The 72089-nt window shown below is 40.3% G+C and overlaps 1 protein-coding gene across 1 annotated transcript; it reads left to right on the forward strand.

Moving 5' to 3' along the window:
- Window positions 1-4746: 4746 nt before the first annotated feature.
- Window positions 4747-20521, forward strand: minar2 (membrane integral NOTCH2 associated receptor 2; the record flags this gene model as incomplete). Its single annotated transcript, XM_081355311.1, has 4 exons — window positions 4747-4893; window positions 15764-15994; window positions 20247-20374; window positions 20416-20521. 4 exons carry the CDS (start codon window positions 4747-4749, stop codon window positions 20519-20521), a joined length of 612 nt encoding a protein of 203 aa, XP_081211437.1.
- Window positions 20522-72089: the final 51568 nt, after the last annotated feature.

Here is a 72089-nt window from a genome sequence, read left to right on the forward strand (position 1 = left end):
GAGTGGAGGCTGTCTTGTTGTCATCCTCTTCTATTTGTGCAGTCAATGAATTACGCCTGGACTACCGGGCATGATGGATATATACTTTTCTTTATATGCATCTGAGTTATGCACATTAGTAGATAAAACGTAACTTTTTTAGCTTCATTGTTCATTTTGAATACATTTTAAGGAGTCTCTCTTCCTCCCTTGCCTATTCTGTAAACAGTGTTTTACAGATATAGATTGCACAAAGGCAGTATTGTTCACTTCTTATGATTATCTTTCACCATCAAATCCAACATCATTATGGCTATCAACCATGCCCACTTATTTCCATGAGAGCACAGAGCAGTCCTAATCTCCTGAACTCTCAGATGAGCTCATCATGGCCCTTGCTGTCGGGCAGTGGTGGGCAATAATGGAGGTTTCCTGCCCCACATCTGAGGAGCCTGTGTATGGGGACCCTAACTCATGGCAGTGGTGGGGAACAGTGGAGGAAGGAGAAACTTCATGCCCCACAACCCTGGGCTTGCGTGTTGTGCAGTGTTGCGTCTGAGAATGCTCAGTCTCCACACTCAGGCTTCTCAGATGCAACACTGAGGACCACAAAGCAGTGGAGGCAGAAGAAGACACAGGGAGCACGCATGCCTGATGGGTCCACACAAGGAGCACCAGTGCCTGTTCGTTCTAAGATGGAGAATCTCACCTCATCCCTGGTCTTCAGTGATGCTTCTAAGAAGGCCATGCACTCAGGCTTCCTAGATCTAGATGCATTAGTGAAGACCAGGTATCAGCGAAAAAAGCGGAGGCAGAAAGCAGAGCAGAGGCAGCTGTCCCTGATGGGTCCAGCAAAGAGGAAAACTCAGGATCCCTAAATTTTGATGATTAAACATCTGCAAAAGGTCACTTTTGCACAGGGAGCACCTGTGCCCTCTGTGTCCCCGCAAGAAACACCTATGCCTGCCTCAAAGGTGCTCACATGTTCCCCACATGGAGAACTCCTCCCAGACAAGGTCCCAGATAGGCAAAACCTAACGATCCCTGAGCCACTGAGACGGGAGCTGCTGGAGCAGAAGCCTCGGGCCTATTCTCTTCAGGGAGCACCTGGAGCACCTGGAGCAGCCGTGCCTGCCAGATCTCCACAGGCCACGGTAGTGGCAGCCGAGTCAGCAGCTTTGCCTGCCCGGAAAATAACAAGAGCGACAGGGAGGCTTGCTGAGCATCTGAGACAGAATTTGCAAAATGCACCAGTGCCTGTCTCTTTTTCACAGGGAGCACCCATGCCCTCCAGGATCTCAAAAGGTGTGTCTGTGAATTCTGGGACCCCAGTTTTACTCAAAAACAACTTTCACCTATGCTACAATGTTTTCTAGGTCCTCTATTCAAAATCCTTTTATATTATATTTCAAAACGATGGAACGATGGTCTATAGATTTAGTCTAAGAAGCACTCTTTAAACCTGGCCAGCATTACAGGGTTGTCTGTTCCTTCAAAAAAGGAATTATTAGAAAAGGCAGTATCCTCACAACTGTGTTCCTTTCTTGAAAGAAATGATATCTGCGAGGATTTCCAGTCAGGATTTAGACCGTACCATAGTACCGAAACAGCTCTCGTTAGAGTCACAAATGATTTGCTCTTATCATCCGATCGTGGTTGTATCTCGCTATTAGTGTTACTCGATCTTAGTGCTGCATTTGACACCATCGACCACAACGTTCTTTTAAATAGATTAGAACATTATGTTGGCATTACAGGAAATGCACTAGCATGGTTTAAATCATACTTATCTGACCGTTATCAATTTGTAGCAGTAAATGATGAGATGTCTCATCGATCACAAGTTCAGTATGGCGTACCACAAGGCTCAGTACTAGGACCGCTGCTGTTCACTCTGTACATGCTACCCTTAGGAGATATCATTAGGAAACATGGCATTAGCTTTCACTGTTATGCCGATGATACTCAGCTCTATATTTCTTCAAAACCTAACGAAACTTATCAATTCACAAAATTAACGGAATGCATAGCGGATATAAAAAATTGGATGACTTGTAATTTCCTACTTCTAAATTCTGAAAAAACAGAGTTTCTAATTATTGGACAAAAAACTTCCTCACGTAATAACCTAGAATACTGTCTAACACTTGATGGCTGCTCTGTTAAGTCTTCGTCGTCGGTTAGGAACCTGGGTGTGCTCTTTGATACCAATCTTTCATTTGAAAGTCACGTGTCTAGTATCTGTAAAACTGCATTTTTCCATCTTAAAAATATATCTAAATTACGTCATATGCTCTCATTGACAAATGCGGAACAATTGGTTCATGCGTTCATGACCTCAAGGCTAGATTATTGTAATGCTCTGCTGGGTGGTTGCCCTGCACGCTTAATAAACAAACTACAGCTGGTCCAAAACGCAGCAGCTCGAGTTCTTACCAGAACCAGGAAGTATGACCATATTAGCCCAGTTCTGTCAAAACTGCACTGGCTCCCTATTAAACATTGCATCAATTTTAAAATATTGCTGATTACTTACAAAGCACTGAATGGTTTAGCTCCGCAGTACTTGAGCGAGCTCTTAACGCATTATAGTCCTTCACGTCTATTACGATCTCAAAATTCCGGCCAGTTGATAATACCTAGAATATCAAAATCGACTGCTGGCGGTAGATCCTTCTCCTATTTAGCACCAAAACTCTGGAACAGTCTTCCTACCATTGTCCGGGAAGCAGACACACTCTGTCAGTTCAAAGCCAGATTAAAGACACATCTCTTTGACCTAGCATTCACATAATACATTATAGACTTCTATAATTTAATGTTAGGCTGCATATTGTAGGTCAGCCGGAACCGGGAACACTTCCCAAAAATCCTGATGTACTCGTTACATCATGAGAAGAATGGCATCTACGCTAATTTTAGTGTCTGTGTTTATCCCGAGGTTTTCCTGCAGCCTGCCGGATCCAGGCCGTATCCAGATCTGACGAAGGACCTTCGCCTGGACCGATGACAACGCAGTGCTGAAGTGCCAACTAGTCTCTCCATATGGAGGATCCCACTACCACTCTACAGATAAGGCGTTGTCGGGAAAATTCGTCTCGCGGTCCTACCCCAAAGCAACAAATAAAATATAATTCCTTATCAAAATTTATAAGGAAAGACAAGTACTTGTTTAGGCTTGGCTTGTAGGGAATTCCAAACCCGCGTATATTCTAACACACATAACTATAGAACCCATTCTAAATGCGCATGTGAACGCCATCAGCGTTTCTCACAGGTTCGCGTTTAAAGTCTGTGTAGAGGGAATGGTGTCGTCTTAGCGGCCCCTAATTTAATAACAAATGATCATTGCGACGGAAGCAGATCAATTAAAACTAACTTTAGATGGAAATAACTTAACTCTGCTATAAAGCCAAAACAATCTCTGATACCTTAAATTATACGCTTATCTCTGTAAAGCTGCTTTGAAACAACCTACATTGTTAAAAGCGCTATATAAATGAAGATGACTTGACTTGACTTGACTTCAACAGGAAAATGCAGGCGTGTCAGCCAACTCCACAATAAAACAATTCACACCTGAACCAGACAGCGCAGAGCAGCATTTAGCCCAGGTCCCAGCTGACCAGGAAGAGAAAGAGCATTGGTTAGACGCTCCCGTCTCTCAATTTTACTCAGATTTAAACAATCAAACAGTCTAATAATTTAATCGAGTAACATATCATTTTAAATTCATTGAACCCTCATATTGAAATGTGTTACGTTCTAACGTAGGTTTTGCTGCATTAGGTAAAGCAATGGTTAGGCTATTTATTATTCGAACTGGCTGCCATGCCAAATCACGCATATGCTTACCTGTTCAAATTATAGTGGTTTGTGAACATAAACACTTTAATAACAAGAGCGTTTATGCTGGGATGTGTAGGTTGTTGATAGTCGACACGTAACTATTTCATGACATTCTATTCAAATGTTTTTTTTAAGGAGGAATTGCATCTGAAATGATCTGTGCGGTTTAACACTCGCAATTAATTTCCCGACCGGAGTAGCCGAGTAGGTGTGTTGCAAGTTATGGAGATATTTTATATTCTAGAGCCAGCGACATGTATGCGCACATATTTCATCATGTCTTCTTCAAATTAAATATATATCATTATATATGTGCAAATAAGGACGCTGATACAGCGGTACAACAATGTAGCCCGAAAATTGAAGAGAGGACAAAAAAAGGAACTGTGTGTCATTTGTTCAGAGATTTTAGTGCTTGTTACAGGTCTGTGTTATTGGTTGTTGTCTCCCCTCTTCCCACCTTCTACACTCCCACTTTTCCACAGCTTTTAATGCCCATTTATGTATTTTTTTTTATTTGTATTTTTTTTATGTCATGTCACTTTAAATCTAAATCTGGCCCTATACTCATGAATACAAGTGAAGTGAGTCTTGAAGACAATGGTTGGACTGTTTTGTTTGATGGGACAACAAACTTAATGGTAGATAGTACTTGAAATTTTAGTGCTATTTAATATTATTCCACAAAACAAACCTGAAAATGCATATAACAAATATCCCTCCATGTTGAAGGGAGGGATGAGGTCATTGTGTAACATGCTACTGGCATGTAGGTGTGTCAGAAGGTGTGGAACTAGCCCTTCACTAGCAGGATAGTGGTATCACATGGGCTCAGATAGAGTTACATCATGAATAATTACACACTCACACTGAGATCAAACTCAGTAAGGCTCATTTCTGCCTTACACAAGTCACAAAATGGACATAGCCGTCCTGCCGAACAACAATCATCCAGAGAAGTTTCTGCAGCTGGATGTGGGAATGCTGCCGGCTACACATGGCATGTTCCAGATTGGCGCGGTGATGTCTCGCCAAAGGCAGTGGCACAACCGGATGTACTCGCAGGTAAACACTGTTAGCATACAGCAGGTAAACACTGTTAGCATACACACTCAAGCTGCTGTAGAAACAGTCTGACTGAGGGACAGTATTTGTTATCGGGAACTTGATTTATTCAGTCTTTATTCTTCACTTGCTTATTAAACATAATATAACTTAATACAACATTTTTTTAAAGTTTTATTTTATTTTATTTTATTTTACCTAATTTAGTTTGATTTAACTCATTGGACTTAACACACTCTTTTTAAATTTGTCAAGTAGAACTTTGATGAACACTTCAGGAGTTGCTGTATTTCTTTTGACTTTAGGTGCTTTTTTCCAGTAATGTCTTCAGTTTGGATGATGTCAGGGCAGTGAGGTATAGGATTATTATTGTGCCTTTTAAATTTAACGAACTTTTCAAGAAATGAATGAAAATATAAACTGAAACTTAAGAAAATGTCTTTGAAACCGGATTTTTGTTTTGTTTTGTTTTGTTTTTAATAATTGGTTTACTATAATGCATGTTTTACTAATTGTTTTCTCTTCTTTCGCTGATCTGTACTTACAAATGCACTTCCGGAGTTTTCTTTTACGCTTCTGAAGTTTTCATTTACGCTCCCTGAGTTTTTGTTCGCTCTCTTGTGGGGGAGGGGCTAACAGCGATGTGTTCTCATTGGCTTTTTGATTGACAGATTCTTGACCTGGAAGTGAAGACGTCAGTGTTGTTTATATGTGAGCGTCTGTAAGTGGCTTCCTATTTAATTTTAGTAATATAAAGTTAGGAGTTTTTTTAATTTTTTTTATTGAAAACTTGGCACAATCCCATAGTGAGGTAATGAAAAACTGTACATACTGTATTCTTAACAGTTGTTCAAATTCAAATCTGTCGGTCAAAATCTGTATTTATTGTCATCATTTCCAGGGCTTAAAAATAGAAGAAAAAAAATGCAATCTGTTCACTCCGAGCAGAATCAATATTTTAACGTTTCTGTTCATGTGCTCATTGTGTAATGTTATTGTTCTGAAAATGATTTGATTAGAAAAAAATGGTTAATAACAGGGGTTTTTTTGCCTGTTATTGAACTTTATACGAAGAGCTTGTGACTGAACCTCGTAACTCCAGCGGATCCTCAAACTGTCGCTAAACCTCATACAACAGGATGACCTCAATCGTGAATGAAGTGCTGCTCGCATTTTGAAGACTCTCTCTGCTTGTTTGCAGTGAAAGGGTAAATCATTAAAAAATATCCTGAATAGTACTGGCTCTACTAAGCTGCAATTTTCGCTGGTTTCAAAACACACCATGCTGGGTAACCTGCCATGGTGACATATCCTCAGAAATGGAATTCAAAGTCATCAAATATGAAGTAAAATAAAAATTACCTTGCCTTTTTGAAAAAAAAATATTTTTAAATACCATCCATATCAGTGCTTATCCACCTTATTTTGCAACACAAAAGAGACAAATACAACTGAAACGGTAAATGAATGAATCTAACTTTTGGCCCTCTAGTGGTTAAAAACAAAACTGCATGCATTTGGGGGAAGAACATTGTTTTGGTTGTGCTTTGGTTGTACTAGGCTTACGAGATATAACCAGTTTAGTTAGAAAGGATCTTAAGCTGACTAACTGTAGACATAACTGTAGCTTTACCCGGGGAGTACTTATACCAGAACAAAACAGTCTACTGGGGAGGAAGGTGAACTTATATTTGTATATGTATTTGTCTGTTTATATATATATATATATATATATATATATATATATATATATATATATATATATATATATATACATATTCACATAAACAAACTAAATTAATTTCATTAATTACTGACATTCCAGAAAGGATGATTATAAAACTATATACACTGCTCAAAAAATTAAAGGAACACTTTGAAAACACATCAGATCTCAATGGGGAAAAATATCATGCTGGATATCTATACTAATATGGACTGGGTAATGTGTTATGAACAAAAGGATGCCACATCGTTTGATGGAAATGAAAATGATCAACCTACAGAGGACTGAAATCAAAAACACCCCGGAAATCTAAGTGAAAAAATGATGCAGCAGGCTGGTCAATTTTGCTGAAATTTCATTGCAGCAACTCAAAATGGTACTCAGTAGTTTGTATGGCCCTCACGTGCTTGTATGCATGCCTAACAACGTTGGGGCATGCTCCTAATGAGACGATGGATGGTGTCCTGGGGTATTTCCTCCCAGATCTGGACCAGCGCATCACTGAGCTCCTGGACAGTCTGAGGTGCAACCAGGTGATGTCAGATGGACCGAAACACAATGTCCCAGAGGTGTTCTATTGGATGTAGGTCAGGTGAGCGTGGTGGCCCTTCAATGGTATCATTCCTTCATCCTCCAGGAACTGCCTGCATGCTCTCGCCACATGAGGCCAGGCATTGTTGTGCACCAGGAGGAACCCAGGACCCACTGCACCAGCAGAGGGTCTGACAATGGATCCATGGATTTCATCCCGATACCTAATGGCAGTCAGTGTGCCATTGTCTAGCCTGCAGAGGTCTGTGCGTCCCTCCATGGATATGCCTCCCCAGACCATCACTGACCCACCACCAAACCGGTCATGCTGAACGATGTTACAGGCAGCATAACATTCTCCACGGCTTCTCCAGACCCTTTCCTGTCTGTCACGTGCTCAGGGTGAACCTGCTCTCATTTGTGAAAACCACAGGGCACCAGTGGCGGACCTGCCAATTCTGGTGTTCAATGGGAAATGCCAATCGAGCTCCCTGGTGCTGGGCAGTGAGCACAGGGCCCACTAGAGGACGTCGGGCCCTCAGGCCACCCTCATGAAGTCTGTTTCTGATTGTTTGGTCAGAGACATTCACACCAGTGGCCTGCTGGAGGTCATTTTGTAGGGCTCTGGCAGTGCTCATCATGTTCCTCCTCGCACAAAAGAGCAGATACCGGTCCTGCTGATGGGTTAAGGACCTTCTACGGCCCTGTCCAGCTCTCCTAGAGTAGCTGTTTGTCTTCCTGGAATCTCCTCCATGCTCTTGAGACTGTGCTGGGAGACACAGCAAACCTTCTGGCAATGGCACATATTGATGAGCCATCCTGAAGGAGCTGGACTGCCTGCGCAACCTCTGTAGGGTCCAGGTATCGCCTCATGCTACCAGTAGTGACACTGACCCTAGCCAAATGCAAAACTGGTGAAAAACAGTCCGAAAAGATGAGTAGGGAAGATGAGTCAGTGGCCTCCACCTGTAAAACCATTCCTGTTTTGGGGATTGTCTTACTGTTGCCCATCTAGTGCACCTGCTGTTAATTTCATTAACACTAAAGCAGCTGAAACTGATTACCAACCCCCTCTGTTACTTAACTGACCAGATCAATATCCCAGGAGTTTAACTGACTTGATGCTATTCTCTGATTAACAAGTGTTCCCTTTATTTTTTTGAGCAGTGTATTTATATACATTTCATGATAATTGTATAATTTTTTTTTATACTTTTTGTATATTTTTTTTATGTTCTTTTGTAAAAAAGTTTTTTTTAAATATTGCTATTTCAGTATTTCCAGTTAATAATTTTAGTGCTTCAGCTTAAACATTCCAGATCTGATCTGAAATATTGAAACACGAACATCGTTTTCTTGACATTCCTTAAGTTAAGTGGCTAAATATTCTGAATGTTCCAATCCAATCTGACCTGTAGCCTAATGTCAGCATGTGCGTGACATCAAGGCGCGAAGAAAGCCACTTACTGATGTAGGGTTAAGAATATGCATGTAAACGCAAACGCTGCTTTGCTGTCTTAACTTCTGGCAACATGCATGTTGGTCAGATGTGCATGTAAAAACATAATCAGTGTCAAGCTGTCAGTTTGCCCACAGCTCCAGAGCTATTCACGGCATGAATGTCTCTGGCAGCATACAGGTCACGTACTCTTGGGGAAGATGCACCAGTTGAATGGGTGCATCTCCCCTGAAAGTATGAGGTCTTGAGTCTTGTTGTCTTTGCTTCTTTATTGCTGTGATATGTGTAGATTTCCTCTGATTGCCATCATCCATCATGCTTTTCTAACATGCTCTTCTAACATGCAATGCAGCTCCTTACCTCTGGATTTACTGAGGCACTGGAGCCCCTTCCTTCTTACGGTCTAGGATTTTCATCCACTGGTTCTCTTCCAGCTTCGCAAGCATCAGCCGGCGATCTGGATTACGGGTTAAGCACTGGAAAATCAGGTCATGGCAAGCTGAAAAGTGTTCAGAGAGAGCGCAGGCTAGTCTTAGAGACAGACACACACTAATGTTGAAATATGAAAAAGTTTTTGTAAACCGTAAACATTTATATTGGCTAGATTTCTAGTGGAATTATTTGTGTCGGTGTGGATTGTTTTCACCTGTGGATATGGCTGGATCCATGTTGATGCATTCACGCAGTATTGCGTCAAAGCTTTCAAAGGGCAAATAGCTGTGTATGATTTCAAAGAGCAAAAGTCCCAGTGCCCAGACATTTGCTGGGCCGGCGTGGAATATGTTGTGACCTATGACCTCAGGTGGGGTGTACGAGCTTCGTCCTGTAAAAGAGACAGACGGTTTTACTGTTGAGCCATTTTATAATCAACAAGACAATATTATGTGATCCATAAGATACCAAATGTGGCTACGGTAACGAAACATGCCAACTCACCTTGATATTCGCTGCTGTTAAAGCCTTGAGTATTGATCAGACGAGCACAGCGGAAGTCGATTAGCTTGAGCTCCAGACTGTGGTGAGACACCAGGAAGTTCCCCGTGTGGATATCACCATGGAAAACTGCTCGTTCATGGCAGTGTTTGACCGCTTGGACTGCCTGAAGCATTAACCAGCATGCTTGTCTTTCAGTCATGTCATCTGCCATCAAGATGAAATCCTCCAAGCTCTTGTTCAGGTTTCTCCATGATGAGCACGAAGCCGCTCTCGAGTGGTGTAATTTGATGATGTTGGGGCATGAAGGAGCTTGTCCCAAACGCAGCATCAGTGCCACTTCTTCAAGCACAGGTTTGGAAAGATCAGGCTAGACAGAAAAACAACAGCGGTTGGTTTGCTTTGAGTAACTCTTAAACTAGAAGATTTGAAGAACATTGCTTAAGTCTAGTTATAATCTGCACTTTACCCATCAAATATTCTTACAACATCAAGATAATGGGATGTTTTGCGTTTGGAGATGCACTTGACGGCAACCTTTATTATGACGCTGAATACGTGGTTTCCCTCATACAGCTTGCTGAATTTTCCTGATGTCATCAGACTACCCACTTCAAACAAAGACACGACAGATCCTGAAAAACACACACAGAAACAGAACATGAGTCTGCAAGTTTCTTTGATGGTCTGTTGTGATCTAACTTTAAGTGATGTCAAGTCAAGTCACCTTTATTTATATAGCGCTTTTTACAATACAGATTGTTTCAAAGCAGCTTTACAGAGATAACAGGAAAATACTGCAACAAAGTTTGTTTCTAGAAGAAAATAGCGTCACAGTCCAGCTTAAGTAAGTTCAGTGATGTTTCATTTTTGTTGTATAATTTAGGCCGCTCTGGAGAAAACCTTGATGTCATCGTCCAGCTCAGTTCAGTTCTCATATAATGGTGTCAATGTAGGCAGATCAATATTATTGTTGAATATTAAATTAAATGTCTCCAACTAAGCAAGCCAAAAGCCAAAGGCGACAGTGGCAAGGAACCAAAACTCCATCAGAGACAGAATGGAGAAAAATACCTTGGGAGAACCCAGGCTCAGGCGCTCAGTTCTCTGGCCAATGTCAGAGTATTTCAGCCTAAAGTCACAATAAATAAGTCAAGTCAAGTCAACTTTATTTATATAGCGCTTTTCACAATACAGATTGTATCAAAGCAGCTTCACAGTATTAAATAAAATAGTACATCAGTGTTTGTTTCTGGTGTAAAACATCCACGTTTGGTCATGCTGATCAATAGCACTGTTGAATCGATTAATCAAATTAAGTATCCCCAACTGAGCAAGCCAAAGGCAACAGTGGCAAGGAACCGAAAAACTCCATCAGGTGACCTAATGGAGAAAAAAAAAAACCTTGGGAGAACCCGGGCTCAGTCGGGGGCCAGTTCTCCTCTGGCGTTTATGAAGTAGAGACCGGATTTAACTGTAAGATTAAAATATTATATGAATGCCTGGCTGAAGAGATGCGTCTTTAATCTAGTTTTAAACTGGGAGAGCGAGTCTGAGCAACGAACAGTATCAGGAAGACTATTCCAGAGTTTTGAAGCTAAATGTGTAAATGCTCTCCCTCCTTTGGTGGATCTGGATATCCTAGGTATGACCAAAAGCCTCGAATTTAGTGATCTTAAAGAGCGCGATGGATTATAGGGCGATAGAAGATCCGTTAAATAAACTGGAGCTAAGCCGTTTAAGGCTTTATAAGTCAGTAGCAATACCTTGTAATTAATACGGAACTTTATAGGTAACCAATGTAGTGATGATAAAATTGGTGTTATATGGTCAAATTTTCTTGATCTAGTAAGAACTCTAGCGGCGGCATTTTGGACTAACTGTAGCTTGTTTATTGAGGATGCAGGACAACCAGCTAATAAAGCATTACAGTAATCTAGTCTCGAGGTCATGAATGCATGAATGCAAATAGACAATTAAACAGGGCAGACATAACGTGAACCAAACCAATTGCGAATCACCTTGAGTCAGTTCGATTTCTGGATCTGCAGACTCTTCATCAGGCTTTCTGGCACAGACGACGACACTGAACCGGCTGCCACAAACTTGATCTTGGAGGAAATTTCTTTCACAGGAGACGACTCGAGATCTGGACGGGCCTGGTCTGACACACACACCAAAAGCAACAAAATAAAATACAGTTCTTTATCAAAATTTATAAGGAAAGACAAGTACTTTGTTTAGGCTTGGCTTGTAGGGAATTCCAAACCTGCGTATATTCTAACGCACATAACTATAGAACCCATTCTAAATGCGCATGTGAACGCCATCAGCGTTTCTCACAGGTTCGCGTTTAAAGTCTGTGTAGAGAGAATGGTGTCGTCTTAGCGGCCCCTAATTTAATAACAAATGATCGTTGCGACGGAAGCAAATCAATCAAAACTAACTTTAGATGGAAATAACTTAACTCGGCTATAAAGCCAAAACAATCTCTGAAACCTTAAATTATACGCTTATCTCTGTAAAGCTGCTTTGAAACAACCTACATTGTTAAAAGCGCTATATAAATGAAGATGACTTGACTTGACTTGACACTGGCTCAGACTGATCTGGATCCGGCTCTGGAAGGCCAGGACGCACCGCTATCCTCTTCCTTACTTTAGCAGCTGTTTCTAAAATGAAGAACAATGAAGAGCAAACTATTAGAAACATCTCTGACCAGATTAAAATATGAGCAATGACCAATTAAAAATGAACTTACAACAACACATATCATTGTCTGATCGTTAAGCAGTTACTAGGGCTGCACGATTAATCGAAATTAAACCGCAAGTGATTTGGCAAAGGCTGTGATCATTTTATGTGCAGCTTGTCAGTGAAGTAAGGCTCTGTGATCGGCAGTAAGCTCCATCTGAACACCAGAGGGCGTCTCACACACACACACACCAAATCATCTGAACACCAGAGGGCGTCTCACACACACACACACACCAAATCATCTGAACACCAGAGGGCGTCTCACACACACACACCAAATATCCCTCTGAACACCAGAAGGCGTCTCACACACACACACACCAAATCATCTGAACACCAGAGGGCGTCTCACACACACACACCAAATATCCCTCTGAACACCAGAGGGCGTCTCACACACACACACACACACCAAATCATCTGAACACCAGAGGGCGTCTCACACACACACACACCAAATATCCCTCTGAACACCAGAGGGCGTCTCACACACACACACGCCAAATCATCTGGGGTCTCATTTATAAAACTGTGCGTAGGATCCTTACTAAAAGTGTACGTGCGCCCAAAAGCCAAAAATGGCGTACGCAAAAAAATATTCAGACTTATAAAACCGTTTGTACGCCAGAACCTGCGCAGAATTCACTTTATAAATCCCAGTCAGCGGAAGATTGTGCGCACATGCGTCTCCACCCCGAAATAACCATATATGGAGCTTACAACGCCGAGTTTTACTATGCAGATCCTCATCTGCTTATCATTTGCATATGATTATTCATCCACGTGATAACGTTTAACGGTACAAGACACATTACATTAATAAAAATCAAGTAGTTGCCTATCCTTGCCTTGTTTTTTAATACATAAATCAAATAGTGTAAAATACATTTCAGAGAAAGTTTTTTCTCAATCTTTTCCTCTGGCCGAATTGTATTTTTAATTGATTTATATTTTTAATGGAAACGGATAGACCTTAAGGATTATTTGCACGAAACTATTTTCTCAGACAATCTGGTATTATCATGATAAGCAATTATCTCTGTGGTTAAAACATTTAAACACAGCACGCCACAGGAAAAGTGTTCAAAAGCATCGCATCCACAACAAATATTTCTATTGATTGAATATAAAAAAAAAAATGTTGTAACTTTTCAGTAATGATTTTATGTTTAAGTGTTTAACTCCATTAATTTGAATGGCATATTTAATCTAAATGTTTATATCAGAAGTAAAACATAGTTTAAATCATTATTTTATTTATTTAAACTGTTATTTGCGTCAGTTTCACTAAACGGCCCAACGTGTTCGCTGGCGCGGACATTTAAGAAGGGATGGATATTTGCTTCAAGTGACAGGCTTGGTGAGTGAAATTATATTTGTATTATCTTTCTGTAGATATTTAATTTTCTTTAGATTTTCTGTCTAAAAGTGACCAAAAAGACACTAATCTCCAGCTCACCATCGGTGTCGCCAAACTGCTCCATCTCCAAAACGTTCGTACGCATGGGTCAGAGTTTGCGTGCAGGTGCGCAAATTTTCCTGTCAAGTTTGTTTTTATAAATCACAACTTATGAAGTGGCGTACACGGAAGTGGCGTTCGCCTGTTTCAGGGCCTGTTTTGTGCGTACGCAACGGTTATAAATGAGGCCCCTGAACACCAGAGGGCGTCTCACACACACACGCCAAATCATCTGAACACCAGAGGGCGTCTCACACACACATGACAAATATCCCTCTGAACACCAGAGGGCGTCACACACACACACGCCAAATCATCTGAACACCAGAGGGCGTCTCACACACACACACACACGCCGGATCATCTGAACACCAGAGGGCGTCACACACACACACACGCCAAATCATCTGAACACCAGAGGGCGTCTCACACACACATGGCAAATATCCCTCTGAACACCAGAGGGCATCTCACACACACACACGCCAAATCTTCTGAACACCAGAGGGCGTCTCACAAACACACACGCCAGATCATCTGAACACCAGAGGGCGTCACACACACACACACACACACACACACGCCAAATCATCTGAACACCAGAGGGCGTCACACACACACGCCAAATCATCTGAACACCAGAGGGCGTCACACACACACACACCAAATATCCCTCTGAACACCAGAGGACGTCTCACACACACACACACACACACCAAATCATCTGAACACCAGAGGGCGTCTCACACACACACACACACACACACACCAAATCATCTGAACACCAGAGGGCGTCTCAAACACCAAATCATCTGAACACCAGAGGCTGTCTCACACACACACACACACACACACACACACGCCAAATCATCTGAACACCAGAGGGCGTCTCACACACCAAATCATCTGAACACCAGAGGGCATCTCACACACACACACACGCCAAATCATCTGAGCACCAGAGGCTGTCTCACACACACACACACACACACGCCAAATCATCTGAACACCAGAGGGCATCTCACACACACACACACACGGCAAATCCTCTGAACACCAGAGGGCATCTCACACACCAAATCATCTGAACACCGGAGGGCATCTCACACACACACATGCCAAATCATCTGAACACCAGAGGGCGTCTCACACACACACACGCCAAATCATCTGAACACCAGAGGGTGTCTCTCTCACACACACACACGCCAAATCATCTGAACACAAGAGGGCGTCTCACACACACACACCAAATAATCTGAACACCAGAGGGCGTGTCACACACACACACCAAATCATCTGAACACCAGAGGGCGTCTGGTCTGGCCCAGCTGAGGCCGATCTGGCTGAGAGTCGGCTTCGTCCTCGGGCCAGCTGGCAGTAAAACACAAATTCAAACATTTAAAAAGATTAAAGATTTTTATTATAAAGTTAACAAATACACTTTAATATAAACATGTATTAACAATGAACAAGTACACTACAATATAAACATATTAACAACACTTTTAAACCACAAAATAAAGAGTAAATTTTATTTACTGTATATTATTAAAAGAAAAACATTCTCTCTCACACACAAAAACTCTCTTTCACTCTCTTTTACTAAATAATTTCCTTTTGCAAAAGCCAAGTCAAGTCAGGTTTCATTATATAGCGCTTTATACAATACAGACTGTTTCAAAGCAGCTGACGTCACAAGCACACCCTCTATAAATGCAAGAAGCAAAATCACTTGTTCAACTGTCACAAAATCAACTGTCACCAGTCACAAGAATCACTGTACTTTTCTTTCAGGATTTTTAGGGCCTATTTTGGTCACTAATTACAGCATTCACACAGAGCAGTGCTGCGCTGCAAGACTATGTTGATGCACCTGTGGACTGGCATGGGCCAACATGGGAATTCGCTCTAGTCAACAAAAAAATAATAATAATAATAATAATTTTCAACAAGGAACATTTTATTTAAATGCCCCCTTCATAAATCTCACTGTGTTTTGCAGGGAATGGAGAGAGGAAAGGAAGAAAAGGCACCAGCAGATAGTCATGTGTTTGAAGACAGGGAGCTGGAGAAACACATCACTCCTCAAACTCTAAAACCAAAGATCAAGCAGAACCCTCTCTATTCTCACATCAACATCATCCACACGGAGGAGAACAAGTCCAAACCATCCTGGACCATCCAGGACTATGACAGACACACTGCACACGGTCAGCTAGCAGACTATATGAAGGTACTCCTCCTCTCGCCCATACAGGCACAGACAAATGCACATATTACAGTTTGAATAACATTGTATTATGAGAACGTGATATGATCAGGGTTCGGACAGTTACTTTTAAAATGTATTCCACTACATGTTACAGAGTACATGCTGCAAAATATCATTTGTAACGTATTTGATTACAAGGTAAGTAATCTAATTCTTTGGATTACTTTTCCAACACTGGTAGATTTTTTTATCTGATCTTTTAAGTATAGCAAAAAATAATAATTCTGAAGACATGTGGATTATTTTTGTATAACAAAGCAAAAAAAAACATTATTTGTAGCCTTTTATACATTGCTCAATTTTAATGCATTTCTCATTTAAAACATTCTTTGTCAAAAAAACTGAGACTGCAACAGACAAAGTGAATGGATTCATGTTTAATCTATCAATCTATCTAAGCATTTCAAACTGTTTTCTGGCAAGCTATATAAATAGAAACATGCTATATAATGCCTCTTTGTAATTGCAGTGGAATTTACTCAATGACATCTTATCCACCTTTTACTCTACTCACCAGAATGTAATTATATACATATTATAAGAGAGCGTTTCTTCGCTGTTCAGTCGCTCCTCAGAATGCACAATCTATACATTTTTATGGCTAAATTCACTAAATGTTAAACAAATGACAATAAAATCCAATCCCTTTAGTAATGTAAATACTTTTGTAAATGACCAATCATATCAATTGTTACTATAACTGAATACAGTTACTCATATTTTGCATTTTAAAAATGAAACTCCAATACATTTTGTGAGAAGCAGGACGAGGCCGAGGGCGGGATTGATAATGAGCCTCACCTGCGCGCGTCTCGAGTTTCTCACGGAGGAGCTTCGGAAGCATAAAAGGAAGCTTGAACTTTTCCACACTTTAATAATAAAACAAACAAAAAACGAAAGTAAAGCAGCTGCACCACACGGACGACTGATGCACAGACACAAACAAAAGTGAGCAAGAGGGAGATTTGAAGAAAGACCATAGAAAGAGTGATGGCTGAGAGACATTACAAAAGAGAAAAGCTCAGAGAAATATCACTGGAAATAAACGGTTATGATGAGGCAAGAGCTTTAGGATACCGCGTTAATACTAGAAAAGCTGTCCAGCGCTGGAGAGAGCTCAGCGGGAAGGCCTGATAACGGACACTAGTGTTCTTTCTACTGCATACGTGAGTAACATTGGTTTTGCTTTGTTTTACAGAACCAAGATGTGCTGTTGTTGTAATGTTAGCTCTAGTAACAGGACAGTTTGAGTGTCATTGTTTGTCTGGAGCTGCTGGCGACTAACAACAAACTCTTGCTTGTATATACTCCAGTGTATTTTATGTTCATTTTTGGGTCTTCCTTGAAAGGCTCATTTTTCACCTCAGCTATGATAAAGAGATATCCACTCTTTCATTGTGTGTTCTGTTTCGAAGTGCAACTCAACATTCCATCTTGGATTAACGATATGAGGAATGCCCTCAGTGTGACCGGTGTCTGAAGCATGTGTGAAAACACGCCAAATATTATTGGCCGATGATATCATTAGCAGAGCGCCTGTGAGTTTAGATGTCATCAGTTTTTGGCTTCAGGAGCTGTGTTACGTGTGTGAAGGTGATCTAACAGAGAATCCAGCCAAGCGTTTCAGGAAGTAAGTCTCCCTAAGCTAAGTCTCCCCTGTCTCCTTAAGTAGAGTTGAGTCTCTCCTGTCTCTGAGGCTCCCCTGGAGCGGCAATACTAAGGTTGCAGAAAATCCCTTGGGTAAGCTGCCCTTTATTGTTCCCTCCCTGGAACAATGTTCCCTGACTGTCTTGGGTCTTAAAGTAGGGTCCGTTCCCTTTTTAAGCAGGCAGGAGTGCTCTCCCCCAATTATTTTATGGTAGTTAGTTAAGTGGAGTTGCGGCTCCCCTGTGGCTTTGGGCTTGCCTGCACATCTCCTTCAGACAAAAAAGTTGATGATATGGAGAACAGGCGCATTCTTACACTCACAGGTGTTCCGCTAATGAAGTCATGGGGCCCTATTTTAACAATCTAAGCAAATGGTCTAAAGCACAAGTCACAAGTTCACTTAGCGCGTGTCCGAATTCACTTTAACAACGGGAAAAATGGCTGGCGCTCCCGGCGCATGGTCTAAAAGGGTTGTCACTATTCTCTTAATAATCATGTGTTTTGGGCGTAACGTGAAATAAACTAACCGGAGTCTCATCTCTCATTCCCTTTAAAAGCCAGTTGCGCTTGCGCCATGGCAGATTCACTATTTACATGGTGGAATTTTCAAGCGGAAAAACTGAACGCGTCTCCAGAGCGCAAACTGATCTGCTCGTGCGCAAGGTTAAAGCGCGCAAGCACACCATCTACTGGACAAGCCGGATTCCATCATAACTTTATGTACACAATATTAATCTTTTATATTGTAATCGTTTTATTTTTAATATTTGGCATGTTTGTGTGCTGCTGCGCGTCTCTGTGTGTGTAATAAGCAGAGTGGACGTGCGTTGTGGACCCGCCCATAGGCGCACATTACTAATGCACTCTTTAAATTACAAAAAAATATATGGCGCAGTCTATTTCAGTTTCCTCAAAATATCAACGCGCTAACAATGCGCCTGAACACACCGCGTTTTCAGACCAGAAGCCCATGGGCGAACAAATGGGTGCAAATGCATTTGCTATTTAAACAATGTGGCGCAGGCTCAGCACGTGAAAATGAAAACTGCGTCGGACTGAAACTAGCAAAAACAATTGCGTCGTGCTTGGCGCTTGGCGCCGGGTGTATGATAGGGCCCATTGAATGCCGTAGGCCAATAATATTTGCCGTATTTTCACAAGTGCTTCAGACACCGGTCACACTGTGGGCGTTTCCCATATCTTTAATCCAAAATGCAGTTTTGAATCCCCCTTCTCAGGGAACCATGGTTACAGTCGTAACCTGAGACATTTGTGCATTTTGGGGGCGGAGGGGTGGGTGTGGGTGTGAAGGGAGGGGTGTGTTTGTTTGGGTTGATTTCAAACATCAACAGTAGCCGCTTTCCGACCAAGTAGTTACAGGAACTTAGTTCTAGGAACTGTCCACTTCTAAACAGTTCTATGAACTACTCTCCCCCAAACTCGGTTTTGCTGTTTGTGTTCGCACTGGCCAAGTGGCCATAGGAACTGGTAGGAAGGGTAAGGGAATGATGCAAGCACAGTGACTTTTATTTTGACGGCGCGACGGACCTTTATTTTGGCGGCGCTGAGAACGCCAGAGCAAACAATGCTCGCATTCTCTGTGTTTATTAGTTAGCGATCTGTCTAACACAGTACTGTTTAATATCTTATTAGATAGAACTGTTATAGAAAGTAGACATTATATGAAAAAAAGGTTATTAGCCTATGCCGTGTGGTTGATGTCCAGTGTTGCTAGCTGGGCAGAAATACATAATCATGTTTGGCTTGGTCCCCTCAAAGTTGTGTTGGATTTTCTCTTCAGTATAAAGTTTTAGAGACCCATCTATCACTGTTTTCCATGTTTGTATAGTTAGTTTCTGGAGTAAATATATAGGCTATAATCTGTGTGTTTACATTATAGCTGTTTTAAAAATGGCGGGTGCTGGTGTTCCGCGTGCGTTCGGCCAATCAGCGTACACTAACGTCACGGGTAGTTCCTATAGTGCTGGTTTAGACCCTACTCCGAAGTAGGACCTAAATTAGTTCCTCCAAATGGAGTTCCTAGAACTAAAATCGTTCCTAGTTCCTGCGGTGCGAACACGCCGACATCCGGGTACTTTAGCCAATAGTTCTAGGAACTGTGAAAAGGTTCCTCCGGTCGGAAAAAGGCTAGTGTTTCTCAGAAACCACTCACTGCACCTTTAAGTGCTACTGCCTCTGTTATGTGATTATGATCCTATGACTCTTAAGCCTGTGGAATATAACATTGACAAGCTGTAAACTATGAACAATCATTAATAATCTTGCTTTATGCAAACAATAATAAGCAACATTGAGGTGACATTCTAATTAACATATTATACTTATCCTGTATTGCAATTTAATCACCAAATTTAATATTTATGTCAACATCCCATTAATTATTTGGTAACATCTCATTTGTTACCATTTATTAAATACATTATTTATCATGCAAAGCTAAATATAAAAGATCTAGCATTTGCTATCACAATATGAAATGTTCACAGTGTTTACTTTTAAAACGCAGTAAACTCAGAAAGAATAATGTTCTGAATGTGTCTTTCAGGAAGACCCAAGAGAACTGAGCTTCTGGCTGGAAGATCTCTACACCCCCGGCTATGACTCTCTGCTCAAGAAGAAAGCATCTGAAATGAAGAGGAACAAAATTTGTAAAACATTTGCACTCATCACCCTGTTAGTTTGTGCAGTAGTGATCATTATTACTGTGCCAATAGTGGTAACACAATCAAGAGTCTGATGGAGCCATGCCAGCTGCTTACTCTAGTCTGCTGTAACAGTTACCCTGTTACAGGGGTGAAAGTTATCATCCCGGCCATTTGAGGGCGATGGAGAGAGGAAATGGGGTAAGAAGGTTTCCTGTAAAAGAGAAGAAATGAGGGCATGGTAATGGAGTTTGTTTGATGGGGTGAAAAAGGCCAGACATCACCTTTTTTCAAGTGAAATTTATTTCAAAAGCCTTAATTGGTCCTATTATGCCCTTTTACAAATTTTTGATTTTGTATTTGGGGTGTACTACAGTTGTTGTCATACTTTATTGTTTAAAAAAACACATTATTTTTCACATATATTATATTATTACAGCTCCTCTCTCCCCAGTCTGGTTGAACGCATTATTTTCAGTGAAGCCCCTCCTTCTGAAACACGAAATGTGTTGTGATTGGCCAGCTGGCCCACTGTGTTGTGATTGGCAGCGCTTAGCGTGTGTTCGGGAAATGTCACTCCCCTTCATAACCGCAAGCTCTACTCAGATGTAAATATTAACGATGGCATCAATTTCAAACTATTTCAAGCGCGATTCAGACCCTGACAATGTTAACAATCAAGAGGATTGTGCAGAATGGATTTAAAGCACAGACTTTGCAAGCACGGATTTCACAGGACGTTTCAGAGTGGTGTGTTTTTTTAGTGTAATTTCCTTAGAGATACGATATTACCCTCCATTTAATCATATTTGTCGGAAAGCTATGGAAATACAAACAGTAATCATGGATTGGATGATTTTCCTAAGGGGTGGTGAACAGTCTTACAAAAGTGAGAGCTTTCAAAACCTAAAGTAAACACTACATCAATACTGTAATTTTAGTTAGCATGGTTAGCAGAGGCAAATAATAAGACATAAGTTCCTTACAAGTTGTGATCCATTTACAACAGATTGTCCTGACAAAATGGGAACGGCTCCGTCTTTCAGGAGAAGCTTCATAATCATAATCAAGGATCCCTTTAACTGAAATTCAAATGCATATTTGATGTCTCCTTGACAAATGTTTATCTATATGGTTTAGAAGCTTGCAGGGTCTCTATTATGGGGCTCTAAAAGAGAAAAAGGACTGTTTATTATATAGAGCCCTACTGCTATATCACCTGGTTGGGATTACGCCAGTGGGACTTAGTTATGTTTCCAGGATTTGGGACTACATAGTTTCATTGATCACTGGGACATTTACCAAGACTGTTCACACATCTACAATATTCAGATAAGACCTTTTGTATTATGAACTATATCCATTACTGCTGTTGCATTCTAAGACATTTGATACACCTTTCATACTACATTCATTTATGTTTTTGTTTATTGCTATGCTGTAGTGTTTTGGTGGTTATAGTTTCATTACCTTGGGTATTCAATTCAATAAAACAAACTGTAATTTTATTTAGCAATACTTAATTGTTTTGGGTTTGAATTTGATTTTGGTTGTTGGTTTGTTCTAAGCATTGAGTTTTGTGTTGATTTTTTTTTTTTTTTGGTCAAAATTAAGGTGAAGTAGTTACACTGCATCCATTCCTACAACTATATGACAGTTCAGCTGAACAACAGCAAACACTTCACATCATGTATATGTCATTTGGTATAGCCTAGAGGGCTGGGTCATAATTTTTTTTTATCTAAATTGCATTTTGTCTATTATTTCACCACAAGGCTTATAACAACATAGCCAGCTGGGTTAAAAACTGTAGTTGACTGTTGTAGTTTAGGCTTAAATTTGAAATGTTACTACCTTTTGGAAATAATCCATTATCCCATTATGAAATAAAATGAGATATAAGGAAGTGCAATCTTCATGTGAACAGATGTTTTGTGAGTCTGAAATGCACACTACAGGTTAACGTGTAGTTGTAGGAGAAACTTGTGGTGGGTTTGGTTTGTAGTACAGTTGGATACATTAGAAAATGTCATACATTTGGATACACAAAAGGAGAAACTGATGTGGTTGAATATTCAGTTTGTGCAATGATTGCTTTCTTTATCCCTGAGGAAATGCATTATATGTAAGATTTGTCAGATAAACAGATTTGAGTTTTATATGTAGCAACCAGAAAAAAATTGCAGCTTAATGTACAATATATTCGAGATAAGACTTAGTTAGGCCAAATACCAAGAAGAGATGCTTCCAGAGGTCATAGATCCTCTTCTTAATATCATTATATCATTTTCAATATCATTTTAAGCTGGCTATGATTAAACCACTTGTTAAAAAAACGCAACTTGATCGTACAGAATTAGTCAATTACAGGCCGATCTCGAATCTACCTTTTCTGTCAAAGACACTAGAAAAGGCAGTATCTTCACAACTATGTTCCTTTTTAGAAAGAAATGATATCTGTGAGGATTTCCAGTCAGGATTTAGACCGTACCATAGTACCGAGACTGCTCTCATTAGAGTCACAAATGATTTGCTCTTATCATCTGATCTTGGTTGTGTCTCTCTATTAGTGTTACTTGATCTTAGTGCTGCATTTGACACTATCGACCACAACATTCTTTTAAATAGACTCGAAAATTATGTTGGCATTAGTGGAATTGCACTATCATGGTTTAAATCATACTTATCTGACCGCTATCAGTTTGTAGCAGTAAATGAAGAGATGTCTCATCGATCACAAGTTCAGTATGGCGTACCACAAGGCTCAATACTAGGACCTCTGCTGTTCACTCTGTACATGCTACCCTTAGGAGATATCATTAGGAAGCATGGCATTAGTTTTCACTAGTCCGGTCTCGAGACCGATTTCTGCTTTCTCGGACTCGACTCGGACTTGTTCCTTCAAAGACTCGGTCTTGACTCGGACTCGGCATAGGCGGTCTCGTCCCCATCACTAGTCCACTAGAATACACTAGAAATTTTTTATTTGCTCTGCATGTCCTAACTATGATTAAAAAAGTCAGGGTGGGCTTAACATGTTGATGACAGAGCAGCACTGTTGAAGCAGTTTAGAAAAATAGGCAGAAGATGATGCATGTGGTAGGGATTTTTTTAATGATAGTAAAAGCATAGTCCATATTAAGATGTTAAGACTGCTCCTCTAAACAATTCTCAATCTAGCTTAGTCTGTAGGCCTAACTGTTGATTATTAACTGGGGTGATATTAAATCATGAATATGAAAACTGACATGTTTTTATGGTCTTGGTCTCGACTCCTTCTGACTCGACCCTTCAAAGACTCGGCCTTGACTCGGACTCGACTGAATTTGAAAACCAACGGACTCGGTCTCGACTCGGACTCGACCCTTCAAAGACTTGGCCTTGACTCGGACTCGACTGAATTTGAAAACCAACGGACTCGGTCTCGACTCGGACTCGACCCTTCAAAGACTCGGTCTTGACTCGGACTTGGCATAGGCGGTCTCGTCCCCATCACTAGTTTTCACTGTTATGCTGATGATACTCAGCTCCATATTTCTTCACGCCCTGACGAAACTTTTTACGGAATGCATAGCTGATATAAAAACAAAAATTTCCTACTACTTAATTCTGAAAAAACAGAGATCCAGATCTGATGAAGGACCTGCACCTGGACACGACGACAATGCAGTCCTGAAGTGTCAACCAGTCTCTCCCCTGTGAAGGCCTCCTTCCCTTCCCTTTACCTCTCTACAGATAAAATGTTGTCGGGATAATTCCGGTTCGCGTGGCTACGCAGACGCGACAAAAAATTTCTGACAAGACAAGTAGGTTATTGAGGGGTGATTTGTAAAGAAGGACTACACGCCTGCGCACATATATATTCAAACGCGCATAACTTTGGACTGAACACGTAATGCGCATGTGCGCGACGACTTCTGCGATTTCGCCGGTTTGCGTTTTTGAGGTTTGCGCAGAGATAACGGATAATCGTTTGCACCTTCGAACCTATTTCAGGGAGTGCGTTCTCGAGACACCAGGCACTGTTTTTTGCGGATGGGTGGCCGGAGCGAGTTAAGGGTTTTTCTGTTAGAGCGGTGTCGTGTTAGCGGCCCCTGAGTTAATAACTAATGATCTTCGCAACAGAAGTGAATCAATCAATCAAAACTAACTTTAGCTGGACAATAACTTTATTCTAGAGCTGCTGTAAAGCCTAAACAATCTGTTGCAGTAATTTTCTATTATCACTGTAAAGCTGCTTTGAAACAATCTATATTGTTAAAAGCACTATATAAATGAAGGTGACTTGACTGACTTGACTTGACAATATGTAATTTTTTACAATAACAAAGGTGTACATAGATGACACTGTGATAAGCCGAATCATGGAACTTGTCGTCATGCCGATGGATCTAATAATGTTTATAGGAAATAATGTTTATGGATGAGTGAACACACTGATGTTTTTTCATGACTGTGGTGAAGCAGGGCACGAGTGCTAATGAGAGACAGATCTCAGCGCCACACGCGAGTCCCGCGGATATAAAGGAATGAGGACATTTCATTCTACAGAACTAACTTACCCTCAAGTGCTGAATAATACTCACACAGGTCAGTTTATTAGACGAATGAAACTTGTGAGGAAACGCTGCACTGTTTCACTTGGTCTGCACTATCGCACTAAACTGCATTTGAGTGTGTTGAAAGTTATGTTATTCTATATGTTAGTTTGTTGTCTGTATAAGACTAGCAACTGCTAGATCAGCATTTAGAATAACCTACTGATCATAAACTATCATTTCATCATGTTGAGCTATATAACATTGATTTGTTTCATGTACATTTGCTCACCTGTCTAATAAAGTACATGCAAGAGCGGCGTCTCTGTCAAGTCGAAGTTTGTTGCGGACATGGAGCTCTCGGCATCTCGAAAACGCCACGCTGATATTGATCCTCGTTTTAGTTCTCCTTTTGTTCCAAAGTCTGCTTGCCATGGTCCATAATGTTTGAACGAAACAACAACAGCGTGAGCGTGCCACTAGACATAACGCAGTTGTCCACGTCTGTCGCCATGGTTACTGTTGCAGTATAAGCGGAAACGTACTTGGTTACTTACGTAACCTCGGTTCCCTTAGAGATAAGGGAACGAGTACTGCGTTGCAAACGCTGTGGGAAAACTCCTTTTCTCGAGAATATTAAAGCCTTTATTTTAAAACGCATTGCTGCAGCACATGCGAGAGCTAGAAGCTCGCGTGAGCGTGCTGATTGGCTTGTGCAAAGCAACTGCACGAACCAATGGCGGATCAGCAGAGGAGCGCGAACCAATCAGGGCGCTTGGCACTCTGCCAGAGTCAAGCGCGCGAAACCGCACGTGACAGAAGAGTATAAATATACAGAGAATCCGCCATTTGACAGGTTTAAATCGACTGAAGCGAAAAGACACCTACCATAAGAGACAATAGCACGGCAAGGCAACGCAGTACTCGTTCCCTTATCTCTAAGGGAACCGAGGTTACGTAAGTAACCAAGTACGTTCCCTTACGAGAACGTTCTCTCGTACTGCGTTGCAAACGCTGTGGGAACACTATTTAAAACGCCGTGCTTGTCTTTGGCCAATCTGACTCACCGAGAGCTCCAGGAAGTACAGAATAGCCTAGGATAAAGAGACCGAATCTTCGGGCCCTTAGATATCCAAACAGATAAAAGCTGGGCCAAGGGCCAGTCTTAAGAGTCCCACAACTCAAGATGACAACCAGTGTCTGAGTCAAAAACTAGTCTGGGTCCACAGAGCCAGCGTTAGATAGAGACAACTCATGCCTGCAAGGCAGGTACCATAGAGGTTTAAAGATGCGGACGGAACGGACCAGCCGGCCGCCGCATAAATATCCTACATAGGCATTTCCGTAACTAGTCTGGATCCATAGAGCCAGGGCCTAGATAGAGAGAATTCGTACCTGCGGAGCAGGGACTTTTGGGTTGTAATGTTTCACAGATGTGGACGAAACGGACTAGCCGGTCATCGCACGAATGTGCCAGAAGGAATGTCAAAACTAGCCTGGGTCCGCAGAGCCAGAGCTTAGATAGAGAGAACTCGTGCCTGCAGAGCAGGAACTTCTAGGTTGTAAAATCTCACAAATGTGGACGGGACGGACCATCCGGCCGCCGCACAAATGTCCTCGATAGGAATACCACTCGACCAGGCCCACGAGGAGGCGACGCCTCTCGTGGAGTGAGCTCTAACACCTATGGGACATGTAAGGCCCAGTGAGGTGTAGGCCAGAGCAATGGCATCCACTATCCATCTGCACAGCGTGAGCTTCGTGACGGGAAGACCTTTGGTTCGGCCCCCGAAACAAACAAAAAGCTGTTCAGACTGTCTGAAAGAGGCTGAACGCTTTAAATAAATTCTCAAAGCTCTGACAGGGCAGAGTGTGAGAGCATCACTGAACTCTTCTGAAGCGGGAAGAGCTGACAGAGAAATAACCTGGGCTCTGAACGGAGTTGAGAGCACCTTAGGAATATATCCATGTCTTGGCCTAAGGATGACCTTAGAGTCATTGGGGCCGAATTCCAGACAGGAAGCGCTAGTAGAGAGCGCCTGTAAGTCACTTACTCTCTTGACTGACGCCAGTGCCAACAGCAGGGCGGTTTTCAGGGAGAGAGGTTTTAGGTCGGCTGACTGAAGTGGTTCAAAGGGAGGTCCCTTAAGAGCCCGTAGAATCAAAGAAAGGTCCCATGCTGGGACAGATGGCGGCCGAGGCGGGTTAAGCCTTCTGGCACCCTTAAGGAAGCGAACTATAAGGTCAAATTTTCCTAAGGAGGCTCCGGCTTCCAATACATGCTGTGCAGCAATGGCTGCTACATATACCTTGAGAGTGGAGGGGGAACGACCCGCATCCAGCATCTCTTGGAGAAAGGATAGCACTCTTGGTACTTCACAAGTGTGTGGGTCGAGGTTTCGAGCTAAACACCAGCTGGAAAACACTGACCATTTATGGTGGTAGAGGCGTCTGGTAGACGGAGCTCTAGCCTCCTTGATCGTGTTCAGGACGCCCTCTGGGAGGTCCTGGGGTACCCGTTGAGTGGCCAAGCGTGTAGGGCCCACAAATCGGGACGGGGATGCCAGATAGTCCTGTTGGCCAAGGGGATTGGGATTGGGATCACTGGGATTGGCCAAGGGTCTGTCACAGACAGCCGTATCAGCTCCGGGAACCAAGATTGGGTTCGCCAGAGAGGAGCTATCAGGAGCACTGCGCATTTCGTGTCTCTGATCCGTTCGATGACCTGAGGGAGCATCGAGACCGGAGGAAACGCATAGAGGGGGAGGCTGGGCCAGTCATGGGCCAACGCATCCTTGTTCTTTGAAAAGAAGATTGGGCAGTGACGATTGTCTTCTGAGGCGAAGAGATCTACTTCTGCCTTCCCGAAGACCTCCCAAAGTAGGAGAACCGTCTGAGGGTGGAGAGACCATTCCTCTGGGGGAACCCTGCCCCGAGAGAGCATGTCTGCTCCTGTGTTCAACGTGCCCGACACGTGAGCTGTCCTGAACGAGCGCAGATTGGTGTGAGCCCATAACAGTAGCTGGGTGGCTATGGCAAGCAGGATGCGGGACCTGAGGCCGCTCTGGCGATTTATGTAAGATACCACTGACATGTTGTCCGTCCGGACCAATACGTGGTGTCCAGCCAGGTATGAGAGGAAGGTTTTCAGGGCCAGAAAAACTGCCCTCATTTCGAGGCAGTTGATGTGTAGGCGTCTCTCCGAGCTCGACCAGAGGCCGGAGGCAGGCCTGCCCTCGTACAGGGCTCCCCAACCTGAGTTGGAAGCGTCTGTTGAAATCACCCTCCTCTTAGAGACCACCCCCATACTCACGCCCTGCTGAAACCAGCTGGCGTTCGTCCAAGGGGCCAGGGCTTGAACACAGCGCTGATCCACCTTGATAATCAATCGGCCTGAGTGCCAGGCGTGGGGTGGCACCTTAGGTGCTAGCCATAGCTGAAGAGGACGCATGCGCAGTAGGCCTAGTTGGAGTACTGATGATGCTGAGGCCATAAGGCCAAGGATCCTCTGAAACGTTCTGAGGGGTGCATGAGAGCCCTCTGTGAACAATGCGGCGAGCCGCTGAATCGATAGAGCACGGGCCGGGGAGGGCCATGCTCTCATAAGAACGGAGTCGAATACTGTCCCCAGGAACATGATACGTTGGCTGGGTGACAGAATACTCTTCGAAAAAATCACCTTGAGCCCTAGACATTCTAGATGGCTGAGGAGCCAGGCTTTGTGAGTATGTGACTCCGCCTCTGACTGAGTCAGAATGAGCCAGTCGTCGAGGTAGTTTAGAATGCGCATTCCCCGCTGTCTCAGGGGGGAGAGAGCTGCATCCATGCACTTCGTGAATGTACGAGGTGCCAGTGCCAGTCCAAACGGTAGAACCGTGTACTGGTATGTCTGCCCCTCGAAGGCGAATCTCAAGAATGGCCTGTGGTGGGGATTCACTTGAATGTGAAAGTAAGCGTCTTTCAGATCTACTGAGAAAAACCAGTCGCCTGGGCGAATTTGCACCAGTATATGTCTGGTCGTGAGCATCCTGAACGGCCGTGACATGAGAGCCTTGTTCAGATGCCTGAGATCTAAAATGGGCCTTAGGCCGCCGTCTTTCTTCGGAACGAGAAAGTAACGGCTGTAAAAGCCTGACTCGCTTAGAGAAGGGGGAACCCTTTTGCTAGCAGAATTAACACTTCGGTGCGGAGGACATGACACAGTGTGCTGCTGACCGAGGTTTGAACCACAGCGCGAAAGCGCGGGGGTCTGCGTGCAAACTGAAGCGAGTAGCCGTGCTTTATGATGTTTATCACCCATTCTGAAACTCCTGGGATAGCCTGCCAGGCTAGAGCCCGAAGAGCCAGAGGCCTCATCATATCTGGAACGCCCAGAGACGGGGGCTCGAACTGATATGAGGTCAGGGGAGAAATTTTGCTCGTTTTGTGCTCTGTGTGGGTCGCTGTTAAAACAGCGTTTGGGTGCAGGGGTGCGTAACATGTGACGGGCCCATTTTCTGCATACACAACTGCTCCAGCCGCCTGAACTGAAGAGGGAGCTGTGAGTAGCACTCGAGCAATCTTCGGGGCTGGTCCAGCCGCGGCGGGACATAGACCCCTTTTTCTGCCGGTTAGGCCGGCTTCTTGGGCTCATGGTCGAGCGTGAGCTTCGGTCGAGGGCCCTGGCGCTTGGGAAACGGGAAATCGTTTTGCAGGGTTCAGGCGTCGAGTGGTTTCAGCCGCAGGGAGGGGCTGGGGAACCTGAGACGCGGGCTTTTCCGGTCGCGGCGTGCTCTTGGGGCGCCGTTGGACCGAGCTAGAGCGCTTGGGCAGGAAGTGCCTCATAGCACTTGAAGCTTTCTGAGCCTCCGTGAAGCGATCAGCGAAGCCATTGACAGAAGGGCCGAAGAGACCGGATGGAGGGACTGGGGAGTCGAGGAAGGCGGTTTTGTCAGCGTCCCTGATCTCCGTTAAGTTAAGCCACAGGTGGCGCTCTAAGACAACCAGGCTAGACATGTTGCGGCCCAGTGCTTGAGCAGTGGTCTTCGTGGCCCTCAGCGCCAAATCTGTAGCACTCCTGAAGTCTTTGAAGGTGTCTGGGTCCGGGCCAGACTCGTCCATAGTGCGGAGGAGCTTAGCTTGAAACACCTGCAGGGTCGCCATAGCGTGGAGTGCAGAGGCGGCTTGACCGGCGGCAGCATAAGCGCGGCTGGCGAGAGCCGAAGTAGTCCTGCACGGCTTAGAGGGGTGCACGGTTTTAGCCCTCCAACTCCCAGCAGTGGGAGGGCATAAGTGTGCAGCGACCGCTTCCTCTAATGGAGGGAGAGAAACATACCCCTTCTCTTCAGCGCCGTCGACAGTGGAGAGCGTTGAAGAAGCTGAAGAGCGCGTTCGCGCTGAAAAGGGCGCCCCGCCAGCTCTTAGTGAGCTCATCATGGACCTCGGGCATAAAGGGGGCGGCACGCTGACGAGGGGCCTGTTGGCGCCCCGGCAGGTACCATTCGTCGAGGCGGCTTTTGGTAGGCTCAGCTGGGGAAAGCCAGTCGAGTCCCAGTTCTCCGACAGCGCCAGTTCTCTCAGTGGGATCCAGCTGAGAGAGAGGGGCGGGGTCCGCGGAGCCCGACCATTCCTCACTTTCAGATGCCGCCATAGAAACAGCGTCGTCCAGTTCTTCTGCTGATAATCCGAAAGAGACGAGACCTGCCGCTTCAGAAGAGGGGCGTTGGTCACTCTGGGAAAACAGGACTGGAGATGAAGGCGCGGGCGAAGCGTGCGGGGAGAGACCCGGCGTGCATTCGTCAAGATGAGCGCGTTCAGGAGGCCTCTGGTCGCGCCGCTTCTTCCTACGGGGCTCACGGGGCGCCGAAGATGGAAGGTGGGCGGGAACACTCAGCGAGGCGGCGGAAGATCTGGCACGGAGCGTGGCAACAGGCATTCCGTCGCAGTGAAGGCAGCCGCCTTTAGTGAGCGCTGCCTCGGCGTGCTCAGGACCGAGGCAGGCAACACACCGAGAATGTGTGTCAGAGGCGTGCAGGGAGACCCCGCATGAATCACACACGGTGAGCGGCATTTGAAACAACGCCGCGCGCTGTGAAAACAGCGATTTGCTCTCTTAGAATGCTCTTTTTGAGTTAGAAAAAGGATACTCGTCGGATGCCACAGGGAAACGCTCAGCTGGCAGACGCCGAGATGCGAAGCAGTTCCGCTGGGAGGCTGTTCGACGACGAGCGGCTTCACTCTGGAGAGAATCAGCGACGAGGTGAGTCGAAAGCTGAAGGAGATAAAATCTGTCAAATGGCGGATTCTCTGTATATTTATACTCTTCTGTCACGTGCGGTTTCGCGCGCTTGACTCTGGCAGAGTGCCAAGCGCCCTGATTGGTTCGCGCTCCTCTGCTGATCCGCCATTGGTTCGTGCAGTTGCTTTGCACAAGCCAATCAGCACGCTCACGCAAGCTTCTAGCTCTCGCATGTGCTGCAGCAATGCGTTTTAAAATAAAGGCTTCAATATTCTCGAGAAAAGGAGTTTTCCCACAGCGTTTGCAACGCAGTACGAGAGAACGTTCTCGTAAGGGAACCAGGGATAACGCGGATATTACTTCATTGACAGGCAACAAGTGACATGGGACAGGCACTATTTAAAATTGTGAATTTCTCTGAATTTACAAATTCTTGGAAACATTTAATATAATGTAAGTACACAATTTACAGAAATATATAACATTGTGCAAGTGGTTTTTGGATATTTTGATACAAAATTCTTACATATTGTATCTTTAACATGACAATATGACATTAAGATTATATGATAATTGTGGCGAGCAGAACGAGTGGCGTGATTGATAATGAACGACACCTGCGCGACGCGACGCTCTCGTATCTCTCACACCCCTCGTCCTGCTCGCCACAATAATATTTTTATTTTAGTTTATACTTAAAGGACATTTACAAATGTGCATGCTGCTTATGCATTACCTGTCACATGATAATCTATCTTTGTATACATTTGTCCCCCAAATGTTCTGTTTTCTCATCATAGTTTTTTCCATTGTTGTTGTTGTTTGTTCTGTGAAAAAACAAAAACACCAAAATATGTAAAAAAAAAAATCTTCTATTATATGCCATTTTGTAATATAAATAGTGTCAGCCTGTGTTCATACTGAAAATTCCACGTAGAAAAAGTGCACTTTAATTAACGGATGATGCACATAATTAACAGAAAAAACGAGGTGTGGAGTGTCGGACACTTCATGCACTCGACTGTCACCGCTTTATTTAGGCCTACCAGACTCTGAATGACAAAATAACCTTACAAGGTTCATGCACTACACGGCCGAGTAGGCCTTCATAGTGAATAAGTGCATAGATAGTGTATAGTGCATCATTTGGAACACAAATATAAATTGGTTATCGTTAGCATGATTGAAAGTGTCCGAAAAAATGTGAAACATACAGTAGGCCTACCTATGTCATATCTGTTGTAGGTGATTATTGTTAAATAGCGCTCAAACTACATTGACTGAGCCAGACGGCTGCTCTTGAATCACTCTCACTGTACTTTAAGGACAAATATTGCATAACTCTTTGTTGAGTATCCAAGTAAAATAGATCAACATAATAATAAGCTTGATGGTGTATACCAGGAGAGTTGCCTTTTTACTGGGAAATGAGCCGCAGTAATACATCACTGTGTCCCACTAAAATACCAATAATGGAGATTACTGTATGTGTATACTGACCTGAAAATGATAATATTTCATCAATCATGTGTTGTGTGTTTTCTAGTCGCTGCTTAGAATCACTCATGCAAATAATTGTTTGCAACAGTTTTTCACATCGAAATAATAAAGACAGAAAACAAAAAGAACCAATTCATATTCATATATCTATAATAGAAGGTTATAAAAAATATATGTGGACACTTTTTTTGATGGATGGCTTGTGCCTCAATAATGATGAAAGGCTAGAAACACCCCTGTGTATTACTGATGGACTAGTTCAAATGCCGTGAACTTTATAGGTCGTAGTTTCCTATTTACAATGATATCTACATCAAACAGTGTTTACAAATACTGTGTCAGACTTGATTTAGGTTCAGGCTTTTCAGAATTGACAAAACTGCATCCGGATGTTAATTGCTTGTGTTAAAGACCCACTTAAGAGCCTTGAAACGTGCAGCATTATTTAATATGTTGACTTTCCACTGAAACAGGAAGACAGGGCGGGGCATAGCGGGGCTCCTCCCCCTTTTAAAAATAGGCAATAGCAAAATAAATAGAATCGTTTATATCACGGCTCAGAGCCGTTGAGCTCAGTAAAGCTTCAGTTTCCTCCTAATCTCTAACCGTTTCTCCTCCTGATCTGCTCCATATCCCTTTAAAATACAGCTTTCTGTGCAGAATTCAAATGGGTCTGAGAAGTATTCTGGTCTGCACTTCATTCGCCCCAATGGAAAGCATATTCACACTGTCTGAATCGTTCCCTATCCCCTGTATAGTGCACTATGTGCCATTCACCGTGTAGAAAATAGTAATTGTGTGAACAAGTGACCAATTTCAGCTGCTTCAGCGTCTATTCATAATGTAGGGGGTGGAGCTTCAGATTATAAATAGCATTTGATTGGACAAAAAATCTGATGAGAAGCTGAAGTGCAGAGTGATGTCATCAAAATCCATAATTGATCCATATTGGCGGAAGTGAGAGACTGTATGTTTTGAATGCTTATATAATGTGAATTCTGTCATTGTTTTGGAGCACACTACAGTGATAGATAACAGTAAGACTAATATAAACACACTAAAAGCCCAAAAACTTTAATTTGGAGGGACTTTAAAGGGATAGTTCAAAGCTCATATACTCTGCTGTTGTTCTAATGCAGTATAACCTTCGTACGAAACAGAAACAGAAAACGAAGTTGCTTAACCTTTTCACTTTTCTGACTTAATTACCTCAAATGTCCCTTGTTAAGATTTTATTATCGATTGCATTTTTTGTAATGCAAAGGTGTGGTCACATATGTTTAATTTCTTTGAAATTACACAGGCAAAAAGGTCCATTGACCATTGTCCGCAGTGTAGTATGAAGCACAGCTCACACAGGAGTCACTTTCACACAGCTTTCTGTTGGTCAAATCTGGCAAATTCCAGTGAGCAACTTGGTCCCACAGTGACATTTTTGACCACGTGTGGAATCCTATTGAAATGTCTGGAATTCTCTATCCTATTGAAATGTCTTATAACTTTGTTATAATCTGCTTGTTGTGACGTTAGGAATGACGTTAGTTGAAGCCTCGACTCGTTTCAAGTGAGAATACTCAACAGCGTTTATGAGCACTGTTGATTCAAGTCACACATTTAAGCTTTTCAAAACCCATGGTGCACTGCAGTCTCCAGTCCTCAGTATTTTAACGATTGAAAAAGCTGAAAAACTGTGACCATCTGAGATTGCGTTAGAGATAACGGTTAGGATCATAATTTCAGGAGTATTACAGCGCACTGTGAGTTTATATCAGCACCGTTTGTTGTTTGCTTCTGGCATCTGAGAGCTTTTGGACCTGGAAACAGTGACTTCAGACTTAACACTCTCTGCCAAAAGATAAGACACAAGTTATCGTACAGTTATCTGTTCATTATACCACCAGTTATCCAAATCAATACACACCTGCCTTGTGTTTATTCTGACACTGGTTCAGTAAACTCACCATTGTACCTCTCTCCTCCATGTCTGTGTAGACCCGGACAAAATGTTTGTTTTTGCTTCAAGGAATAATGTTTTGTTCACTTCAATTTGTTTATGGCTTATTTATGTTGACAGGACTATAGGATAATAACCCTGATGTGTTAATATGAACGGGTTAAACCCAATCAAAAGAAGTAAACTTATTGCTAAGGTGAAAAGAGAAAAACAACAGGGTTTTTTTTTGGCAGGAGACTCATCTTTCAGCCACCGAAAGACTGTAAATGGGTTGGACTGTAAATTGAAAATTTCATTCAATTTTCAGTTGCTCTCAAAAATTAATAACAAAGAAGAACATGTCCTTGTAAAAGGATAAGATTTATTAATGTATATAGACCACTTGATGAAGATTATTTAAAAACAATCAAAATGATGAGGCAAAGTTAGTTTCTGTTTTCATTGGTAATAATGTTCATTTATAATGTTAACTGTTGTTCATAATATTAATGTTCATTTATACAACTTCAAATATGATAATGTATTAGTTAATGTAGAAATTAACATTAACATGATTTAATAAATACTATTAAAATATTGTTCATGTTATAGATATTGCCTAATCTACAACTTTTTATTTGTCATTGTGTCTTTTTTTTTTTCATAAGTATTTTAGGTTTAATCTGTTTGCGAGATGCTTTAGATTGGATACTTCGTTTTTTTAGGGGACCAGAAATGGCTAAAAATCACCACTAGGAGGTGTCATAATACAAAAGACAGTTTCATATCAAACTTTTTATTTTATTTATTTTTTTTATTATAATTCAATTGCAATAAAAAAACCCTTTGAAACAAGGTTTTAAACATTCACCTAACTGCTTATGTTTCCCTACAATCTTATTTTGATTGTACACTGAATGGCCTGCAGGCAGAATTCCTTTGGGTGTGTGTAACGTGCGTGTGTGTGAGTTCTGTGAACTGTTTCTTGTCAAACCTCTGGTCTTGACTCCACCCTGTAAAGCAACAGCGCAGTGAATGGCTGAGCTGTCAGCTTAACTGTAGAGGACTGTGAGTGATTCTCTTCAGAAAACCAATGCTCTATTTCTGACAGCTGTAATAACTACAGCTTGACCTCTAGTTGGCTTTGTGGATGTCATTTCACAGCTTAAAAAAAAGCATGATCTCATTTTAAAACTGTTCTGCTGATGCCATGAGCACTCCAGGGTTTCAGAGATTTGTTCATTATGAAACATGGTGAAACAAACTGTGTATCTTCCTCATTTAGTTAGATCTATAGGTGGGGCATGCACACATTCACGAATATTGTCAAATGAAAGATCGGAAAGAAATAGCTGATGAAATATTATAGCTGATTAAATGTTATCGGCTGTTGACAAACGTTTTTATAAATTTGTCCAATAATATGATACTAATTAAATATACTAACTTCCTTGATATATAGTTTTGATAAAGACAATTCTTTAAATGTTTTTGCTATTTAAGTGGTGCAGTCAATGCCAAGGTTATGGATTTTATTTCAGGAATGTGCATACAATGATCAAAACAGTGATCAAATGTATAGTTTTTTTTTTAAACTTAAAAATAGGGTTATTTTATATTTAATGATGTATTTATATATTGCGTTTGCATGATACACATGGTCTGAAACAGAGCTGCAAATTATAAAAAGTAATAAACAATTTTAAAATGTTAAAAAAGTCTAAAATACATATTTAAAAATATACATGTCTGAAGTTAGCACCAGATAATAACAAGAGCAATCTAAATCTAATAAAAAAAGCTGTGGGAACCAGAGTCCACAGTCAATACACGTTAGAATGCTACGAAGACATGAATGCTTTTTACAAGTACAAGAACCACATAATTCCAAAACTACATCAACGCACCATCAATGCCATAAAAGTCGGACAGAAACTGATGATTTTTATTGTGCGTCTCTAACTGCAGCGGTGTCATTTCTGGGCCACACGTGGCAGCAGTCTTGGCTACACAGTTTGCAAAAAAGAATGACATCATATAGCCTAAGTATACTTGACAACACCAGGAGTGCCGTCCCGGTCTGACGAGTGCAGGGGTCAAAGCTGAGTGTGTGCCGATGATAGGTAATATCTAGAAAACACATTCTGATGCAAAACTAACATTCCAAATGTTTTTATTTTTATTTTAATCATTTTGAATTTGTCAGGAATTTTATAAATAGAGAAAATTGTGTCAAGTTGTCACAAGGCCTTCTAAGAAACTCGTTTGCCATGCATTGTGTTGATTAAATCTGCTGATAAGAATGACAAAGCCTGAAATCAACAAAAACGAGTACTGAACAGAGAAAGTGAGTGCTTAAAAAGAAATAAGATGCATACTGTCAAGACAAAACATCTCAAAAAGACATTAACATAACAGCCCTTCTTGAATATTCTTTCAATTAATTTTCTGAAATTTTTTTTTATGTTACATATTTATCTTGGTTATTTACATGGTGGTTCAAATAAAACTTTTTTTGCAAAAAATGGTAGAGGTATTTTGTTTGGAAAATGCTTTTACGTTCGCTGCACATGTCGGTTAATGAAGATCTTCATCACTGATGTACTGTAAGTCTGTATGGGGTAGTAGGGATCACTAATAGTGCGATCACCCCGTCCCTGGCCAAGTGGCTCCTTCTGGGGCCCGATCCATTATGAGTCCTCTGCTTAGGCATGATGCTTTCGGATCAGGCCATGTATGCACTGATTCCTGCCGCACTGCTCAGGTGTGTACCAATGGGCACAGGGGTTAGCTCCCCCTGTGCCGTCAAACCTCTGCTACAAAACTAGAGAGAAAGCCTTGAAACAATCAGATTACCCAATGCCGACCACTGCACGGACCACGACTACGAATTAGCGAATCCGACTATCCTTGAAGTGAACATCAGAGGACTACGGTCCAATATTGGGGATCTTGCCAACTGTTGCTCAGTGAAGAAACCCTCCATAGTCATCATAGTTGAGACCTTCCTTGACTCCACCACTCCAGACGGGGCTGACTCCATCCAGATCCCTGGCTACTCGCTCAACTGTCGCAGAGACCGCACTGGAAAAAACGGTGGTGGTATAGCAGTATACTGTCTAGAAGGAATATCCATCTATCACAATCCAGCTAGAGATCCTGATGACTTTGAGCTCATGTGGTTCACTGTTGCTCTGAAAACCAGGACACTCCTGATAGGTGCTATATACCGCCCCCCAAGTGCCTCCTGTGATATCTTGGACTACCTTGACAAGAACACATTCTCAGTGATGGACGAATATAGAGCACAGTCTGTAAAGCTCATAGGCGACTTTAATGTACACCACCACGAGTGGCTGGGCAGTAATATAACAGACACTGCTGGACGGCGAGCCTTACAACTCGCCAACTGTCTGGGACTAGATCAGATTGTCAGGGAACCAACTAGAGGAGATAATATTCTAGATCTAGTTCTCTCAGACACACCAGCAACCACTACCACCTTGGCACAAATGGGATCCTCTGACCACAACCCTGTTCTAATACAGCTACAAATCCCAGTCTTCAGAGATAAGCAATACAAGAGAACAGTATGGAGATATGACAAGGCTCACTTCTGGGAAATGAGAGGTTACCTTACTAACATTAACTGGCCCAGTATTCTCAAGGATGAAGATCCTGAAATCATCTGCACAAACTTTACCACCATACTGCGAGATGCCATGGCATTATATATTCCCAACAAGACCATCACCAAAAAGCCCGGGGATAAAGCCTGGTTCAACGCAGAGTGCAGAAGATTAGCCATGAGAAAAAGAAAGCTTTATCACAACATACGGACCTCCGATGACCCGGCTATGAAACGGAAGTTCCTCAAGGCAAGAGCAGCTTTCAATCAAGCTGAAAAGAGGGCAAAAAGGGAGTATTACACCAAATTGAGGAATGATCTTGCAGATAACTCACTAAGCTAAAGAAAATGGTGGGGCATGGTAAATTCACTTTCAGGCAGAAGTGGTTTCACAGACATCCCTGTCATTGAACACCGGGGTACCACCCACATCAGTGCCAGTGCAAAAGCTAACATCTTCTGCCAAACCTTTGCAGAGAAGTGTACTTTGCTTGATGCAGCTGCGCAATCGTTGCCTCAGTGCCAGCAACCAACATCCTCTTTTGCCTATGTGCACTTCAAACCCAAAGACATCAGAAACATTCTTCGCAACCTTGACCCAGCAAAGGCAACGGGACCTGATGAAATACCAATAAAAGTCCTTAGAGAATGTGCAGCAGAATTGGCCAGCCCCCTCAGTCGTCTCTTTCAACTTCTCTTCTCACATGGCAAACAATGGAACAACGCCAGAGTGATACCAATACATAAAAGAGACTCAAAATCAGACCCAACAAATTATCGTCCCATATCCCTCCTTTCAGTCCTTAGCAAAGTGATGGAATCCTCAGTTCATAAACAGCTCCAGGGCTACCTCTTCCGCCATAAACTAATTTCTAATAAACAGTATGGATTTAAACCGAACCACTGCACAGCAAACCTCCTTACAGTTTTGTCGCAGACGTGGAACAACATCTTAGACAAAGGAGGTGAGGTGTACATTGTTGCACTAGACATTAAAGGAGCGTTCGACCAGGTTTGGCACAACGGCCTTCTGGATAAGCTTTCTGCTAAAGGCATAACTGGGCCATTACATTCTTGGCTACAGAACTACCTGGAAGGAAGGTCCATCCAGGTCGTGCTCTCTGGTCAGTCCTCATCACCTCAACCAATCAACGCCTTGGTGCCCCAGGGATCCATTCTCGGCCCGCTATTATTCTCCATCTTCATAGACGATGTTGTAGAACAGTGCGATAATAGCATTTTTCTATATGCGGATGATTCCACCATTTACGCCCCAGTAACGACACTTAATGGTCCCAATGTGGCAGCATCCCTAAATAAAGACCTGGAGAATATTCGCAGGTGGGCTGATACCTGGAAGGTCACGTTCGAGCCCAGCAAATGCAAGGCTACGGTTCTGTCGAGAAAGAGGCCTCCATCCTGCCCGGACCTTTTTTTTGGGGCAACCAGAATTGACCTTTTTGAGCAGTTGAATATTCTGGGACTACGTATCGATAAGAAGTTGCTATGGACTAATCACCTGTCAAACATCTGCAAGCGTGCTGGACAGCGTCTTGGAGCTCTGCGCAGGTTGGCCAAAAAGCTTGATGTCAAAGGTAGGGCCAATGTCTACAAGGCACAAGTCAGGAGTACCATGGAGTACTCATGCCTTGCCTGGATGAACGCATCACAGACCACCCTTGGGCAGCTTGACAACATCCAGAAAAAGGCACTGAAAATCATTGGGGAGGATGAGGACACTGCCCTAAGGAAATATGCAATCAGCCAGCTCAGCCATCATAGAACTGTTGCAGCAACAACTGTGCTTTTCAAAATGCACACTGAATACTGTCCAGAGGATCTCAAAGCTCTGCTACCCCCACCTGATCTCCTTTGCCGAACCACTCGGAGAGCACGACCAAGTCACACCCTAAAACTCCCCAAGTCCAACACCAAATGCTTGGGGAGGAGTTTTCTTCATTCGGCTGTAACAACTTGGAACTGCCTCCCCTGTACTGTAGTAGGTGAAATCACCTCAAAGAATGTTCAGGCCTTCAAGAAGAAACTAAACAAACACCTCCTTAGCAAAAAAACTGTAATCTCCTGATGCTTAACCCCCTGGGGTCGGCGGTATCGCCGGCGATACCAGCTCGCTTTTTTTCTTATCAGTTAAAAAGAAATTAATTTTGCTCTGTTGACTTTGACAAGTTTACAAACAAGTTTCATACATCAATCGATTCTGTTAAATGTGTATTATTTTTGTGTATACTCACAATAAAAACAAAGTGTTGTGCTTTTTGCCAAATAAAGAAAAATAAACGTGATGCGAGTTCTGCCTTCTCTCTGTCAGTGTAGTCCATTCTGAAACGCGTCCGAAAATGAACTGAAACTCAGCGAATACTCAGTCAAACAGACATACAGGCACACAGGCATGAAGCTTGAATTCTCTTCTTTTAAATGAAGTAATTTATATAAAAAACAAATATTCTCATCTTGTGAAATCTGTATTAAAAGAGAGCGATTCCAGTCGAGCTCATTCAAATGTAATGAGCGCGCGCTATTCAAACGCAAATGTCTGAGGCAATCCACGCAAACCTGTGAACGCCCCCATATCAGCTCGAGAAAACACAAGTTTATTCAGATCATTACTTGTTTACACCATCTCGCGGCGCTGTGAGGAATAATAATAATGGAAAATGTCCCTCAGAAGTGCGGGTATTTTGAGGAGCAAGGATCCGACTGAGCTGAGGAATACAGTAGTAAGTTTTTTTTCCTTCTCAAGTGAATCGCGTTTCTGTGAATGAACGGCAGCCGCAGAGATGCGCGCTGTTTACCACAGCTCGCAAAAAGACAGTTTAAATTTAAATCGCGTGTGTGAATGAATGATGATATTTTAGCAAATTGTATTGCTATACTGAGATGAGTAAAAATCGACTGAAATATGTTGAAATAAAATGTAGGCTATTTGTATAAGCAAACGTATTAAACTGCAAATTAACATTTATATGCCCTAATATTTCATAAAAACAATGTTACAGTCAGGCGAAATATGAAAGACAACATTTTGTTGACTAGATTTGGGTACAGTTTTTACTGTAGAATATACTGCCACATCAAATAAGCTTTTGTTAAGCAATTTCTGCTCATATGTTCTAGGGATGTCAACGATTAATCGACGATCGATTAATTGTCGATAATACATTTAATCGATAAAACTTATCGATCATCGATTAAGCAGGTCTTCATGCGCGTGTGCGCTGCTCAACCGCGAAACATGTAAAGCGAGCGCGCCGGAGTTATGTTTGGGACCATTTTACACCTTCATCATGACTATAAGTTTGCGTGTGCATTCGCAGCCTTTTGTTTTGTGCAAATGTAAGTTGTAATACTTTTTATTTTGTGTAGGCCTATCTATATCTGATTTATCTCATATTGGATGCATTTGGTTAAGAATTAACTCTGTAGTAAAGCGTCAGCTTCAGCGCGCGCAGCTCAAACGGCAGTGCACGACTAATAATGACTATTGGGACTGTAATATTACATAACATTATAAAGAGAACAATATTGTAATAAAACATTGTGAATTATTTGGGTTTAGTTGCCGTGTCGCGTTGCTCCAGGAAGCGCGCGTCCACAACATGAGTAGTTCTGAATGAATAGCACGTAACGTTAACTTAGTTCAAGTTCACTTGTGCATGAATTTGCGTCATTTTGTGCAGATATAATTTGTAATATTATGTTTATTTTTAATATATCTGATTAATCTCATATAGGATGCGTTTCTTTTAGATAAATAACGTGCTAGCAAAGTGCTCCAGTTGAAACGGTAGCAGATTCATTCAGCGCGTGCAGTTGTTCCAGGAAGAGCGCGTCACACATTCTAAGCGCATATGAGGCGGCGTTGGTGACACGTTGTATTAGTAGTTATATTTGATTATTAAATAATTAATTTAATTATCAATCACATCGAAACATTTTACAATCCTATTTGCCCTTTATTTATATTTAAAACCATTCTCATTGATTTGGTGAGGATTATAGCGTTCTGAGCAGCATTTGCACACCCTGTCATGCTGTTGGCCATAGCCACTGCAGTAGACGCATATCGCAGTATTACGGCTAATGATTAATCGATTAATTGATCGTTAATTTAAATGACGATCGATCATAGGAATTTGTGAAAATTGACATCCCTAATATGTTCTATATATATATTTCACGCGACACCCAAGCGTCTTGGAAGCGTTTCCATGCAAAATTGAATAGGAAAATCTGTTTATATGTCATTTTGACATGAATACATATTAATAATTGTCATTTTGATGTTTAAAAGTGTCTAGGTTTTGACATAAATGCAAATATAAATGTAATTTTACAAAATATTATCGATTTTCAAATACTGCTGTATTGAATGAACAGCTTTTAGCAAACTCTATTGCTATACTGAGATGAGGAATATATACTGTATGTGTTTTGTCAAAAATAAAGTCATCAACTAACTAATAAATCCTTTACTTTGAAATACGTATAATAAAATGTATACTTTAGTTTTGAAAGACGTTGACTAGTTTTGAATAGATTATAAAGTTTTTACTGTACAATAGACTGCCACATCAAATAAACTTTTGTTTGCCAATTTTGCTCATGTTAAATATAGTATGTTTTGTCAAAAATAAAGTCATCAAATAATACGTTTTGTATACTTTAGTTTTTACAAAGAAAGATTACACTTGAATTGTTGTTGTAATTGTAACCTTTTTAATAAAAATATATATATTTACAAGGTAGATGTGAACAAACTATTAAAAGGTAAAAAAAAAAAATTATTTAAATAATTTGTATTGTGTTTTATTGGTGACAAATTTGGGGAGAGGATAAATATTCCAAAACTGAAAATACAGTATGAGAATTAACTGCACAATTACTAGACATGTTTACCTTGGATATTATACAATTTGCAAGCACAATTTGTGGAAAAATAAAAAAAATTCGTTGCTTCCAACTGTGAACCAATTTGGTAGTGTGTGTATATATATATATGCCTTCTGAAAATGCCATCTGAAATTTTCTTCTAGAATGATCATTTTTATGAAGCTTGTATATTTAAGTTAGCTATAGGTGACACACCTGAATGAATGGCTCATTAAGTTGGTGGTGTTGCTGTAATTTATAGTAATAGTTTCAAAACCACTAAGAAATCAAGTTTTAAATATAATTCTTTTGAAGCATTGGTGCTTAATGTAAAAATATATAGTGTAAACGATAAATCAAGTTTGAGATTTGTGCTGGCTACTGTATACAGGTCACCAGGGCACCATACAGACTTTATCAAAGAATTTGCGGACTTTCTATCAGAATTAATATTGACTGCAGATAAAGTACTAATTGTTGGTGATTTTAATATACACATCGATAATGAAAAAGATGCATTGGGATTGGCATTTAAAGACATTGTAAATTCAATTGGAGTTAGACAACACGTGTCAGGACCTACTCATCGTCGTAATCATACTCTAGATCTAATATTATCACACGGAATAGATGTTGATGTCGTTGAAATTCTGCAGCAGAGCGATGACATCTCAGATCATTACCTAGTCTCGTGTAATTTGCCTTTAGCCAAGGCTGCAAAGCCGACTCCGTGTTTCAAATATGTGAGACCTATCACTTCTGCTACTAAAGATTGCTTTATTAATAATCTTCCTTCCAGTTTCATCATCTCAGCATCCCAGATAGCTTAGAAGAACTAGATATTACAACAGAAACGTTTAACTCTCTCTTTTCCAGCACTTTAGACACAGTTGCTCTGTTGCGCTTAAAGAAGATTAAAGAAAATAGTCCAACACCGTGGTACAACGAGCACACTCGGGCCCTTAAGAGAGCAGCCAGAAAAATGGAGCGGAACTGGAAGAAAACAAAACTAGAGGTATTTCGCATTTCATGGAAGGAGAGCTCAATTACTTACAGAGAGGCTTTAAAAGCTGCTAGATCTGCTTATTTTTCAACCCTATTAGAAGAAAATAAACATAATCCTAGGTATTTATTTGAAACGGTGGCTAAACTAACGAAAAATAAAGCTTCAAGCCCAGAAGTTTCCAAGCAACACAGCAGTAATGATTTTATGAACTTCTTCACTTATAAGATTGATAATATCAGGGAGAAGATTATAACTATGCAACCGCCCACTACAGTATCGCATCAGGCAGTGCATTGTAGTCTCCCTGAGGAAAAATTTGATTCATTCGTTGCTATAGGAGAGGAAGAATTTACTAAACTCGTTAAATCATCTAAATCGACAACATGTATGTTAGACCCTATACCGACTAAGCTACTGAAAGAGATGCTTCCAGAGGTCCTAGATCCTCTTCTTAATATCATTAATTCATCTTTGTCTCTAGGATACGTACCAAAAAACTTTAAGCTGGCTATGATTAAACCGCTTGTTAAAAAAACGCAACTTGATCCTACAGAATTAGTCAATTACAGGCCGATCTCGAATCTACCTTTTCTGTCAAAGATATTAGAAAAGGCAGTATCCTCACAACTGTGTTCCTTTCTTGAAAGAAATGATATCTGCGAGGATTTCCAGTCCGGATTTAGACCGTACCATAGTACCGAGACAGCTCTCGTTAGAGTCACAAATGATTTGCTCTTATCATCCGATCGTGGTTGTATCTCTCTATTAGTGTTACTCGATCTTAGTGCTGCATTTGACACCATTGACCACAACGTTCTTTTAAATAGATTAGAACATTATGTTGGCATTACGGGAAATGCACTAGCATGGTTTAAATCATACTTATCTGACCGTTATCAGTTTGTAGCAGTAAATGATGAGATGTCTCATCGATCACAAGTTCAGTATGGCGTACCACAAGGCTCAGTACTAGGACCGCTGCTGTTCACTCTGCACATGCTACCATTAGGAGATATCATTAGGAAACATGGAATTAGCTTTCACTGTTATGCTGACGATACTCAGATGTATATTTCTTCAAAACCTAACGAAACTTACCAATTCACAAAATTAACGGAATGCATAGCTGATATAAAAAATTGGATGACTCGTAATTTCCTACTTCTAAATTCTGAAAAAACAGAGTTTCTAATTATTGGACAAAAAACTTCCTCACGTAATAACCTAGAATACTGTCTAACACTCGATGGCTGCTCTGTTAAGTCTTCGTCGTCGGTTAGGAACCTGGGTGTGCTCTTTGATACCAATCTTTCATTTGAAAGTCACGTGTCTAGTATCTGAAAAACTGCATTTTTCCATCTTAAAAATATATCTAAATTACGCCATATGCTCTCATTGACAAATGCGGAACAATTAGTTCATGCGTTCATGACCTCAAGGCTAGATTATTGTAATGCTCTACTGGGTGGTTGCCCTGCACGCTTAATAAACAAACTACAGCTGGTTCAAAACGCTCCCTATTAAACATCGCATAAATTTTAAAATATTGCTGATCACGTACAAAGCACTAAATGGTTTAGCTCCGCAGTACTTGAGCGAGCTCTTAACGCATTATACTCCGTCACGTCTATTGCAATCTCAAAATTCCGGCCAGTTACTAATACCTAGAATATCAAAATCGACTGCTGGCGGTAGATCCTTTTCCTATTTAGCACCAAAACTCTGGAACAGTCTTCCTACCATTGTCCGGGAAGCAGACACACTCTGTCAGTTCAAAGCCAGATTAAAGACACATCTCTTTGACCTAGCATTCACATAATACATTATAGACTTCTATAATTTAATGTTATGCTGCATAGATTAGGTCAGCCGGAACCGGGAACACTTCCCATAAATCCTGATGTACTCGTTACATCATGAGAAGAATGGCACCTACGCTAATTTTAGTGTCTGTGTTTATCCCGAGGTTTTCCAGCAGCCTGCCGGATCCAGGCCGTATCCAGATCTGACGAAGGACCTTCGCCTGGACTGATGACAACACAGTGCTGAAGTGCCAACTAGTCTCTCCCTATGGAGGATCCCACTACCACTCTACAGATAAGGCGTTGTCGGGAAAATTCGTTTCGCGTTCCTACCCCAAAGCAACAAAATAAAATAAAATTCTTTATCAAAATTTATAAGGAAAGACAAGTACTTTGTTTAGGCTTGGCTTGTAGGGAATTCCAAACCTGCGTATTTTCAAACGCACATAACTATAGAACCCATTCTAAATGCGCATGTGAACGCCATCAGCGTTTCTCACAGGTTCGCGTTTAAAGTCTGTGTAGAGGGAATGGTGTCGTCTTAGCGGCCCCTAATTTAATAACAAATGATCGTTGCGACGGAAGCGAATCAATCAAAACTAACTTTAGATGGAAAATAACTTAACTCTGCTATAAAGCCAAAACAATCTCTGTTACCTTAAATTATACGCTTATCTCTGTAAAGCTGCTTTGAAACAATCTACATTGTTAAAAAGCGCTATATAAAAAAAAAAAAAAGTATGCAGGGACATTGTCTCATCAGGTGTGAACTACTAAATATGCATGATGCTGTTGGATCGTTTACGCCCCATCCGCATATTGGCTTTCCAAACTAAAAGTGTTTCACAAAACTTAAATCAATGTATCGTTTTATGTGAATTATTAGGCAGGATGATTTTCACATCATTTTGAAGAAAAAAAGGTGACGACATCCATTAGTCAAAAGTCTTATTTACACATATTTAGTATGTGTTTTGTGGCCTTATTTCAGAAACTTTCATTTTTAGTTTTTTCAATAACCATGCATAAACATTATTCTCTCAAAAAATGAAAACATGTACATACATGTGGCTCACATATTATGGCAGTCCTGTTTGTGCTATATAGAGTGAATTTACACCTTTGCCATTAATATGTTTATAAGCAACTGAAAAAAGCACAAATGTCAGGGCATGTCAGAACATCTCAAGGACCCCAAAAACACCCCAGACCCCAGAGGGTTAATGTCACTTATCCTATATATCTAGTCCTGAGCAGCTGCAGATCACGATAGGCTCTCGGAACATGAACTGTTAAAGCCTGTATCTGCTTAAGCTTAAATAAAAAATAAAAATAAAAAAAGTCTTACCTGGTAACACTTTATATTAACTGCACACTATTAATCATTAGTTAAGCATTAGTAAACAGTTAAATCATCATTTATACAGCATTAATATACATTAATAAGCAGTTTATAAATACAGCTATAAATAATTTATTCTTGATTTATAAGCATATATATAATGTGTGTAATAGTTGTATTTTCATACTTTATCAGTGGCGCAAAAAGTAGGTATGCGCTATATGTGGCGCATAGGGGCGCGCAGCACCAGGGGGCGCCAAAACGATGGTAATTTTTTTTTAATTTTTTATTTATACGTAGCTGCTGTTGTGCTTTTCTAAATAATTTCTGCATTTCCTCAATGTTATATAACTTTTTAGAGGACTAACAGGCTAGAGTAGAATATTCATAAGATTCCATCATATAGCCTAATTTTGACATAGAGAGGGGGGGATAATATCGCGAGCAGGCGGGGGCGCCGTGAGCGCTGAGCGAGCATGTACGAGTCGAAAAAGATGGATAGGCAAGGCAAGGCAAATTTAAGTTTTATCTTTTTGGATAAAGCAAGCAAAAAAGCTGTCGGCACTAAAAATAGAAAAAGAAAGAGGGAAAAGGAGATGGCATGTCAATTGATGCGCCAGCAGCTAAATAAGTGGATGGTCAAAGGCAACAAGATTTAAAGTGTGACGTCCACGCATGTAGGCTAGGAGATTCCCGGTGGGCCAACATGCTTTTTGGGCCGATACATCTAACAGGCTATTTTTTTTTTTTTTCTTTGTCTTAACGGCCCATAAAACATGTACATCGGCAGCCCATTCGTTTTGTTTTGTTTTGCTTAAAGGCAGGGTAGGTAGGATTTTTCCAAAAAAAAACAAATTCCAAATTTGTTTAAAATTTATTTATATATCAATACATAATTCAAATGTAAGTACTCTGAAAAAGAAAGTATAAAAATCGAGTGCCTGTAGACCTCTCATGACTGTTTTAAAGACAGATCATTATTTCCATTCACTCCACCCCCTCCCTTCTGGGCTCCTTCCAAAGCCACGCCCCCAAAACACATGAACGCGCGACGCCAAACGCTCACGCTCAGGCTCAGCTGGAAGACGCATTTATTTACCTGAGACGAGTGGAGAGGAAGGAGCGCAGTGCATGCAGTGACATCATGTCAGAATCACATGTAATAAAAAATCTTACTTTATCATTATGAATATAAACAAATAAGATGTATTTTAGTACTCACTATCAAGCTAGCATATCGATATTGGTAAAGTTTAAAATATATTTTGTTTGATTCGCTAATGAGCTAGTTATATTTATAAGGCAAAGCTAAAAACAGGTTGCATTGATACACGTTTTTCCATTTCCATCAGTTACACTGTGATGAAGATGAATTTCGTGTAAGATTTATAACATATATGGTGTTTTGCATATAAGAGTTTCATTGATGAAAGCATTGTTGACTCTGATGAGGACTACACTCCAGAGACGAGTACCGCTACAAAACAAAGGCGAAAAAAAACGTGCAGATAAAGTTCACGCTGAACCTGGTAAAAGAGTTCAGACAGAGTAAAGCTAGTTCTAAAAAAAGTTCCAAGATGTGGTGTAGGCCTACTAGCTGTTACACATGCATTTTGTTATCTAAAGTAAAATTTTGCGCAACACGAGAGCTATCAACTTGAGCTAGGCCTATTGTTTATGTATCGTCTCTACTAGGGCTCGCTAAGTGTAAAACATTGTAGTTATGCAAAGTAATGTTATGTTTAGAGATGCACCGATTACAATTTTCTGGGCCGATTCCGATTTCCGATTTTTCATTAAGTTTGACCTGCCGATACCGATTTTAGCCGATTCCGATTTAATTTTTTCTAACCACTTTACAGCACACACAAATATTTATTTTATATCTTTTCTGTAATAGAACATTTAACAATTTGCATAGTACATATTTTTTTGAACAGATAAACGCTATAAAATAGAACTATATAAATTACTCCAGGTGTGGGTAATTCAAACATCTAAAGTGCAGTGTTATAGAAGAACAATTTCCTTTTCACATTCAATATCCAATATTTTTTTATAAATGTATTTAGCAAACTAAACGTCTGTATGAAAACAGGGAATGGCAATAAAATTATATATAAATAAAAAATAAATAGCCTTGCAGTATAAAGATATTTCTCAAAGCACTCACACACAGGCCTATTGCAATCACTTGTACAAACTGAATAATAAAACAATTTTAAATGGGTACATTTTCTATAAATATTAGTCTTCGTTTTCTTTTCTGACATAGCCTACTCCAGTTCTTGTTAAAACACGCAAATTCTGTGCATTTTGGGCGCTTTTTTGTGAAACCCTATTTAGGCTATTTTATCCATCAAAAGTGTGCTTTCCCTTTAATTGAGCGTGAGCAGTGCAGCAAATAGACTCGGCGCCGAACACGCGCTTCACTGCCGAACACGCGCTTCACTGCTCGCGACGCTCCTGCTTGACGCTCACGCGCTGCTCCTGCTTCCGTTGTGAAAGCACTCATCGATTAAAATGCACGCTGAAAAAAAATACGCGCTTGCGGTCTGAACGGACGTAATTCACGAGGTTTCCTACATGCGTGTTCCGTGTGCACGTGTGATTCTGATGTTGCGCGATGTTAATCATGTGGCGCCCGAGCGCATTTGACCGGCATAAAATCGGCATTTGTCAGACTGACCGGCCGGTCGCCGGTCACGGCCGATCACGTGAAAATCGGCAAATTCAGGTCACCAGCCGATCAATCGGTGCATCCCTAGTTATGTTAGCTATATTAGGCAGCTACGTGTGTTTGTGATACATGCTTCTTGAAAACATAAACAAAACAATAAGTATAATCAAAATGAAAAAAGAAAGATTACCTGTCCAGCAGAAATAAAGCCATCAAGGAGTCACTTTTCAGCCCCTTGAGGTCCCTCAGTACTCACCATCGCTGGAAAGCCACGCCAATATTTACTCGAGTTTTATTTCTTTGTTTATCCGAAAACTTTTTGTTCATTGCCTTTTCTAGTACTGTCTTTCTTTTTTTGCCTTGTTTGCCTTCGCTAACTGCATATGCCGGTAATGTGAAACTTGAATGATCTTTCTCTGCCATTATTTTGCTCTTACCTAGGTAGCCTAACTTCCGTGCCTTGAACTCAAATCAAACGGGTGCGCGCATGTGGGCAGATCCGGTAAAAACAGGGGTGGTAGCCATGGTTGCGAGAGAGAGTGACTGTCGCCCAAGCCAATCATTTGTTTCGTCCTGGATGGAAATAATGAGCTGTGTTTATTGCAGATTAAAAGGTCTAGAGTCACTCGATTTTTATAATCTTTTTTTCAGAGTACTTACATTTTAATTATGTATTGATATATAAAGACAGTTTAAACCAATTTTGAAAAAAAAAATTCAGAAAAATCCTGCCTACCCTACCTTTAATTGGCGGCGCTGGGTTAGTGCCGTTGTAATGCATTGGTAAAAAAAAACGTCAGCGTTATTTATTTTTATTTTTTTGACATTTTTCATTACACACGTAGATCAGCGGCCCATTGGTTCTTTTCTTGATTGACACTGGGCTGGCCCAATCACATCTTTAATGTGAAGTATAGAAATTAGTAAAAAACTAATTATGAAAGTTTCCTTTAGTTTTCAGTGCATTTGTTTTACAATATATGGCTATTACTAGCATGGGATTAATAGTTAACTATTATTATGTAGTAGTGTAATGTAGACAGTGTTACTAAAAAAGGTTTGAATTTTTTTTTTTTTTAATTTGCACACTGAATATGGGTTGGAGCTTTTAATTTTGAACTCTCAAAGTGCACCAGATTGATGAATTCAACATTAAAAAGCACAACATTTTCTTACGGGGGAGCATGCCCCAGAACCCCCCTAGAGGGACAGAGGTCCACTCACCATTCCTTCAGAGTGATCACGGGTGAATCTGACTGCAGTAGATGTGAAAGATATGAAAAAAAATTATGTTATTTAAGCCAGCGCACATACCTGTATTTACTCCCTGTTTTCGGTCGAAGGCCATAGTAATCGATTGCCGAGTTCACACGCATAGGTTTAGTTACCTATGATCACGCGCGTGAACTCGACAATCGATTACTATGGACTTCGACCGAAAACAGGATGTAAATACAGGTATGTGCGCTGGCTGAAATAACATAATTTTTATTCATATCTTTCACATCTACTGCAGTCAGATTCACCCGTGATCACTCTGAAGGAATCACTCACATGACCTGTGCACTTGTAATGACACATCAAGGATGTTAAGAGGCTAAAAGCAGGTTTAAAACTTGCCCCATTGAAGTCAACAGGGTGCAAATTTTAAAAAGAGGATAACACGGTGTAGGCAACACCGATTTTTGTCGTTGTTCTCTGTATTGACACCACTCCAAATTTACAAAAAAATTAGCTCAATGTTAAAATTGACCGGAGTTCTCCTTTAATGTACTGTCCACGGAAAGCCTACATGGGGCCCTGTCAAATAAGTTACTCACTGACCATCACCTACTTAGGTGAAATTCCCAAATCGTTAGAGGAATTCAACCACTGAAAATTTCAAAGTCGAAAACAGCATCCCACCTGTAACTTATCCGACAGGGCCCCTGTAGGCTGTCCGTGGACAGTTCAATTTTATGCTAATTCTGCATTATTAATGGCTGTAACGTACATCAGTGTGTTGTGTTGTATCCCCTGTGTGGTGTACAGTAGGTTTTGCCTCATAAAACCAGTGTAATTATGAAATATGACCCATTAATGTACTGTCCACGGAAAGCCTACATGGGCTCTGTCGAATAAGTTACAGGTGGGCTCTGAACAAAAGTCCCTTATGTAAGCTGTAAGCTGTCCGTGGACAGTTCAATTCTTAGGCTAATTAATTAATGGATGTAATGTACATCAGTGTGTTGTATTGTGGCCCCTGTGTTGTTTTTGTGTCTCTTCTTTATTCAGTTTCCTAAATGTATGTGTGACATTTTTATTACATATGTGTGACATTTTTATTACATATGTGTGACATTTTTATTACATATGTATTACAGCCTATGACCCAAACATGAGGTCATTTCACAGATGTAATGGACAGTGATGAGAAATGTACTGGTTATGTGGGAAATATATATTTTTTTTAAATGAGAAGAGAAGACCATAATGAGATATAAAATACTTCAAACATAGTGACTTACTTCAAAATTTAATAGAGGCGTGAAAGAGAATTTAAAGTAAGTCACTATGTAATGCATGTACAATTACTTCAAAATGGAATAGGGGCGTGAATGTATAATTTAAAGTAATTTTGCATGCATTAAAGGGACAATGTGTAGGTTTTTAGGTATTTTATTATCTAAAATCAATATTTTTATTCATAAATATGTCCTCAATGGTATACAAATATCTCTGCTAATTATCTGACTTATCCTCGTAAATGAAGAATTTATTATCTTTATATACATGGGACGGGTAGGTCCACGGAGGCTTCCATGTAGTTCCGCCATCTTGAAAAACTATAATAGCAGAGAGGGACAAAAAGTACGAGGCCAACGCGTTTCCACAACGTTTTCGTTCAGAGCCAGCGTCACGTGACTGAAGCCAGTAGAAGCGGAGGAGCAGAGCAGTGAGAGGCGCTTGTCACTGCACCGGCAAGTTTAAAAGGCTACACTGCACGGTTTATAATGGAGGACCATACATATGCTGAGTCACAGGATAAGGAGTCCTCGTCGTCGGAAAAGTCCAAAATAGACCGTAAAAGGAAACGTGACCAGAGATTACAATAAACAAGGGTTAATGTCGGGATAGCTAATGCAGGAGAAAGCTTTCAAAAGAGATGCTGAAGTTGCCTGCTTTCTTCTCGACAGGTAAGTCAATGTTACGGTCTTAGCACTAGAAGTGCCAGAATTCCATACCTACTAGAACTGCCGCAAGCGGTCAAATAGATTCCAAACTCTATATCTTTAATGATAAATACCCAATTGAGAGATTAATGCATTTATTGTATTAGGATATCTTTTTAAAACAAAACAACACCAAACTGTACATTTAAACAAGTTTAATTATACATTTATAAATAAATAATATCCGTAGATGTCCTGAACAAAATGACAGAGTAGCCTATGTTTTCATGTTTCCACTGTTCGATCGCGCCCGCGCCCGCCTACACACACACACACACACACACCATATAGCATTGCAATCTTGACATTGCAGGCTGTTCATTATAGCCATAATAAAATAGTCAACCTAACATATAAAAATTCCACTGCTCTGTTTATATAGTCAGTAGCCTAGTAGCCTACAATTCGTACCATTTTTGCACGTGTGAAGAGGATGATTTTTACCGTCGATATTGGAACGTGAGTAAAGTACAAAGCCTATAATAAAGAATAGTTTACCATCCAAATACATCGCAAAGTTGAAACATTTTGATTCTAATTAGAGTTACGTGAGCCTAACGCCGCTTAGGCTACTTTCACTTTCGCTTATAAAGTATTTCATTTTGGCTTGTTTATAGTTACTTTTTCATTCTTGTTCTGTTCTGAATATCATTACATTTAAATGATTTGTTGTTGAATATGTTTTGTGTATTTCTTACCACATTTTATTGTTGTGTATATTGGTATAGCCTATAATAATACCGCGAAATTCAGTGTGGTCAATATGACCGTCTATGGCCGAAATAGGTAAATATGTTCATTTGTTTTATTTGCCTTGTGTAATTTATATGAAAAACATTTTAAATGAAAATACAGACACTTTTAGGAAAAGTCAGGTACCGGCAGGATTTTATTTATTTTTTCAACAAAGTTATTGCAGATATAAAATTCAAAACGGTCAAAATGACCGCCATGGCACTTCCAGTGTTAATTACAAGGTTTTTTTATTGCTTGGTTGTGAACTTTATTATATAGACAGTAGAACATTTATAGTTAAAAGTTAAACAGGCTCTTTGATGAATAGCAGCTATTGAGTAAAGTAGAGAAGGCCCTAAAAACAAGGTTGTAAGTTTTGTTTGTTCAAAACTGTAACATTCGTTTGTTTGTTGTGTCAAGTTGCAGTTTGTTTGAAATAACAAACCAGTTCACCCGAAGGAAAACTCGATGAAGTGCTATTATAAGACATCCTGTCATAGCTTTTTGGTACATAAGGGCTACCATAGATGCAACACACATTTGAAAATGCAAGGCGCTGGAGAGCACTATTTGTTTGAATGCAAAATACAATTTCACCGCTAGATGGGAGAAATTCCTACACAATGTCCCTTTAACCCTCTGGAGTCTGAGCGGTTTTCTGGGCCCTTGAGATGTTCTGACATGCCCTGACATTTGTGCTTTTTTCAGTTGCTTATAAACATATTAATGGCAAAGGTGTAAATTCACTCTATAAAGCACAAACAGGGCTACCATAATATGTGAGCCACGTGTATGTACATGTTTTAATTTTTGAGAGAATAATGTTTATGCGTGGATATTGAAAAAACTAAAAACTAAAATTTCTGAAATAAGGCCACAAAACACATAGTAAATATGTGTCAATAAGACTTTTGACCAATGGATGTCGTCGCCTATAGTTTTTTCTTCAAAATTATGTGAAAATAGTCTTGCTTTATCGTTCAAATAAAACCATACATTGATTTAAATTGATGTAAAACAGGTTTTGCTTGGAAAGCCAATATGCGAGGGGGCGTGAACGAGGAGTGGTTTTCACCTGAATTACCACCCACTCTGCATAATGACTCTGTATAATGATGAGCCATTCACACAGGTGTGAAACTGGCTGAGCCACAATGCTTGGACAAAAGATATTTAGAAGAAGACTTATATTGACCATTTAAGATTTTGCTTACATCTATCTTGTACATATGTTGTGCTATTTTATTAAAAAGGTTACAATTACAACAATAATTACAATTTCAACAATATTTCAAGTGTACTCTTTCTTTGTAAAAAAAAGAAAGATTATAGGCCTACATTTTATCTATGTATTCATTACTTTGAATATAGCCAACATTGGAAGAGCTAACATCTTAGTTGATGACTTTATTTTTGACAAAAATATTAGGCTATTTTATATATAGAAATTGCTAAACAAAAGCTTATTTGACGAGGCAGTATATTCTACAGTAAAAACTGTACCCAAATCTACTAAACAAAATGTTGTCTTTCATATTTCGCCTGACTGTAAAGTTGTTTTCATGAAATATTAGGGCATATAAATGTTAATTTGCAGTTTACGTTGCTTATACAAATAGCCAACATTTTATTTCAACATATTTCAGTCGATTTTTACTCATCTCAGTATAGCAATACAGTTTGCTAAAACATCATCATTCGTTGACGATAGGCTTATTTACTTTAAATCCAGGAAAGTTGTTAATGAAAAAAATATTAAAATTAAGATACAATTGATACAAAACGAAATTCGTTTTAAAGAAAGGATTTGTACTTTTTGTTTTGAGGTCTCTGTGAAAGTTTGAAAGTCTTTTAGTGTTTTTTTTAGAGCTCGCGTCCATAATGGAGAAAAAACAGAGCGCATGCCGTTCATTCGTCAATAAACAGAAACCCGAGAAGGAAAAACTTACTAGTATTCCTCAGCTCGTATTCCTCGTATTCCTCATTATTCCTCACAGCGCTGCAAGACGGTGTAAGCAAGTAATGTTCTGAATAAACTTGTGTTTTGGTTTTCTCGAGCTGATATGGGGGCGTTCACAGGATTGCGCGGATTACCTCAGCCATTTGCGTTTGAATAGCGTGCGCTCTCCGTGGGCGGAGTCACATTACATTTGAATTAGCTCTAATTAGGTCGACTGGAATCGCTCTCTTTTAATTCAGATTTCACAAGATGAGAATATTTGTTTTTTATATAAATTACTTCATTTAAAAGAAGAGATTTCAAGCTTCATAAAGACATATATCACGTGTATGTGTGAGAAGTATTCACTGAGTTATGGTTCATTTTCGGACGCGTTTCAGAATGGACTACACGGACAGAGAGAAGGCAGAACTCGCTTCGTGTTTATTTTTCTTTATTTGTCGAAAAGCACAACACTATGTTTTTATTGTGAGTATACACAAAAATAATACACATTTAACAGAATCGATTGATGTATAGAACTCCTATGGAAAATCAAAGTCAACAGAGTATTCATGAGTTTCTTTTACACTGATAAAAAAAAAGCGAGCTGGTATCGCCGGCGATACCGTCGACCTCAGGGGGTTAAATAGTGACTTACTTCAAAATTGAATAGAGGCGTGAAGGTAAATTTTAAAGTAAGTCACTATGTAATGTACCCAGATGGTACTCAACCAGAATGCCTATTACCGCCGCGCCAGCCACCGCGGCAAAACTAGCTACCGCGGTAAAAATAAACCAGTCGCATTTCAAAGTAATTCGCGAAATGAACGCCAGGTGGCGCAAAGGGATATTGTGCAAAAACAGCAGCAATCGCTGCATTTTTTTCAATTGCCTTAAGTGGAGTTAATGTCAATTTACAGTAAGGATGAAATACTACAACTATGGTAAACAGAACAGAACATTTTTATAAGGCCAGAAACATAGAATAACAAGTTGAAAATAGAGACGATAACAATATAACCTGTATTTCATATTGTAGGCCTAGACGTCGGTGGGCAACAAGCCTATTCCCCAGGGAGCAGTGCGATAAAACACACACACACACACACACACACACACACACACACACACACACACACACACACACACACACACAAAAACAAATGTAATACCAAAAATTAACAAACAAAAGTAAATTATGTGCAATGAAGCTGATTATTTGTACTATTCTATTGAGGAATGAGACGAATGAAGAGCGTTTCCCGCTCGTGTGAGCGAACACACATTGGAACGTTTGGTCATTTCGCATCGAGTAAAGTTATGGCCGAGTGGTAGAACTTACGTTCTGATCATTTAGATGACATGGGTTCAAATCCTGAACCAACTTGAACTATTGTAATTTTTATATTAGCCTATTAATGCATTTTATAGCCTATTTTTGATGCAAAGAGATTTGTCTAGTTCTAAAACTGTAGTTTTTCCATAGTTTTTTTGCTTATATTTATAAAATAAAATTACCATGCATTTCCATTTTACACTAAGGAACAAATATTATGCAATAACTTTACATCTGTAGCCTACAGTATAATAATTCCAATCGTAATTTCAAAAGCAGTTCTGTAAAAAAAAAAAAAAAAAAAAAAAATAAGATAAAGATATGCAACAGGCACGTTTAAACGACAAACAATAAAATCAGAACCAGTATTCTGTTACGTTAATGGTTACAGTGGCCGTAATGCATGCGTGGCTTTTCAAAATGTCACAAAGCGTTTTGAGATTGTTTTGAATGAAATATTGAAGTTTATAATTAAGCGTTTTGGCACACCACGACGAGTGGCGCTATGCATTGTTCTAAAGCCAGGTTTTATTCTGGCATGTTGAATTAGTGTTCGACAAACGCGGCGGCGCGTTCATTTGGATTTATTTTACTCTTAACAGCTAAAATAACTTAATAGGCTAGCCTACTCTGTAGTTTTTCGGTCATACAGATAAGAGTAGAGCACCCTACATCGTTCAAAACTGCTAATGTCTAGAATAGCGATTTAAGTGTGAATTGCAAACTCTTTGTTTTAAGTCAGTCTCAAACTCAGAGCCTGTGGGGGGTTTGGAGAAGGCAGTTGCTTTATCGTGGGGGTGCAGGACCAACCCGAATAGGTGTTAATGTTCCGTCTTTCATATGGAGAGTGTCGGATAGCCAGCCTGATGAGCAGGCAAAGGCAAAATAATTTTAAGGATAAATATCAACATTTCCAAAAGTACAAATGTAACTGTAACTGTTGCAAGTTGAGCGCGCATGTGTGTCAAGAGTTGAGCGCGCACAGAATTAAGAGGTTGAGAGAGAGAGAGAGAGAGAGAGAGAGGGGGACTTGACAGGAGCGCAGAGAATAAGTTTGTGAGAGAGCACCTGAGTAAACTGCGTGAGAGGGGTTATTATTGCACGTTAAAAACAAGCAAATACATTTAGCTACTGAGCACGGAATCGTTTTTTCTTTGCTCAAACGATTTTTTTTTTTGCGATTGTTAATTTCTGTTCAAAATATAATGTAATGTGCTTGCAAAATATAGTTCTCTGTGCTCAAAACTTACAATTACTCGCTCAGGATTGAGGCACACATATAACACCATAGGAATTCAGCAAGGCATGCTGTATCTTTGAAGCAACAAAAATGCTATTTGTTACAGTTATTTCTTTCGTGATTTGTGTGGATGACACGCAGCGACATATAGCCTACACCAGGGGTCGGCAACCTTTTTGACATAAAGTGCCATTTTTAAGTTTCTGAGTTCATCACTGTGCCACAACACACATAGCCTATATATATATATATATATATATATATATATATATATATATATATATATATATATATATATATATATATATATATATACACACACACACACACACACACACACACACACACACACACATAAATACACAAACATTTTACATTTTCATAATGGCTTACACAGAAATAGTACAGAAATTTAAATATTTCTCTTGAAATTTGTTTTAGATTTAGATACACAATTTAATAGTATTTATAACTCCTAACTAGAGATGCAGCGATTACAAATTTCTAGGTCGATTCCGATTTCCGATTTTTCATTGAGTTTGACCTGCCAATGCCAATTTTAGCCGATTCCGACTTCATTTTTTCTAACCACTTTACAGCTCACACAAATATTTATTTTCTATATATTTTTTTATAAAATACCAAATCCTTTTACCCAAACTGAACAATAAAACAAGTTTAAATGGGTAAATTTTATATAAATATTTTTGAGTCTTCATTTTCTTTTCTGACATAACCTAATCCAGTTCTTGTTAAAACACTCTAGACATGCATATTATGTGCATTTTGGGCACTTTTGTTTGAAATCATATTTATTTTGTCCATCAAAAGTGTGCTTTCACTTTAATTGAGCGTGAGCAACGCAGACAAAATAGACTCGCCGGCAAAACCCGCGCTTCACTTGCTGCAGCTGCTCACGCGACGCTCCTGTTGGGCGCTCACGCGCTGCTCCCGGTGTGAATGCACTCATTTATTAACATGCACGCCGAAAAAAATATGCGTGAAAAGGACGTAATTCACGAGGTTTCCTACATGTGCGTTCCGTGTGCGCGTGTGATGCTGATGTTACGCAATGTTAATCATGGGGAGCCCGAGTGCATTTGACCGGCATAAAATACATACACTTCTCTCGCATTTGCTTGTGTGCCAGCGATTAACCCTCCGCGTGCCATAGGTTGCTGACCCCTGGCCTACACTATTATCAGCTGTATGGTGTGTTTTTACCCTGAAATGTTTAATTTCGAGAAAGACGCCAAAATGAACAAGACAACATGAACGAAGATGAGAGAGATGGAGTCCAAACAGAGGCAGAAGAAGAAGAGCATGGGGATCAAGCAGAGGCAGGAGCTGTGGAAGAGGAGGAATATATATTAAACAGGACTTCCATGTTTTGCAATTTTGTTGTCAATGATTACTGCTGTTATGCTTCTTAACAAACTGTTGCCTGGCGATTTAGTGTTAGCGGATCGAGGATTTAATATTAAAGACAGTGTGGGAATGATGTGCGCAGAAGTTAAAATTCCTGCATTCACTAAAAGCAATGTCAGCTCGATGCTAAAGATGTGGAAGACGTGTTATAGCACACCTTAGGATACATGTTGAAAGGGTAATAGGTAGCTTGCACAATAAGTACTGTTGAGGCAAAAACAATAACTAACAAAACAGCATCAGGCATAAGAGACATCAGGATTCAAATTGTCCTTAAAAGATATTTATTCTTGCAAGAATGTTACCAGTCCATCCACAGTCCAGCTGCAGGCGGAGTGAGACTGAGCAGAGGTTGGCCAGCTTCTTTATAGTGTTCTTTTCAAAGCTATCTCTTGTCACCCACCACAGCACAAGGAACAAAAGGGACCCCCCCCCCCCTTGACCCCTCCCCAGCACGGGAATACTCTCACCTCTGAAGTCCCACACACACACGCCCTGCAACTGTATCAACATCATAAAAAGAAACTCAAAATACAGCAAAAGAACGCATGGCATTCAAAATTAAACCATTGAAAATAAAATACAAAGAAAAGATAAATTTTTCCATAACAATTCCTCCTCTTTATCATTCTCTGATAAACGATTTGGTTTCATCAACATTAGGTTTGATTATAACAACTTAAAAACACGCTTGTTTCTAATTCTGCATCAAACCCATAAATGATAAGAGTTGTTTCAAGTCTTTACATCACAGTTACCTTTATATCTGATTTTCGTATACCTGATCACTCTACTTGAACCTTGAAAGAAAAAAAAAAAAAAAAAGAAAAAGAAAAACTTAGGAGCAAGCAAGTAAACATTTTATCTGAAGCCGGGCTAAATGGATAAGCACTGTTACCGCATTCCCGATAAATCGGACCCTCAGTCACTCCAGTATAAACAAGAAATAGTATAGATTGTCATAGTAGGAAAACCATGTCAATTTAACACCCCTGGTTGATTTGAATAAAAATGTTTACCAATAAAATTCAAAGATGAATAGTAGAATAGAAAAATTAGAATAAAAATCCCTCATTTCAAACCCTGCATCCTTCTAACCAATGTAGTTGTTCAAAATGAACTCTAATACTTCCATTACGGACTGTCTTTCATAGCTTATTACACATCAGTTAATAGATTTTCTACATTTGCACCAAACAAATCAATACCTAGTTTGATTCAATCAAATACAATCATCAAAATCATCACCAAAAACAAATTCTTCTGCTAAACTTAAACCATCAGTTGGTCCACATCTTTCTCCAGATGTGTTGATCATCTCATTTCCCCATGGACGTTCCATCTAAACCATTTTGACACTTTGCGCGCCGTTGCAATGGTCTTTCCCCCGTAAGCAGGAGAGGTATGTTTCTAGCACATATCCTTGATCACCCACTTTATTCATCGCGTTGGCATGTGGGGTTGCTGATGTTGGTTGGTGTAGTTTAAGGTGAGATGTTTGGACCCAGGTCTAACACTCTCCAATCATATTCAAATCCTTAAAATTTTTTTTTGAAGTCATCAATTGTTTTTATCAGGTCAGGTCGTGGTGTGTCAATGTCAGTCAAACAACAATCTCCCCCTTTTTACAATACATAACTGTTAAGGGCTCTCTGGATAATCTGATATTTACTTAGCCTACGTGTTTGTTGCTGTCAAATCTATAACTTTTTCTCAACACATGACTGACGGCTATCTACGACTTCACAATTCTAATTTACACATCAATACTTAAACCTGTCCAGAAAGTAATTCAAATCTACTGCACATCAAAAATGACCAAAATAATAATTATGACCGCCGCTAGCGTAGCTAGCGAAAGCGGTCATATAGGGATTGTCAAAGTTTTTTTTTATTTTTTTTCCCGTCACCTTACTGAATTTTTCGTCAACGATACCAGGGACACCGAAGCACCGGGGAACATGAAATTTGGTGGGCATGTAGCCCCACTAGACTTCTACGGAAAAATTTCGTTTGGTCCCCGGGGGCCACTCCCCCCCCCGCGCTGGGCCCCCCCAAACCCAAAAAAATGCAGTTTTTCCTAAATAACTACCTGAACCGTGGCACCGAGGATGAAGAAATTTTTATGGTATGTTGGTCTACTAGACTTTTATGGAAAAATTTCGTTTGGTCCCCGGGGGGCAATTCCCCCCCCGCGCTGGGGCCCCCGTAAATTTTTCGTCAACGATACCAGGGACACCGAAGCACCGGGGAACATGAAATTTGGTGGGCATGTAGCCCCACTAGACTTCTAAGGAAAAATTTCGTTTGGTCCCCGGGGGCCCTTCCCCCCCCGCGCTGGGCCCCCCCAAACCCAAAAAAATGCAGTTTTTCCTAAATAACTACTTGAACCGTGGCACCGAGGATGAAGAAATTTTTATGGTATGTTGGTCTACTAGACTCCTAAGGAAAAATTTCGTTTGGTCCCCGGGGGCCACTCCCCCCCCGCGCTGGGCCCCCCCAAACCCCAAAAAATGCAGTTTTTCCTGAATAACTACCTGAACCGTGGCACCGGGGATGAAGAAATTTTTATGTTATGTTGTTCTACTAGACTTTTACGGAAAAATTTCGTTTGGTCCCCGGGGGCCACTCCCCCCCCGCGCTGGGCCCCCCCAAACCCCAAAAAATGCAGTTTTTCCTAAATAACTACCTGAACCGTGGCACCGAGGATGAAGAAATTTTTGTGGTATGTTGGTCTACTAGACTTTTACGGAAAAATTTCGTTTGGTCCCCGGGGGCCACTTCCCCCCCCCCTGCGCTGGGGCCCCCGTAAATTTTTCGGCAACGATACCAGGGACACCGAAACACCAGGGAACATGAAATTTGGTGGGCATGTAGCCCCACTAGACTTCTACGGAAAAATTTCGTTTGGTCCCCGGGGGCCACTCCCCCCCCCCCCCGCACTGGGCCAAAAAATGCAGTTTTTCCTAAATAACTACCTGAACCGTGGCACCGAGGATGAAGAAATTTTTATGGTATGTTGCTCTTAAGGGCCCACATCAACCTAGCCCATAATCACTCATTTGTGATTTGCGCCCCTCCCATAAAAAATTAAAATGCAATATTATTCTGCTTTAATCGCCCCTATCTTCAGTGGAGATGTTCAGAACTGCACCATATTTCATGTGTATGATTAACTTGACATCCTCTGGGGGTATCCTCTGCTAAGTTTTGTAGAATTTCATCCATGGGGGGTATAAAATAAATTCATTTATGTGCACATTTAGTGACTGTACACTCATCGGCCTGTAGATGGTGCTCTTGAGCGAAGGGTTGCTGGTTTAGGATGATACTGTCACACACACACATGCAGGAATACAAACAAACGCAAGCATGCACACACACTGACATCCACACGCACAGACACACACCCATACACACACATACAAATCCACATGCACAGACACACACACACAAACACACACGCGCACACATACATACACGCACAGACATACATACACGCACAGACACACACACACACACACACACACACACACACACACACACACACACAGACAGACATGCACATACTATTACTTTTTTTAGGTATATACATAAACACGCAATACAGCCAAATTACTCGACGTCATTTATTTTTGTGGAAAGCCAGTGCAGGCCTGAGCGGCGGTCATATTTTGTACCGCGATGCGGTACATCTAGTTAACAGACAGAGCTCGATGATCAATCACCTTAAAGCTCATCCTATGTTCTGTGTTGCCTTCTCATCAGATTGACTCACAATCCTCAGCTTACTTTCGAATTTGTCTTTTGCCTTAACCCATCTATAATGTTAAAACACTCACTCCAGATGTTAAAGGCACAATATGTAACTTTTTTGCTTTAAAAATAGCAAAAATCACTATATCTATGTTATATATTTTTTTTAGTTGTGTACTTACATTATCCCAACTGTTTCCAACAACTTTCAAACCAGGAGAAATTTGTAATTTAATTCCTGAAACGTGCCGTTTCTTTATTTCCGTTTTGTCGCAGTCAATGGCGTCATATCCGCGTTGTCCCTGGTTTCCGCTCGTGCTGCCATGGCAACCAGAGCTATGAACCAGAGCCGCCTGATAGTAACCAAAGCGACTGACGCGGACAACTGTGTAGTTCGCAATGTCTATCTGCACGCTGTTGTTGTTTCGTTCAAACATTACGGACCATGGCAAGCAGACTTTGGATAAAAAAAGGAGAACTAAAACGAGGATCAATATCAGCGCGGTGTTTTCGAGATGCCGAGAGCTCCCATAGACAGTATATAAACGAGAGCTCCACGTCCGAGACTTCGACCGCTCCTACATGTACTTTATTAAACAGGTGAGCACATTTACATAAAACTAATCAATGTTTTATAGTTCAACAATGATAAAATGTCAGAATATGATCTGTATGTTATTCTAATGTTGATCTAGCTTACTGCTAGTCTCATACAGACAAACTAACACATACATTTCAACACACTCAAATGCAGTTTAGTGTGCTACTGTAATGTAAGACCAAGTGAAACAGCGCTGCGTTACCTTACAAGTTTAATTTGTCTAATAAACTGACCTGTGAGTAGTAATTCTGCGTGTAGTTCGGTAGAATGAAATGTCCATATTCCTTTTATATCCGCGGGACTCGCGTCGCGTTTGGAGCTGATAGCTGTCTCTTAGCAATCCCGAACTGCTTCATATCACAGTCATGATAAAAACATCGATGTATTCAGTCGTCCATAAACATTATTAGATCGGTTGGTTTGACGCTGACGACAAGATCCATAATTCTTAGCAGATGTTGCGTCATCAAACTACGCCTTTGTTATTGTAAATAGGTTAGCGACCCCTACTGGCGAAAAATCCTATACTGTACGTTTAATGACACATTTATACACACTAAACTAAACTAACACATACTGTACAAAACATGAATTAACACTCACACTCATCCCTGACCATGAACTGCTCATATTTCTTATTCATATCTTTTCTCTAAAAAGATTTAAATTTTAAATGACATTTTAAACTTACATTTTCCTGTATCTTTTATCTAATGTATTTTTATGGCCTCTTAACCAGTTTCAAAGCATGTCTGTTCATTATTCATTTGATTTTAGAAAAGTCAGCTGGATTGTTTTTGGTACATAATTATTACTTTGCTTCAGCTTTCTTTGGCTGACTGATAACAGAAAGACAGACAGAGTACCATCCCTTCCTCCACTCAAGCAGTCTCTTTCTCTCACTATAAGCAAATAATCTTTTTAACAGCCTCCTAGGACTGTAACTAAAATAATCATAGTCATAGTCAATCCTTAATAGTTCACACATGTCAAAATCCAAATGTTTGACTCAAATTAGAACCATTATAACAATCTAAAATACATTATTCTATGATCTTTTCTAAGGTTATCTTTGGTATAAATACTCAATTTACCTAACCTTCAGCTCTTAAGCAATAATTTTCTTTTCTTCAGGGTGTCGTTCCCTAGTATAGTTGCAGACACTTGTCAGAAAAACAAGCCATACAATGAATGCGGTTTCTGGTGAGTGGTAAAGGGGTCTCACATTTTTCTGGGTCAGACTGCCGTAACTTCTCACAGCTCATCTCGCCTCTCAATGATCTGCTGATGCTGGTGGCCACTCAGTCAATCAGCGCCACTCTCATACCCATCTCACATAAAACACCTCCATCAGGAGATGCCCAGTGTTTGTGGCGTGACCCCCTGCCTTAGGTTGCCCTCTGGCCAAAGAGGATCTTACCCGTCCCTGGGGTAATCACTTCGTACACACTGGTAACCGCTCTTCCCCATAACAGAATTAGTGACTGTTTTCTTCAACATAATCTGTTGTTTTCTGGAGCTTAGGAAAGGCACATTCAAGAGTCACACAGAGCCATTCGGACCTAATAGTGTTCACAGGGAGACAGGTTAATAACAACAGTATTTAATCACTTAAATTCATTAATCATCTTAAAGGTAGCAACTAGGGCTGAAACGATTCATCGAGTTACTCGATTTACTCGATTACAAAAATTCCTCGAGGCAAAAACTCTGCCTCGAAGCCTCGTTAAATTCCTATGACGCACACTATGCGCGCAGGGATCTGATTGTTTCACACGGACCGTTGTTCAATGTTCAGGAAGCACACCATAGCGCGTGATACATTTTGAATTTAGTTGGCGCAATGGTGGAGAGTAAAGATGTCAATAAACGGCAGAGAATGTCTAAAGTTTGGGATCGCTTCCTTTCAGTGTCGCTGAAACAAGGCAATGATTCTGTCCCCCGCATTTTTTTTTTTGACCCAGCGGCAATATTTCCACCCGTTCCTAAGCCTATACATTAATGTTCGCTGATTTTAATTCCATACTGTATTTGTAGTGATGTCGTGATACGGTTTGACTAGATATGATGTTTAGCTTTGATGTTTTTGAGTAGTAAACGTATTCACGTTCAATTGCAAGAGAGTATAGCCTAAAAAAAGAACCCCTTCACACACACACACACACACACACACACGCACCCTCGTCTCACGCGCCAGTCAGACCAATTGCGGCAATGCATCACATATGCTTAAACTTTCATGTAGCCACGCAACAATAATTTCAGCATGCATTCACTGTATACACCGGGACGTGATGGAGGAACAAATATTGTATTGCAGTCTTTGCGAGACCTTATTTGTAGACTATGTCACGTCTGATAAATAGTTACAGACAACAACAAAAAAATGAAACTCCCCAGCCTGCTTCTCCAAATCCACTCGTACTTTTGGGGAAGACATAATCGGCTACCAAAGTAATTGAGCATAGAACATGTTCAATTAACAAAAAAATATAATACTACAAAACGTGCTAATATACATCAACTAGCCTAAGTGAAAAACAAAATGCTGTTCTTTTTCTGTTTAACAAAATGCATATTTGCAATAAAACATTCCCCTTTTCAAAGCTACACTTATTTTTTTTTATAAATTGTATACACTGTGTACCTGTTTGGCTTGATATTTTATATTCATTTCATTATTTTTTGTTCCTTGGTGGGTAATTTGCAGAAGGTGCAATCCTTTTTTTGTAATGTTGTATTAAGAAGACAAAACTAAAACCAAGACAAAACTAAGGCCAAATGGCCTTTACTATTTAAGTTTGTATTCATAGTTTTACATGTTATACATGTTTTACAGTATAAAGTTGACTTAACTATATTGTTATATAATTGTTGGCACTGGCACTTATAAACACTAAATGGGTAAAAAGTACAATAAATAGGCTTAGTTTTGGAGCCAAATGTTGGAGTTGCAGGGCTCGCAAAATTTCAAAATCGCTGGTAGCCCTTCGGGCAGGCACTCTTCAGATTTTGGTAGCCCGAAATGAATTTTACTAGCCCAGATAAAAAGACAATTTTATTAATGTAGAAAATTGGTTAGGAGTTAAAACAATGAATCAAAAACTTCTCAAACACAAAATATCAACAAATATGCATCTGGTTCTAACTGAACTGAAATGTGTGTGACCAGTATGGAACATGAATCAGTCTGTGTGTGTGGCTCAGCCCCCAATGAGGGTATGATAAAAAAAAAAAAAGTAAACCTTTAGTTAGGGTCTAATGCTCACTATTAAGTTTCATTAACATGCAGATGGCAGTGTTTTATCATCACGGAGGTCCCGAATGTGAGGTAGACTAGTCAGGGGGGTTAGGGGCACCCCCGAGAAAATTTTGATTTCTCTGATCTACATATGTGCATTTTAAGAAGTTTTGAGGGCCAAAAACATTGGATAACATTAGCTTTAAAACCATGTAAGTGGGCAGCTGATTATTTTTCTCTCCTCATCAGCATCACACTCCTATTCTCTTTGTTGTTCTCTTGCTCTGTCTCTTCCCCTCCTAAAGCTGAGCTTTGACTGATATAGCCTAGGCTTTTCATTTTTGTCTGTCAGTGAAGTAAACTTAGGGTCAACTGATTGATTTATGAATAATTTTCTCAGAGGCATTAATTTACTGAAAGCTACTAGGAAAGCTAGGTAGCCTACCTAAGTTTATTAAATTCATTCACAGTATGTACACATTCATTATTGATCTTACAGGGCTTTATAATCAAATAGGCCTAGGTCCTACATTTAAGATTATTAGGGGGTTCAAATTTTTTATTTCTCTGATATGTCCATTTCAAGACATTTGAAGGCCAAAAAAGGATAAGAAATAGCTTTAAAACAATGTCAGTGGGCAGTAGATTATGTGTCAATACCTGCTCTCACTTCTTATCCATCACTCTTTCTTTTATTCTCAGTCTCCTCATCTTGCCCTGTCTCTTCCCCTCCTAAAGCTGAACTTTTTTAAATTACTGAAGGCTACAAATTGTATATTAATTCTCAACATGTACACATTCATTATTAATCTTGTGCCTAACATGAAAACGGCTTTGTTAATGCTAATGTCCCCTCACAATGACAGTAAACTAATTATTAGTCACGTTACATAGGCCTATTTTCAGTTCAAAACGGCGAAATTCGACAAAAGTATATTCGTTTGTCTGATTATTTTTGTCATTCGTTTCACATTTATGACCTAAAAAAGCTGTCAAATATGAAATGTTTAGTTTAGCTACTTACATCTTATCTCGCACTTGGCCGTAAACTGAAGCGTCAGTTGCTCTGCTCAAATTCGCGCTCTGCAGCTTCTTGTGAACATAAAGCCCGCCTACTTTGATATGATTGGTCATCTCAAATATTCTGACATTGACCGACCAATGAGACTCATATGAACACAGACACACACACACACACACACACACACACACACCCCTTTCTGACGTGCGCTCTGCTCTGCGCCGCTGCGGATTGAAGATGAAGAACACGCTGAATCTGATTATAACAAGACTGACGCGAACACTATTTTAGTTAGCCCGTCGGGCAGGCCGGTTATGCATTTTGGTAGCCCGACTGGAAAACACAATAGCCCCGGGACGTCGGGCAGGCGATTTTGCGAGCCCTGAGTTGGAATAAATACCTCTGTTTTTTTTTTTGGTTTTTTTTGAGAAATAAAAGCCAAATACTTGTTCATTTTACAGCCACATCATTTTCGTTATGCATTATTTGTTTTGGTTGTTTAAAAACACACTAATTTTTTTTATCCGATTACTCGATTAATCGATCGATTGAGTGCTAGATTAATCGATTACAAAAAGAATCGATAGCTGCAGCCCTAGTAGCAACCTAGCAGCTTAGATTAAAGTCAGTGAATTTAGATCACAACCGTACATTCAGTGTACTGTTACTTCTGTAGCCGGAGCCATCGGCCCTGTTTCATGGTGGAGGCTAAAATGAGAGCTAAAAGTCTCTGGTCCTAAAATAAACAAGTCCAAAACAGTATTATTTTAAAAGACTTCTTTAAAGTCATTCAGTTTTACTTTTAAAACATTTACAAATTGTCCTCTAAATTTGTCAAATCTGAACTGCCTGTAGCATGATTTGTTTTAGCTTTTCCATATCTATGATTTTCAACTGAAACACTGTACTTTACACTGGCTCAGACAACAGCTTTCAGCTGACATTGAATGAGAGAGAGACTCTTGAGGCATTCAGGACTGGTACACTGCATTCTCATAAACTTTTAACTTCAGACTTTACCTACCATCTTTTTTTTAACTGTAGCCCATCTTAAGGCATCTTTTCCACAAATTACATGTATTGTAATTTAGACATTACAAATTTCCACTCAGAATGAGTGTCTGTTGCACTGAAACTGTGGCAGTTTCAGTCACAGCACATGCCAGATTTAGATAAGCAAATTGTTTCAGCAAATCACAAGCTTATCTTTTAAAATCAACATTAACAAGTTTTTGTTTAATCAAATGCCTTTTTTACACATTTTACATTTAGCAACTGTTAATCCTGTAACACTGCTTCTGTTTATTTTATCTTAAAGAAATAATAATAATCATTCTAGTTCTTAATAACGTTTAAAATTTCATTTCAATTTTAGTTGTCAGGTTTTCAATTGCCATAATTTAATACCCGACTTCAATGTTTTCTCTAGGAGTTTATCAATCTGCTTCTATGATTCATACTAACTTTTGACGCTGCGTTTTTGCAGCATCAACATTAACAGCACCGACCCTGTCAAACTAAAACAATCCATGCACTGAGACAAAAATGCATTTGCCCACCTATCTAAATGTAAGAAAGAAGGTGAATAAGCCCTATTTCAAAAAACGGTGGAGTGTTCCTTTAAGTTATTGTTTATCTTTCCAATCACAATCAAACTTTTACAAAACATCATCTGCAAATCTCTTCAGAGCTGAGCAGAGCTGCTTACAGCATTTGCTCTCTTTTATCTCACTATTTATCAGGACTGTTCAGTTACTCTTCATACAGTATTAAAACTTTAACGTGATATTAATTTCATCAACACTGGGTTGATAGCTTATTCTTCTATCAAATGGTTAGTTTGCAGATTCAACTTAAATCACAAGATTGTATTGTAATTATTCAGTCCTACTTATCTCTACTGTTTCACAGAAACCACAAGATTCCCTAAATCTTCTCAGTCTCTAAATTACACAGACAGCTATCCTAGATGCTTGCACCTTCAACTCTTGTTACAAAAATATGGCAATCTATTCTTAAATACCCTTGTTTTCATAACATTAATACAACAAAGCACATTCACATCATTATTATTGGCAGAACATTAATTTTCATAAACGACACGGAAAATCTAATTATTCTAAATGGGTTTCACAAAGTTTCTGATTAACTTTAGTCACACGTGTCTAGGGAAATTATCTCCAACCCATAATTTCCTTTATAAAACAATATATTTTCCTTAAATGGCTTAATATCCACAAAATATCCAATCTTTGGACATTTCTAATTTGGTATTATCATCAACAACACTGATTACAAAACAAATATACATTTAACATCCAGAAGCTGGGTTGAACAAGCAAGCGCTGTTGCTATACTCCAAGCATAGCAGGACCCTTTAGGCTCAAAAGACAATTGTTGTCAAAATAAACATCATTTCAATAATTATTTTACCACTAAAATATAGAATTTTTCCCGTTTTGCTTAATGAAACATTCCTTGTCTTTATATCATGTTAATCCCTGTTAATCATACTCAATGCCTTATTTTTATCTAAAACTCACTTTTCATACCATTTCAACTTAATTTGACTTAATCAGGTGTTCATAAATAGTTCCATGAATTCTATCTTTCCCTACATTCATTTTTTTTTCTTTTATCTGCAATCCAACAATTTACTGTTTGTAATTTTCATCAAGAAAAACATTCTATCTTTCCCTACATTCAAGTTCCTTCTTTTATCTGCAATCCAACAATTCACTGTTTGTAATTTTCCATCAGGAAAAACATTCTATCTTTCCCTACATTCAAGTTCCTCCTGTATCGACTCTGTTCTCCTTTATCTGCTTCTTTTCCATCCAACAATTCACTGTCTGTTCACAGTTTTACACTCATGAACAAACTACAACAACCCTTTTGTTAAACAATTATCCGTTTCCCAATTTCTTGCATGCATTTCTGGCCGTAATTTTTCCATTTGACCGAAAACTGGTGTATAAAATTATCTGGTTTAGGCCTACTGTTAGATGACCCCATATTGGCTGATTTCTATCTCTCCTGGATTTTCCTTCGACGCGCGTCTAATAATCTGTCAAACGTCTTCAACAGATCCGATTTTGTCACCTCAAATCGGCAAGGGTAGCAAATATGCTTCCTGTAATTACGGTTTACTCAAAATCTTTCCGTGAGCACTTTCCAGCGCTCGACTGATTCTGGTTCACCTAATTTATCAGGTGTGGCTCTTCCGTCCACTTACACAAGACTTCCTCAGGTTACAGAGATTTTGAGTAAACTTAATTAATCAGGTGTGGCTCTTCCGTCCGTGTGGATCTTCCGTCCACGTGTGGCTCTTCCGTCCACTTACGAGCTAGTTTTCGGCATTCCGTTGAAAAACCTTCTCTGCCCGTACCAAAGAGATAGCTCCAGCCACTATGGTTCACCTACAGTCATATCAGATTACACCACACAAAATAAAATCATTTAACTGTCTCTTACCCGAGATGCTTTTACTGCCACCGAGTTCTTTCTGATTCCAGTGATGTTTCTCCCTGGCCCTGATAGCAGCTTTGGCTCTTCTCTCTTAAATTCAGCGAGGTAAGATCAAAGCCTGGTGTTTTGAGATGATCAGTTCGTCAAATTCGCTGTCAGGACCAGAAGAAAACCTCAAGGAATCCCAGTTCTGACACCAATTTGTTGAGGCAAAAACAATAACTAACAAA

This window comes from Scardinius erythrophthalmus, assembly GCF_964197995.2.
Source record: "Scardinius erythrophthalmus genome assembly, chromosome: 23".
NCBI lineage: Eukaryota > Metazoa > Chordata > Actinopteri > Cypriniformes > Leuciscidae > Scardinius > Scardinius erythrophthalmus.